We start from the raw sequence: 72,089 nt of genomic DNA, 5'->3' as shown, positions 1-72,089 counted from the left end.
ATTACCCCTTCCCCTCCTGAAAACTTTCCGTAAACAATTGGGCCTGAAAACATTTTTTATAGGCTATTTTCATTTGAGAACAATAATGTCTTGGTTTAATTACTGACCAATTACTAGGTTTAATTGTCTAGGTTTAATCATGCAGAATCTACCTCCGTAGAATATTTTATGGTAGCCTACTTACATGTTATCCTGACCACACTCCAGAAGTTGGATCTGTTTAAAACCGGTTTTCTTTGTATTTTCTGACAAAATTAGCCTGAATAGGATAAAATAATATGTTACATGATTTCGTTACTAAAGAATTATTTTTTTAATTATATTTTGATATATTTTATTACTATTAACCTAACTTCACTTCTTGAGTTTGGTTGGGAAAACACGCAAGTATTGATGTATTTGACTGAGGATTTCTTAAGGACAGGAGTAAAGTGGGGTATAAGGCAATAAGCCTACTTCTTCAAATCTCCTAGGTGAAGAAGTAACTCAAGCATAATGAATCTTCTCAATTCTGGTAATGATAAAACCCCAATTACTCGTCTAAGAGGGGAGTGTCAAATACCACCTAGTTGTGGAAATTATTACATTGGTCAAACCTACCAAATTTTAGGAACAAGATTACAGCAACAAAAAAGAAAGTATTGAAAAAGCATTAAATTTGAAGATAGCTCCAAATCTTTCGATTCAGCTTTAAACAATCTTATTTTTGGAAATCCAAGCCATTATGTTCTATTTGACGAGACGATTCTAATTAGCAATGACCTAGGAATCAAACCAACTGTCCACGAGGCAATCAAAACCAAGCAAAATTTAAATAATAATACATCCCTAAATAGAGACTTGGGTGAATGCACACTCAACCCTACGTACATAAAATTAATTATAAAAAATAATCTAATTCAAAATAAAGCAAAAATAGGAATAAATAAAAAAAAAGGCAATCCCAAAAGAACTACAAGATTAGCTGCAGAGAAGCCAAACATCGCAACTGAAAATTATTCGAATTTGTAATAAATTAAATAAAAAAGGTAGTTTTTTTAACTGAAAGTAAGGAGCGACATTAAAACTTAAAACGAACACAAATTACTACGTATATGAAATGGGTTGTCCCCTCCTCAACGCCTCGCTCTTTACGCTAAAGCTTTTAATTTTTTTAAACAATTAAAAAGAGTCAAATAGCAAAAGAGTCAAACTTTTGCGTAAAGAGCGACGGATTGCGGAGGGGACAACCCATTTCATATACGGAGTAATTTCTGTTCGTTTTAAGTTTTAATGTCGCTCCTTACTTTCAGGTAAAAAAAAACTAGTTATTTTATTTAATTTCTGAATGTTTTGAATTAATGCATGTTTGATTTTAGCTCTCCTCACATAAATTATTGAAATGAAATTTGAATATAATTTTTTTTTTTTTTGGCTAAATGGCTTTCTCTTAGTTTTGATCAGACGATTTTCAGAAATAAGGGGTGGGAAAGGAGGCCTAGCTGCCCTTCAATTTTTCGGTTACTTAAAAAGTCTCCTAGAACTTTTAATTTTCAACGAACGTTTTTATTAGTAAAAAATATGCGTAACTTAAGAATTAACTTACGTAACAAACTTTTATATTCTCGTATTTTTATTATGTGTACGAGGGGGTTTTTACACTCGTTAATACCACGGTCTTTACACTAAATCGTAAGTTTTGTCCCAATTCTTTAAGAATGACCCCTGAGTCAAAAAGGCCGTAGAATAAATAGTTGAAATTACTAAAAATACTTTAGTCTAAAGAGCGAGGTATTTATCTCCTCCTAAATACCTCGCTCTTGATACTAAAGTATTTTTAGAACCCCTCATATGCGTAATAATCTCTCTTCGTTTAAATTTCAACGCTATTCCTTACCTTCAATTAAAAAAACGTTTTCATGTTTCATTTTTTCATTGTTTTTTATAGTAATGCTAGAAAATCCTGCACCCTTTTCATTGAATTTTTCTACTCCCATGACATATTCTTCCAAGGAAAGATTCTCCCATATAGCCCGCTCCCAGAATGACCTCCCACATAACTCCACGAGGAGCCTGCACAGCTGCGTTGGCGTCAGGTGGCTTGGTGCTTAGGTGAGTTGCTCCTTTTTTTTGTAGCTCTATGAATCATTGAATTTTCTTGAATGTTGGCATCTCTTGTTAGCTTCGAGCGATTGCAGTATCAAATTCGCGATTAAAACTTAAAACGAACAAAAATTACTTCGTACATGAAAGGGGCTGCTTCCTCCTCAATGCCTCGCTCTTTATGCTAAAGTTTTTTAATGTTTTAAAAAGCAGAGTTAAGAGAAAGAGTCAAACATAATGAGTGATGCATTGAGGAGAAAACAGCCCCTTTCACATACGAAGTAATATCTGTTGGTTTTAAGTTTCAATGTTGCTCCTTACTTTCATTTTAAAAAAAATAGTTTTTTTGTTTAATTTCTGAACGTTTTTTAGATCGTGGCTCTCCGCACGTAAGTAATTAAAACGAAATTTGCATATTTTTATTCTTTTTGGGTAAATGGCTTTCTCATTGTTTTAATCAGAAGATTTTGAGAAAAAAGGAGAGAGGAAGGAAGCCTAGTCACCCTCCAATTTAATGATTACTTAAAAAGGCAACCAGAACTTTTAATTTTTGTTTGAACATTTTCATTAGTAAAAAAATATACGTAATTTACGAATTAACTTACGTAACGAACTTCGATATTCGTATGTTTTTATTGCGTATATGAGGGAGTTCACCCCTCGTCGATACCTTGCTCTTTACACTAAAGCTTAAATTCTGTCCCAATTCCTTAAAAATGACCCTTGAATCACAAAGGCCGTAGAATAAATAGTTGAAGTTACTTAAAAATACTTTAGCATAAAGAGCGAGGTATTACGAGGAGGTAGACCTCTCATATGCGCAATGATTTCTGTTCGTTTTGAGTTTTAATGCTGCTCCTCACTTTCAGTAGAAAAAAAATTTTCATATTTATTTTTTAATTGTTTTTTTAAATAATGCTAAAAAATCATGTGCCCCCGTCATTGAAAGTCTCTTCCTTCATGAGATGTTTTTCCATGGAAAGATCCTCTCACGTAACCCCCCCCCCCCCACCTCAAATCTCCCTCTCAAACCAAAAAAAAACTGAAAACGTCCGTACACTTTCCAGTAACCATTACTATATGTAAACACAGGTCAAAGTTTGTAACTTTTAGCCCCTCCCCCAGGGACTGTGGGGGGGGGGGGGGTTAAGTCATCCCCAAAGACATATTTGTTAAGGTTTTCGACTATGCGGAACAAAATGGCTATCTCAAAATTTTGATCCGGTGACTTTGGGAAAAAAAGCGTGGGAGGGGGCCTAGGTGCCCTCCAATTTTTTGGTCACTTAAAAAGGGAACTAGAACTTTTCATTTCCGTTATAATGAGCCAAATTACAATACTCTAGGACCACTTGAGCGATCCGATGACCCCTGGAAAAAAAAACAACAGACAAACAAACAAATAAACACGCACCCGTGATTTGTCTTCTGGCAAAAAATACGAAATCCCACATTTTTGTAGATTGGACCTTGAAATTATTTCTATTGGGTTTTCTGATGCGCTGAATACGATGGTTGGATTTTCGTTAAGATCCCATGACTTTTAGGGGGTGTTTCTCCCTATTTTCCAAAATAAGGCAAATTTTCTCAGGCTCATAACTTTTGATGACAACGACTAAATTTGATGAAACTTTTATATTTAAAGTCGGCATAAAAATACAATTCTTTTGATATATCTTCTAGTATCGAAATTCCGTTTTTTAAGTGTTTCGTTTACTATTGAGCCGGGTCGCTCCTTACTACAGTTCGTTACCACGAACTGTTTGATAAACCAAGTTCAGTACATGACTTAACTCAGCCAAGAAAGGAACCTTGTCTCAAAGAGGTGTAGGAAGCAACACAGTCCCAATTCCTTCAAATAAGGAGTGTTAAGTTGTGGGCATGGAACCCACACCCTGGATTCCACGGGCTCATCGTACGGGGAGCATTTAATGCAGCTGAAAAATTCAAATCAAGCCTCAGAACAAATCCCCAACAGTTGTTGATGGTGCGCCCAAGAATAGGATTTCTGAAAGTGAATGTATACATCAAGTGTGGCTTCTGGAGTGTTAGGACAATGTCTCAGTTGTCAAAAACTAAGCAAGATAAGAGGGAAATGCGTAACAAGTACTTCGACCTATTGGCATTGTCAGAGATGCAATAGCACGATTCTTGATACAAAAAGCTCGACAAAGACCACATAATTGCATATTAGTCAGGGCACTAGCATTGAAAAAGATGCTTAGTTTTCAGAACACCCGACCCAAAAGGTACAATAGGTCTAATTACACCATCTTGTAGATAATACAATGGCGATTAAGAAAATGCTTGGAACGCTGGTCTGCTCCTCGTCAGAGTTGGATTTTTAGTCAACAATTCCTCGCTAGGCTGTGCGCAACAGCAACAATCGTACTGAATCTTCCAGAGAAGAAATATGAGATACAATAAACAGAAGACATAGATAAATAGAAGACATAGGAGGAATAATAGCTTCTGCAAGTGATGGAAGACGTCTTCAAGTTGAGTTTTTTACCCATCAAAATTCACTGACTTCTCTCATTGCTGAGTTTGACAATTCAATCAAGACCTACCCGACTTCGAAGCTTTGGTTACAGTACATTCGAATAGTCTTGATTATGCTCCAATTTCTTTTGGCTGACCGCTGTGGGAACTTTGACTTGCATTTGAAAGCAACCAGTATGATGCTTCCCTTTATGGCATCTGCAGGCCACCATATGTACACAACTTATCTCACAATGTATTTGCAAGACATGAGCGTGTACCCGAACAACTTCGCAAGCAGTTTTTGAAAGGCCACTTTACTGTGAAAAGATCTGTTGGTTCATCTAATGCAGTTTCTCCAGACCATACCTTGGAGTCTGAACCTTGAGGCAAAACAAAAAGGCGGCATCAAAGGGCTAACTCTGAATACCAGTGCGGTCGCCAAGTCGATATCTACCTTGCCATTTTGTGCAAATGTATCAGCGTCACTGTGTAAACTAGCTGGAATAAACGGAAACAGCGAGTATGATGGATCTGAGAAGGCAGACTTTCAAAAAGAGAATTTTGTGTTGAAGACTATGTCAGTAGTTGAAAGTTATGTGAATCCCTTCGATTGTAAAGAAAAAGAACTTGTGAACATCATGACTAGCGAGGTTGCTGAAAATTCAATCCAAGATAGTCTTTCGGCTGCTGAAGAAGACGGCGCAAGAGCCGTAGAAGTATTTGTTGCTGGGCAATCCAACCCCTTTTCAAAAATTAAGGTGGTGATTATGGATAGTAGCTTGAAGAAGGGTAAAGAGCAGAACATGAAAGCATTCAGCTGCATCCAAGAAGAACTAGAAGTGACTAGGAAGATATTAATTGATTGTGGTAGTACTCCAACTACGTCTTTGTCAGTATTGCGTAGATTGATGCCCTATGAAGTCCTTCCGGTATCACCATCTCTGTTTGAAAGAACAGGGACTGGTGCTGGCATTTGGTTACGAACAGGTTCCAAAGCTGCACTTATATATTCAATACGAATGCTCAGTATAATTGATTCTTGGCATACGAACGTAACTCGAAGACCTGAGGCAAAGCAGGCAGTCTTGCTAGATTTTATGGCATTCATTAGAACCCAAATTCAGTCGAAAACCGAAACCTTGGAGAATTTTGCATGTAGAATGTTGCAAAACATAACGAAAGAACTGACAGATTTAACTGAACTGCATGTCATATCAGACAGATACGATAGCCTGCATTTGATAAATGACCTAGAGGGTTGTCCTATTCTTCTGAAGAAAAAAAACAGCAGCGGCTGTCATAGTAGAAGGAGTGATGGCACTATCAGCACATTCATAATCTCCCGATCTGTGACCTTGGAAAACTGGGAGCTTATGCTGACGCAGTCACCGACGAAGGCGAAAATTGCCGAGGTTATATTTGAAATTTCGAAAGATCAGATAGAAAACACGCCCTTTCCGCTGGTGGGTTTAGTGATAGACTTGAAGTCTAAGTAGAAGGTCTACCATTTAATGTTTGCTCCGAACTTACTGAGAACCTAGCGAGCACCCATGAGGAAGCTGATACGAGGCTGGTACTACATGTGGCTCATTGTTTTCGCAGGGGTTATCAGCAGGTGATAGTGAAAGCCAACGACACAGATATTTTAGCCATGCTTATTCAACATTTCAAGATTATGACTTCTAAATGTCTGCATCCGATCCTGAGCTGAACCTCAAATTTAGAGATAAAACATTCCCGATCCACCTAGCAGTGAAAAAGATTCCAAGCGCCGTCACAAACACTATAACCTTTCTTCACTGTTTTACCGGCTGTGATACTGTGAGCTTCTTCTATTACAAAGGTAAAAAGACATTCTTTACTGGGGCTCTAAAGCTGGTGTCTGGATGAGCTAAAAAAGTTAACAGCGAAGGTGATTAGTGTGCCCTAGTGTTTAACAGATTTTCTGGATGACCTAGAAAACATTATTCGAAAAATGGTCATTGTTGCCTACGGCAAGCGATATGAAAAGTTTTACAGTTTAAATGATCTGCGAGTTCACTTATTTCACAAGAAAAGCAGTCTGAAGTGCCTTCCACCAACAGAAAACACTTTCTAATACCATGTAAAAAGAGCTGGCTTTGAGTGGTCTTTGATGCTGCATGCCTCAGAAGAGCGGCCATATATTCACAACCCATTACATTTCGGGTGGGCATATAGCCATGCAGATGGGGTCGTTCCAATAACTACAACGCTTCTACAGTGGCCTCTGACAGTCAAAGGTGTGCCCAAATCATTCTCTTGCAAAAATGGATGAGCAAAACATTGCCCTTGTTCTTTTGATGGGAAGTGTGATATACTTTGCTCATGTGGCGGCAACTTTTCAATAGATTCGGATGAAGAATAAAGAAAGGAGAGTTTATCGTGCATGTCTTTCCTGCTTTACCTTTCCTATCTTTTTTTCTTATGTTTAAATAGAAATATTGACTTGTCTGAAATTTAATATCCATTATGTAACCTAGTTTAACCTAATCCAACTTAATCTAACCGATCTTTAACTTTTACCCTCAAAGCTTGCATTAGACTGAAAAAGATGATTTGCAAAGCTAATTGAATCCAAAAAGAGAAAAAAGAATTTTGGACATTGACATTCACCAGTGAGTGACGACATTACCCAGATTTTAGACATTCGTAGTAGACAAAATATATGGATATACTTGGTGTATCTGTAATGAAACAGTTCGTGGTAACGAACTCTATTAAGGAGCGACCCGGCTCAATAGTAACCAAAACTCTAAAAAAATGAATTTTGATATCAATAGCTACATCAAAAGAATTGCATTTTAATGCTGATTTTAAATATATAAGTTTCATCAAGTTTAGTCTTACCCATCAAAAGTTACGAGCCTGAGAAAATTTGCCTTATTTAGGAAAATAGGGAGAAACACCCCCTAAAACTCGCAGGATCTTAACGAAAATGACACCATCAGATTCAGCGTATCAGAGAACCCTACTGTACAAGTTTCAAGCTCCTATCTACAAAAATGTGGAATTTTGTATTATTTGCCAGAAGACAAATCACGGCTGCGTGTTTATTTGTTTGTTTTTTCTTTTTCCCAGGGGTCATCGTATCGACCAAGTGGTCCTAGAATGTCGCAAGAAGACTCATTCTAACGAAAATGAAAAGTTCTAGTGCCCTTTTTAAGTGACCAAAAAATTGGAGGGCATCTAGGCCCCCTCCCACGCTCATTTTTTTCCCAAAGTCAACAAATCAAAATTTTGAGATAGCCATTTTGTTTAGCATAGTCAAAAACCGTAATGACTATGTCTTTGGGGATGATTTACTCCCCCACAATCCCTGGAGGAGGGGCTTGCAAGTTACAAACTTTGACCAGTGTTTACATATAGTAATGGTTATTGGGAAGTGTACAGACGTTTTCAGGGCGATTTTATTTTGTTTGGGTTTGGGGCTGAGGGGAAGGGGCTACGTTGGAGGATCTTTATTTGGAGGAATCTGTCATGGGGGAAGAAAAATTCAATGAAAAGGGCACAGGATTTTCTAGCATAAATATAAGAAAACAATGAAAAATAAACATGAAAACGTTTTTCAAATGAAAGGAAGGAGTAGCATTGAAACTTAAAACGAACATAGATTATTACACATATGAGGGGTTCTAAAAATACTTTAGTATAAAGAGCGAGGTATTTAGGAGGAGATAAATATCTCACTCTTTATGCTAAAGTATTTTTAGTAATTTCAACTATGTATTCAACGGCCTTTCTGATTCAGGGGTCATTTTTAAATAATTGGGACAAAACTTACGATTTAGTGTAAAGAGCGAGGTATTAGCGAGGGTACAAACCCCCTCGTATACATAATAAAAATATAAGATTATGATAGTTTGTTACGTAAGTTACTTTTTAAGTTACGTAAATTTTTTACTAATAAAAACATTCGTTAAAAATTAAAAGCTCTAGTTTTATTTTTAAGTAACCGAAAAATTGGAGGGCAACTAGACTTCCTTCTCCACCCATTATTTCTCAAAATTGTCTGATCAAACATCGATTTTGGAGAGCCAAAATCAAACATGCATTAATTCAAAAACGTTCAGAAATTAAATAAAAAAAAAATAGTTTTTTTAACTGAAAGTAAGGAGCGACATTAAAATTTAAAACGAACAGAAATTGCTCCGTATATGAAATGGGTTGTCCCCGTCGCAGTCCCTCGCTCTTTACGCTAAAGTTTGACTCTTTGCCACAATTCTACTTATTAAAACAATTAAAAGCTTTAGCGTAAAGAGCGAGGGACTGCGGAGGGGACAACCCATTTTATATACGGAGTAATTTCTGTTCGTTTTAAGTTTTAATGTCGCTCCTTATTTTCAGTTACAAAAACTAGTTTTTTTATTTAATTTACTCAAGGGGATGAATAATGGTCATCAAATACGTTAATCCTTATCACCACTATTATCATTTTTTTTTTTTTTTAACGGTAACTAAAATATTTTGAAGTTTAAACTACTGGATGAATTACAATGCTCAGAATACAGCCTGAACTAGCTTTAGTAATGTAAATGAACTTAATTAGATAAGTTACCGAAACAGTGCCAAACTTAAAATTAGCTTTAGCAATGAAATGTCTTTTCAAAACTCTTTGACTTTTCAAAAGTCAATGTCTTTTCAAAAGAGACCATCAGTTCTGCCAAATTGTCTATATCTTTACATGATATGGCTTTATTTTTTGGGCCACAGCTAAAGGAGCCATGAATAATCAGTAAGATAAAGGATAGAACAATAAACCTTCTAAGATTCATAATTAAACTAAAACAAAATATGCACGTTTCTGAACAATAAAAAAGGTGTAACATAAGTAGGAGATGGTAACGTCGGCAATGAGGGGGGAATTAATTCCAGTTTTTTCTTCTCACTCAGTTGGACTATCTGTCTTGGCTTTTTCTACAATTAACCATGACTTGACGCCCAAAACTATTCCATTTTAATTCAAATGGCCTGACAAATACATAGGCAAAATCAGACTGTTATCAATGATTTTCGGGCCAATCAAATTTGCAAACCAGTCAAATAGCAACCACACTGAAAATCTTAGAAAAGTTGTGCCTACAAATAAAAATGTATATGGGACCTATAGACAATATAGTATCGAAAGAAATGTGTTATAAGAACTTTGTTCAGATTTTCAAAGGCAAGTTTTGTATGAAGAATATGATTTATAACTTGAAAGGACCCCTTATTTCTTCTTTTTTCGACGAAATTAGCTTGTTTTCAAAAGAAGGCTTCAAAACATTTCATCGACACTTCGCTCAAATTTTAATGAACATAAGGCTAAGAAAAGTAACTTTTTATCTCTTCCGCTTGGGCTCGATACTGTCCAGACTACGAGAGCTAAAAATCAGGTCGAGTACTGTTCCGATTTTGGAAGATGAGCGAGAATATTCCTCGATTATACTAAAACCACTGGCATGCACATACAGCTCAGATTATTTTAGAATACAGCAAGATCATCAAACCTTGAGGCTATCATTGAGAATCCAAAGGAGATTAGTGATTGTCTAAAAAGCGTTAGGGAGAAGATTGACAATTCTAGTGCTCTACATAGCATTAGCTTATTCAAAAACTTGGATATACTGATGCATACTGCTTATGACAAAAGAAAAAAAAACCTTTCTTAAACTCAAAACTGGAGTTTGTGAAGGTGGCATGGGTGACGAAAGACTTCACTCTGAAACTGAAAATGATCCTGCAGTTGTAACACAAACTCCACCAATATGTAATTCCTCAATAACTACAGTCATTTATGATCAACAGCTGCTTGGTCATTTGCTCCCATCAGTAATTGCGTTGGCGGAAACTGCTTCTCTCGCCACCTCACAACACAAGCACAAGACAGATATCCGTATCGGAAGAATCATATTCGAAAATATTATCGATAAGGTTTCAGGCAATGATAGCATCTGCAAAACAACGGAGCACTTGGATTTTTTTACTTTATTGGAATGTCCAGAATCATGTTGGTTTATACATGAGCCGAATCTTCCCAAATATTTGCAGAAGCCGGTAATAATAGTTAGGCCTGGATCAATGATATAAGTACCAAAATATTAATTGACAAAATGGTTCATGGAATATATTCAGTAATGTAGTTTCGTCAAATTTTGATTATATAATTATATGACTGAAAAAAAAAAGAATTTAGTACATACTTTCAAGCTTAGTTATTAGACAGGTTCTTTGCCTCAGATATCTGAAAAATAAAGAATATGAGATTAAGAGCAACATGGGCAAAAACTGAGACAAGGTAAGATATGGATTAATCTTCAGCTCTATTTTTTACTGACTGGACAATTAATTTTATCTTTTTGTCCAAACAACCAAAACAAAAGAATTTATCTCCTTTTTTTTTGAAAATTAAATATAAAAAAAAAGTTTTTATAACTTCAAGTTAAGAACGACATTAAAACTTGTAACGAACAGAAATTATTCCATATATGAAAAGGGTTGTCCCCTCCTCAACACCCCACTGTTTACGCTGAATTGTGAGTCTTTATCACAACTCTACTTTTTAAAACAATAAAAAAGACTTTAGCCTACAAAGCTAGGTGCTGAGGAGGAAACAATTCCTTTCTTATACAGAATAATTTCTGTTATTTTTAAATTGTAATGTCACTCCTTACTTGCAGTTAAAAAAAACTCGTTTTTTTATTTAATTTCTGAACGTTTTTGAATTAATACATGTTTTGATTTTGGCTCACCGCACATGAATAATTAAAGCAAAATTTGCGTATTAATCTTTTTTTGCTATATGGTTTTCTCATACTTTTGATTGGACGATATAAGAGAAAGGGTGGGGGGAGGACGCCTAGTGGCCCTTCGACTTCTGCTGACTTGAAAATACAACTATAACTTAATTTCGATTAGTAATAAATATACGTAACTTACAAATTAACGTACGTAACGAACTCTTATATTTGTATATTTTTATTACGTATATGAGGAGGTTCGCCCCCTCGTCAATACTTCGCTCTTTACACCAAAGCTGGAATTTTTTCCCGATTCTTTAAGAATTACCTCTGAATCACAAAGACTGTAGAATAAATAGTTGAAATTAATAAAAATACTTTAGCGTAAAGAGGGACGTATTGTGGAGGAGACGAACCCAGTTACTTGCGTAATTATTTCTATTTGTTTTAGGTTTTAATGCTGATCCCTACTTTCAGCTGAAAAAAACTTTTTTTAATTTAATTTCTCATTGTTTTTTGTTGAAAGTGTTTTAAAAATAATTTTTAATTATGTAACTTACCTACTTTTTATTTACAAAATACCTGCTTCTTATTTATTTCTTATCTAGAAAATCCTGCGTCCTCATCGTGGAAAATCTCTTCTCTCATTATGAAATCCTCCATGGAAAGAACCTCCCACGTATCCACCTCCACCCTCAACAAGAAAAAGTCCCCTCGAAAGCATCTGTAAACTTCTCAATAATCATTACTATATTTAAACAATGATCAATGTTTGTATCTTGCAGCCCCTTCCCCGGGAACTGTGGGGGATTCAGTCATCCCGAAAGAAAAAATATTAGGTTTTTCGTCTTTGGCTTAGTTGGGCTTTTATTTTCTTCGGGAAAGTTCCAAGGTGAAAAATGTTTCCGGAAATAACTAATTTTGTTCATTTTCAATTGAGACACTGGTTATTAAAAGGAATATTTGTAGTTTTACTACAGTTTTTCTCGTCAAGACATAAGAATTGGGCAGACTGTTTAAATTTTGGGGAAAAGTTGTAATAAATATAAATGATATTCTCGGCAGAAAGTTTTGCCTGGATGGGGAGGTGGGAGGATTATTCTAACAAATTAAAAATACGCCTATGCACAATCATTTGGCATATATTTGGCCGAAGCCATCCTGACACTAAACGTGTAACGACCTTAATATATAACTGGTTGCTGACCCATTAATTGAACTATAAGAATCTTGTTGTATAAATTGCTGCAACTGCTTGTCTGTTCAAATAAATACATTTTTGAAGTCCTTTATTAGAAAGTATTACGAATTTTTTTTTTTTAAACAAAGAAACTAAATCAAGAACCAATGCAGCTAGATCGGTTGCCTGATTGAAGCGTCCTTGAGTGCGAAATTTTAATGCAAGTGGTTACATGGCCTTAACAGTTAAAATAGATCAGTGTAAAGAAATAGATTCAAATTTTTCATTCTAAGAATCCATCTAACCAAAGCTGTATTTCTTAAAAGGCTCTCATCGGTCCCTCCAATTCATCTATACAACTCCCCTTCTCCAATACCACCTAAATATTTAAACTTGATCCTTTCATCCCTTGATTTCTGTTCCAGAGATATTTCACACGAATATAATGTATTTTGATTAAGCTCTACCTTTTCCCCCCAAGTCACAATTCAATGACCACTTGCTCCCTAAACATTCACTGAAAAGTTCAATTTAATGACATATGCCGTTCTTGGGAGACAACCTTTGACAACCCGTCAGCATAAAATGTCTTTTGATCAATTTTGCTGCTTATATTATATTCATTATATTCGTGTGAAATATCTCTGGAACAGAAATCAAGGGATGAAAGGATCAAGTTTAAATATTTAGGTGGTATTGGAGAAGGGGAGTTGTATAGATGAATTGGAGGGACCGATGAGAGCCTTTTAAGAAATACAGCTTTGGTTAGATGGATTCTTAGAATGAAAAATTTGAATCTATTTCTTTACACTGATCTATTTTAACTGTTAAGGCCATGTAACCACTTGCATTAAAATTTCGCACTCAAGGACGCTTCAATCAGGCAACCGATCTAGCTGCATTGGTTCTTGATTTAGTTTCTTTGTTTAAAAAAAAAAAATTCGTAATACTTTCTAATAAAGGACTTCAAAAATGTATTTATTTGAACAGACAAGCAGTTGCAGCAATTTATACAACAAGATTCTTATAGTTCAATTAATGGGTCAGCAACCAGTTATATATTAAGGTCGTTACACGTTTAGTGTCAGGATGGCTTCGGCCAAATATATGCCAAATGATTGTGCATAGGCGTATTTTTAATTTGTTAGAATAATCCTCCCACCTCCCCATCCAGGCAAAACTTTCTGCCGAGAATATCATTTATATTTATTACAACTTTTCTCCAAAATTTAAACAGTCTACCCAATTCTTTTGTCTTGACCAGAAAAACTGTAGTAAAACTACAAATATTCCTTTTAATAACCAGTGTCTCAATTGAAAATGAACAAAATTAGTTATTTCCGGAAACATTTTTCACCTTGGAACTTTCCCGAAGAAAATAAAAGCCCAACTAAGCCAAAGACGAAAAACCTAATATTTTTTCTTTCGGGATGACTGAATCCCCCACAGTTCCCGGGGAAGGGGCTGCAAGATACAAACATTGATCATTGTTTAAATATAGTAATGATTATTGAGAAGTTTACAGATGCTTTCGAGGGGACTTTTTCTTGTTGAGGGTGGAGGTGGATACGTGGGAGGTTCTTTCCATGGAGGATTTCATAATGAGAGAAGAGATTTTCCACGATGAGGACGCAGGATTTTCTAGATAAGAAATAAATAAGAAGCAGGTATTTTGTAAATAAAAAGTAGGTAAGTTACATAATTAAAAATTATTTTTAAAACACTTTCAACAAAAAACAATGAGAAATTAAATTAAAAAAAGTTTTTTTCAGCTGAAAGTAGGGATCAGCATTAAAACCTAAAACAAATAGAAATAATTACGCAAGTAACTGGGTTCGTCTCCTCCACAATACGTCCCTCTTTACGCTAAAGTATTTTTATTAATTTCAACTATTTATTCTACAGTCTTTGTGATTCAGAGGTAATTCTTAAAGAATCGGGAAAAAATTCCAGCTTTGGTGTAAAGAGCGAAGTATTGACGAGGGGGCGAACCTCCTCATATACGTAATAAAAATATACAAATATAAGAGTTCGTTACGTACGTTAATTTGTAAGTTACGTATATTTATTACTAATCGAAATTAAGTTATAGTTGTATTTTCAAGTCAGCAGAAGTCGAAGGGCCACTAGGCGTCCTCCCCCCACCCTTTCTCTTATATCGTCCAATCAAAAGTATGAGAAAACCATATAGCAAAAAAAGATTAATACGCAAATTTTGCTTTAATTATTCATGTGCGGTGAGCCAAAATCAAAACATGTATTAATTCAAAAACGTTCAGAAATTAAATAAAAAAACGAGTTTTTTTTAACTGCAAGTAAGGAGTGACATTACAATTTAAAAATAACAGAAATTATTCTGTATAAGAAAGGAATTGTTTCCTCCTCAGCACCTAGCTTTGTAGGCTAAAGTCTTTTTTATTGTTTTAAAAAGTAGAGTTGTGATAAAGACTCACAATTCAGCGTAAACAGTGGGGTGTTGAGGAGGGGACAACCCTTTTCATATATGGAATAATTTCTGTTCGTTACAAGTTTTAATGTCGTTCTTAACTTGAAGTTATAAAAACTTTTTTTTTATATTTAATTTTCAAAAAAAAAGGAGATAAATTCTTTTGTTTTGGTTGTTTGGACAAAAAGATAAAATTAATTGTCCAGTCAGTAAAAAATAGAGCTGAAGATTAATCCATATCTTACCTTGTCTCAGTTTTTGCCCATGTTGCTCTTAATCTCATATTCTTTATTTTTCAGATATCTGAGGCAAAGAACCTGTCTAATAACTAAGCTTGAAAGTATGTACTAAATTCTATTTTTTTTTTCAGTCATATAATTATATAATCAAAATTTGACGAAACTACATTACTGAATATATTCCATGAACCATTTTGTCAATTAATATTTTGGTACTTATATCATTGATCCAGGCCTAACTATTATTACCGGCTTCTGCAAATATTTGGGAAGATTCGGCTCATGTATAAACCAACATGATTCTGGACATTCCAATAAAGTAAAAAAATCCAAGTGCTCCGTTGTTTGTCAGATGCTATCATTGCCTGAAACCTTATCGATAATATTTTCGAATATGATTCTTCCGATACGGATATCTGTCTTGTGCTTGTGTTGTGAGGTGGCGAGAGAAGCAGTTTCCGCCAACGCAATTACTGATGGGAGCAAATGACCAAGCAGCTGTTGATCATAAATGACTGTAGTTATTGAGGAATTACATATTGGTGGAGTTTGTGTTACAACTGCAGGATCATTTTCAGTTTCAGAGTGAAGTCTTTCGTCACCCATGCCACCTTCACAAACTCCAGTTTTGAGTTTAAGAAAGGTTTTTTTTTCTTTTGTCATAAGCAGTATGCATCAGTATATCCAAGTTTTTGAATAAGCTAATGCTATGTAGAGCACTAGAATTGTCAATCTTCTCCCTAACGCTTTTTAGACAATCACTAATCTCCTTTGGATTCTCAATGATAGCCTCAAGGTTTGATGATCTTGCTGTATTCTAAAATAATCTGAGCTGTATGTGCATGCCAGTGGTTTTAGTATAATCGAGGAATATTCTCGCTCATCTTCCAAAATCGGAACAGTACTCGACCTGATTTTTAGCTCTCGTAGTCTGGACAGTATCGAGCCCAAGCGGAAGAGATAAAAAGTTACTTTTCTTAGCCTTATGTTCATTAAAATTTGAGCGAAGTGTCGATGAAATGTTTTGAAGCCTTCTTTTGAAAACAAGCTAATTTCGTCGAAAAAAGAAGAAATAAGGGGTCCTTTCAAGTTATAAATCATATTCTTCATACAAAACTTGCCTTTGAAAATCTGAACAAAGTTCTTATAACACATTTCTTTCGATACTATATTGTCTATAGGTCCCATATACATTTTTATTTGTAGGCACAACTTTTCTAAGATTTTCAGTGTGGTTGCTATTTGACTGGTTTGCAAATTACTATGTCGGCAGGACCCATCAGAATCTAGAAAAACGGTTACAACAGCATAAAAAAGACATAGACAAGGCATTAATTTCAATTAGTTCCAACAACTCTTTTGATTCTGCTATAGGTTGGAATATATTTAATAATCCGTCCCACACGATACTTTGTAAAACTCTTCATTCATCAGTAATGATTTGGGGATAAAACAGGTGGTTCGAGAATGTATCGAAATTAACCTCAAAATAAATAATAATATTTCTTTGAACAGAGACTTAGGGAAACACCCACTAAATTCTTTATACTCAAAATTAATTAAAAATGATCTAACAGAATATTTTACTAAACCGATTTATAATAGTGCCGAACCAGCTACGAAAAAGCCTTTGAGACAGGCTGCTAAAAATGCAAGGTTAGCTCTGAGAAATTGCATTTAATCACTTTGTTCTCTTTAGTTTGAATGAGTTTATATCCTCACTTCATTCTTTTTGTCAGTCCTGGTTGAACTTCGTTGAAGTAAGGATGCTAGGGCTGTTTTCAAAAAAGTTTTTTAAACAGTTTTTAAATAACATTAATTAGTTTTAATTCTTACAATTTAATGTAAGTTTATTTATATATATATATTTTTCCCCTCTTGTTCTCGTATTGTGCTGAAGACGGCCCTTGGACATAGGGCCGAAATATTCATAGAACTGATTTCCACTGTCTTAAAAAGATTTTCCCTATTGTTTCTACTTTGTATTTGTCTGTTATGGAAAGGCAGTGTGGTCTTCGTCACTATTTTCGTCAAAGACTGCTCAGGAAACAAGGCCGTTTAATTTGAATGAGATGTATTTTTAAACAATCAAGAGAGATAAAACTCTACAAAAAGAAAACTTCAAACGAGACGACGGCCAGTAGAATTAAAAGACTAAAACAACGCGGATATTTCGCCTGTATAAAACAAGGCGTCTTCAGCACAAGATAGAAAATTAAAAGAAAACTAATCTAAAAACAAATAAAAACCACCATCAAATATAATAAATACAATTGTCACTACTTATCCACGTAGGGAAAAGCAGCTATTCGATTTACTTCAATGAGAATCACAGAGCAACTGAGGAAAAATTTATGAAAATTGAAACTTAGTTAATTATTCTGTTGCGAAATAATCTTCTTGTAAGCTAACATTGAAGCAACTCTTTTTGGTCTAGTGGGTAATCTTGTTCCTTGGTGATTGTGTAAAATTTTAATTCCCCCATCGACTATTGGCTCATTTTTTAAAAGAATATCATAAATTGGGTCAATATTTAAATTCCCTGTGTCTCTATTTATTGAAATATTAGCAAACACAGGTTTTTTAATTTCTATAGCCTCCCTCGCCCACCGAGAAAAACCTCTATCATTAGAAATAGCTGTAGCCTCATCAAATTGTATGACATGTTCAGGATAAAAGAATGTGTGTTCAGCTAGAGCCGAAACAAAAGTTTCGGGAGGCTTTCTTAGTTGTAGGGTTTTTTCTATTGAGTTGCGATGCTCAATAAATCTTTCAGTAAATTGTTGGTGAGTTCTACCAATATAAAACTTTCCACAGGAACACGGAATTTTATATACCCCGCTAACTAAATCTTCCCGGGTTAAATCCTTCCCAGAATTAAGAAAACTACCTAATGGTCTCACTGATTGGAAACAAGTATCAATGTTATGTTTAACCAAAATTCTTTTAAGTATCTCCCCTAAAGTAGGTACATAAGGTAAAGAAATGAAACGTTTCGGTAAGTTTAATTCTGTGCACTGTGAAATCCCGATAACCCTATTGTTGTGTTTAATGCGTCTATTTTTTATTATTTTATCAATGAATTTAATCAGGTAGCTATTACAAAATAAAACATCCCTCAAATATAACAATTCAGAATCTAAAAACTCCCGGGGACAAGTTCTGAAAGCTCATTCCACCAGTGCAATCACAACCCCTCCTTTCACTGAGATAGGGTGGCAAGAGTGAAAGTTCAAATACCTATCACTGTGGGTAGGCTTTCTATAAACTGAAAAAAGTAAATGAAATTCACTTTTAATTAATATGATATCCAGAAAAGGTAGTTTTTCACTTTCTTCAAACTCCAGTGTAAATTTTACGTTTTTGTCAAAACTATTTAAATGTTTATGGAACAGGTCTAAAGACTCTAAACAGTGTTTCCAAATGTAGACCACATCATCCATGAATCTGCCCCAGAAACAAGGAAAGAGCCTAAAACTGTGTTTGGCGGAGGTTTCAATAGATTCCATGAATAGATTTGCCAACAAAGGGGAGAGAGATACCCCCATAGCCAAACCAAACACCTGTTTATAAAATTCACCTCTAAAACCAAAATAAAGAGAATGTTCATTTGCAAGAATAACCAATTTCATAACGACTTCAATCTCCAAACTCGCCATGGTCACATCTTGTATCAAATCAAAGTGCTTTAGTAATTTAATCCTTAATATATCCTCGCACTTTTTCACGTTACAATTTGAACACATGGACACTACATGAAAACTACAGAGAATTGAATTCTCCTCCAGTGTGAAATTTTTTAACTTATTAGTAAGATCAGTGGAATTTTGTATATATGATTTTTGTGTTCCTAAGTGTGGACGCAATGCCACCGACAACCACTTTCCTAATTTTGCCACTGGTGATGAAAAAGTTGATACGATTGGACGGAGGGGGCCTCCCATCTTATGAATTCTGGGTAGACAATAGATCTTTGGTGCGGAACAACGTCTTGGATAAAATTTATTATAAAATAATGGGGTAATGTGTAAAATATTTTTCAGGGACTCCAATTCCTTTCTAATCGATTTTACATATTTATCTGTAGGATCGAAATCCAATTTCTTGTAAAAAGTGGTATCCGAAATGATTGTATTCATTTTACGATCATAATCATCGGTGTCCATAATTACAATAGTATTGCCTTTATCTGCCCTAGTGATAGTAAGGGTCTTATCCTTTTTCAAATCAGAAAGTATTTTAATGTCATTTTTCGTTATATCATTATCAATTTTTTTCATGTTAAAAGTCTTAAGTTTCCTTACGATTTCAGCTCTAAGTTCTTGAGGAGCTTCGACTTTATCAATAGAAGCCATAATTCCTGACTCTACCTTAGAAATTATTTTTGAATAAGAAATTGGGGTTGGAAAACAGAATCTAAAGCCCTTCGACAAAACAGCCTCTTGTTGACTACTAAGATTTTTAGACGACACATTCTTAGTGGCAGGACCCAGACAAAAATGAGGATAAAAAGTATCCGAATTCTGGAACTTTTCAAACAAAAGGCTATTGAACTTGTCGACCAAACAAACCTTTGACAAATGGACATCATGGTGGAAAGATCTAACGGCCATTTCCTTAATTCTCAGAAAAATGTCAAATGGAAGGTTATTCCTCAAGAAATTTTCGACAAAATTTAAGTCTTTGGACAACTTAAAACGTCTTTGTTTTTGCTCGGAAGTCATGTGATTTAAAGCCATGAGGCTTAATTTTTTTTTTTAATTTTGATTCATTTTCAGCACCAAAATGGGTATTGATTCTAAAAGATTTAGGAATCACTGATTCCTTCTTGCAATTTTTTAAGAAAATTTGCTGATTTAACAAATTTGCATATTTTTTAACCAAAGAAAAATAATAATTGACAGAAGCGGCTAATTGCTGCCCGTAAGCTTGACAAATGAAAGTTCTTAAGCCGGACTGGCCAGACATGACAATAAACAATCAAGAGAGATCAAACTCTATAGGTCTCTCTTTCCCCATGGGTAACCCATTTTTTTTTTGCTGATAAAAAGAAATGCGAAATTGAAAATACATAGAAAACTTATTACAAACTTTAACCAGAGTCATTAAAACTTCACAATCAATTCGCGTCGCTGAAATCGCTGAGTTTCATAGTATTGCTCCTTACTTTCCGTTGAAAATTCTTGTTTGATTTAATGTTTGTTGAGAACAGGGAATCCCCTCCACTGTCATCACATGCTGCTAAGCAGTTACCCACACATGGAGTAGAGAGAAAACATTAATGGTTATTTTTTCAGTTATTTAGCTTTAAAAAGTGCTAGTTATAAACAATTATATGTACCATTCTCAAGGAAAGAGTGGTATTACTAATAAAGGAGAAAAAAAAATCTTGTGACCAGTTGCCTCAGGACCCCACTTCGACATGCAACAGAAGCTTATTAGGGGCATAAAAGCATAATAAAGGACCGTATTTGGGGAATTATATCTACCAATTTCAGTTAGAGTATGACTAAAAAATTAGTTATGTCACATATTCAATGCAGATTATTTCGTTACACTTCTTTTTTTTATATATATGAAATCAGCTTTTCCCATTATTTGTACCATCGTTAATAAACCAAACATGCACCTTGACAAATATATAAATAAAGATTTTAGGTAAAGAATTTTAGGTAAACTTTAAAAAGGTAAACTTTAGGTAAACTTTAAAAAAGTTTTGCTAAATTTTAGGTAAATTTTAGGAAAAGAATTTTAGGATACTTGTTTCCAATCAGTGAGACCATTAGGTAGTTTTCTTAATTTTGGGAAGGATTTAACCCGGGGAGATTTAGTTAGCGGGGTATATAAAATTCCGTGTTCCTGTGGAAAGTTTTATATTGGTAGAACTCACCAACAATTTACTGAAAGATTTATTGAGCATCGCAACTCAATAGAAAAAACCCTACAACAAAGAAAGCCTCCCAAAACTTTTGTTTCGGCTCTAGCTGAACATACATTCTTTTATCCTGAACATTTTATACAATTTGATGAGGCTACAGCTATTTCTAATGATAGAGGTTTTTCTCAGTGGGCGAGGGAGGCTATAGATAAAAAACCTGTGTTTGCTAATATTTCAATAAATAGAGACACAGGGAATTTAAATATTGACCCTTCACTCTAACACTTCCTTGGAAAAATAATCCGGATGCTACCATCTCCACCGAAAATTTTCCTCATGGAAAATCATCCATACCCGTAAAAAATCTCCCCCTTAAAATTATTTTGTATTTTTCCCAATAGCAGATATTATTTATGAACAACGCGGAAAATGCGTCGCCTATAGCCCTTTTCCAATGACTATGAGGGTTTGCGTCATCCCAAAGAGCATAGTTATCGACATTTAAACTATCGTCAATGAAATAGTTATATCAAAATTTTGATTAGATGTTTTTGGTGAAAAAGAGAGTGTGGGAGGGAGGCTAGTTACTCTCCAATCTTTTCAGCCACTTAAAACGGGCAGTAGATCTTTTAGTTTTCTTTTGAATGAGCCATATCCACATATTCATGCGCCATTGGTTCAATACGATCACGCTGGAGAAAAAAACAAAAAGGCAAACATCCGTGATGTTTCTTCTGACAAAAAAAAAAAATTGTATATACAAGCTTGAAAACTGTACAGCCTAGTTCTTTGAAATGCTGAATCTGATGATGGGATTTCCATTAAGATCACTTTTACTTTCTTCCCTTTTTCGAAAATCCGGCAAATTTTCCTAAGCTCGTAGCTTTTTCTGGGTAAAGTTAAACTTAATTGATTTCACATACTTGGAATCAACACAAAAAAGTGTATCTATTGTTATTAAAATTCTAGTTTATAGAGTTTCAGTGAATATTAGACCGTCACTCCTTACTTATAGTTCATTACCATTAACTGTTTGACTTAAAAATAGCAAAACTACTATTTCTTCACATTCATAGAATTTCTATTCATTTAATTTTTCTGAGATATCTACAGTTTAAATTCCTTTCTGCCTCCCCCTCCCCAATACCTTCGTGCATTTTTTGACACACCATTCAACAACGAATAGCTCGACGGAAAGGCTATTGAGGAGCATGCCCATTCAAGCTATGTACATAGTATACACAATTTTTTTTTAATCTTCGAAAAAAGTCTGCTTTTACTGACAAAAACAAATTCTGTTATTTTAGCTTCGACTGTCCCTCCCTTGAATAGATCATGTTTCATTGTTTATGTCTATTTTAGCAATTTCTGCTTTTGAAACAAAAAATTTAAACAAAACTTATGTACACTGGAGAAAAAAAATATGCTTAAGACCAAAGAATAATCGCCTAGGTATTTTTCTTTCTGGTTACCAAGTCAATATTTTTGTCTTAATTTATCAACATTATAGATTATGCATTAAAGCTTGACAATTTCAATATCACGTTTTCCTTCACATTACCGAATATGGGAAAACTCTACAGTCAATCAGTCAACGCATCAAAGTCAGGAATTTCTCATATTTCAAGTTTCTTAAAAAGTCAGAAGTGGAAAACATGTCTTCGAAGTGCTGCAAAAATGCAGCGAGGAAATATCTATGCTTGACTCTGAAGTGTCACACAATATTTCCATTGCTAAGAAAGTAAATCATTTGACAAAGACAAGAGCTCTAAAAAAGAAAAGAAAATGCCTTCACTTGTCTTCTAGAATTATTATTACATTCTTGCTAATTGTCCTGTAGGATCTTGTGGTGTTCAAGACTCCATATTGGGTTTGGGTGTGATAAAAAGCAACTCAAAAACTTGGCTTGACTCCAAGTTTAAACAGTCAGATGGAGTAGAATATTTAAAAATGTATCTGTCTATGATGGCTGAGAACAATGAAAAATTTGAATCATTATGGCTCATATGATATTCAGAATGTCATTTTTACCAAAATCAGTATGGCTAGTTGTATCATTTATTTTGACTTGCTTTTGTCACATTGAAATTTGCCTCTTTTCAAATTTCCTTGAGAGTATTTTTCCCAATAATCTTACTTGAATACCCCCCTCCCTTCTGAATATCAGTATTTTAAAATTTCTTCGAATAGCCTCATACATTTTCATGTTATTTGCCTCTTCTCAAGTTTTTAGTGAAGAGTAGAAAAGTTTCGTTTCTTCTACGGATTAAATAAAAAAAAAACAAGATTTTTTGAACTGAAAGTAAGAAGCGACATTAAAACTTAAAACGAACAGAAATTACCTCGTATATGAAAGGGGCTGCTTCCCCATCAACGTTCCGCTCTTTACGCTAAATTTTGACTCTTTCTCTCAACTCTACTTTTTAAAACAGTAAAAAACTTTAGCGTAAAGAGTGAGGCGTTGATGAGGAAGCAGCCCCTTTCATATACGAAGTAATTTCTGTTCGTTTTGTCGCTTCTTACTTTCAGTTAAAAAAATATATGAGGGGTTCACCCCCTCGTCAGTACCTTGCTCTTTACACTAAAGCTTAAATTTTGTCCCAATTCATTAAGAATGGCCACTGAATCACAAAAGCCGTAGAATAAATAGTTTAAATTACTAGAAATACTTTAGAGTAAAGAGCAAGGTATTTGGAGGAGGTGAGCCCATCATACGCGCAATATTTTCTGTTCGTTTTAAGTTTTAATGCTGCTCCGTACTTCCAGTTGAAAAAAAAACTTTTTCATATTTATTTTTTCATTTTTTTAAATAATGCGCTCCCTTCATGGAAATTTTCTTCCCCCATGACAGATTCCTCGATGGAAAGCTCGCCCAAAATATCCCTCTCTTCTCAAACCATCCCCCTAACCAAAATATCACCCTGAAAACGTCTGTACACTTCCCAATAACCATCAAACAGTTCATGGTTTGAACTGTAGTAAGGAGCGACCCGGCTCAATAGTAAACAAAACTCTAAAAAACGGGATTTTGATGCTAAAAGATGCATCAAAAGAATCGAATTTTTGTGCTGATTTTAAATATATAAGTTTCATCATATTTAATCATTGTCATCAAAAGTTGAGAGCCTGAGAAAATTTGTCTTATTTTGGAAAACAGGGGGAAAAAATTTGAGGGCACCTAGGCTCACTTAATTTTTTTTCCAAAGTCAACGGATCAAAATTTTGAGATAGCCATTTTTTTCCGCATAGTCGAAAAACATAATAACTATGTCTTTGGGGATGACTTACTCCCCCACAATCCCTGGAGGAGGGGCTGCAAGTTACAAACTTACAGCCAGTTACAACCAGTGTTTACATACCATAATGTTTATTGGGAAGGGTACAGACGTTTTCAGGGAGATTTTTTGGTTTGGGGGGTGGGGTTGAGAGGAGGGGCTATGTAGGATGATCTTTCCTTGGAGGAATATTTCATGGGGGAAGAGAAATTCAATGAAAAGGGCGCAGGATTTTCTAGCATTACTATAAAAAAACAATAAAAAACAAACACGAAAAAGTTTTTCAGTTGAAAGGAAGGAGTAGCATTAAAACTTAAACGAACAGAGATTATTGCACATATGAGGGATTCTAAAAATACTTTAGCATAAAGAGCGAGGTATTTAGGAGGAGATAAATACCTCGCTCCTTATGCTAAAGTATTTTTAGTAATTTCAACTATTTATTCTACGGCCTTTCTCATTCAGTCATTCTTAAGGAATTGGGAAAAAACTTAACATTTAGTGCAAAGAGCGAAGCATGAACAAGGGGACATAACCCCTCATATACATAACAAAAACATAGGAATATAAAAGTTTATTACGTAAGTTAATTCTTAAGTTACGTATATTTTTTACTAATAAAAATATTCGTTAAAAATTAAAAGTCTAGTTGCCTTTTTAAGTAACCAAAATTGGAGGGCAACTAGGCCTCCTTCCCCACCCCTTATTTCACAAAATCGTCTGATCAAAACTAAGAGAAAGCCATTTAGCCAAAAAAAAAAAAAGAATTAATATGCAAATTTCCTTTTAATAATTTATGTGAGGAGAGCCAAAATCAAACATACATTAATTCGAAAACGTTCAGAAATTAAATAAAAAAACTAGTTTTTTTTACCGGAAAGTAAAGAGCGACATTAAAACTTAAAACGAACAGAAATTCTACCGTGTATGAAACTGGCTGTTCCCTTCTCAACGCCCCGCTCTTTACGCTAATGTTTTTTAATGTTTAATAGAGTAGAATTGAGAGAAAGAGTCAAACTTTTGCGTAAATAGCAGGGCTTTGAGAAGGGATCAGCCCCTTTCATACACGGAGTAATTTCTATTCGTTTTAAGTTTTAATGACGTTCCTTGTTTTCAGTTAAAGAAAAACTAGTTTTGTTTATTTAAATACTATATGCAAGCACTGGTCAAAGTTTGTAACTTGTATCCCCTCCCACGGGGACTGTGGTGGAGTAATTCGTCCTCAAAGACATAGTTATAAGGTTTATTGACTACGCTGAATAAAGTGACTATCTCGGAATTTTGATCGGTTGACTTTGGGAAAATAATTAGCACGGGAGGGGGCCTAGTTACCCTCCAATTTTTTGTCACTTAAAAAGGGCAATAGAACTTTTCATTTTCGTTAGAATTAGCCCTCTTGCGACATCTAGGACCACTTGGTCTATACGATCACCCCAGGGAAAAAAAAAATACGCATCCGTGATCTGCCTTCTGGCAAAAAATAAAATTCTACATTTTTGCAGATAGGAGCTTCAAACTTCTACAATAGGTTTCTCTGATACACTGAATCTGATGGCGTGATTTTCGTTAAGATTCTATGACTTTTAGGGGTTGTTTCCACCTATTTTCTAAGACAAGGCAAATTTTCTCAGGCTCGTAACTTTTGAAGGGTAACACTAAACTTGATGAGATTTGCATATTTAAAATAATGATCTATTGGTATTAATTGGTAAAATAATGATCTTTTTATGTATCTATCGGTATCAAAATTCCATTTTTTAGAGTTTTGGTTACTATTGAGGCGGGTCGTTCCTTACTACAGTTCGTTACCACGAACTGTTTGATTAAAGAAATAAAAACAAGTTTCTTTTAACTGAAAGTACGGAGTGACAATAAAAAAAAAAAAAAGTTTTTTTTCTACTGAAAGTGAGGAGCAGCATTAAAACTTAAAACGAGCAGAAATTATTCTCTATATGAAAGGGGCCTTTCCACCTCAACGCCCCGCTCTTTACGCTAAAGTTTGACTCATTTTCTTAACTCTACTTTTTAAAACAGTAAAAAACTTTAGCGTAAAGAGCGGGGCGTTGAGGAAGAAAAACCTTTTTCATATACAAAGTAATTTCTTTTCGTTTTAAGTTTTAATGTCAAATTCCTATTCTCTAAAATGAGGCAAATTTTTCTCAGGCTCGTAACTTTTGATGGGTACGACTAATCTTGATGAAATTTGTATATTTAAAATCACAATAAAATCCAATTCTTTTGATGTATCATTTTGATGTATAGGTCACTCCTTATTACAGTTTGCTACTACGAACTGTTTTCAGAATATTCCCCATAAACTTCAACATGGTTCTATCATTATAAGTTATTTTTATATTTTTGACTAGAACAGAGGGATTTGTTTTTTGGGAGAAAAATTTGAGCGAAAGTCTTTCTTGTAATTGGCCTTCTCTTATGACGCTTGTATAACGGGCACTCTTGATTTTGCACTTGTAAGCGACAAAACAAATATGATGCGTAAAACTAAAACGGATTGGAAACGAACCCTACAAATGTTAACCAAAGCGGATCTGAGACAGCCGTATGGACTGTTGACCAAAAGGGGGGTGGAAACAGAACACAGATTTGCACATAGCTTACGTGACTTAGGAGGGGGGATAATCCCTAACATTTCAGATAATTTGTCTGTTTTTTAACCTTTAACATTGCTTAAGAAGTAGTTGCTATACGTTTTAACCTTAACATCAGTCTCTTCCTGTTTTTTTTTTGCTTGTAAGCTATTTTTATGTTCATGAGAGGGATTACCCTCCTCCAACCTATTGCCTTTTATATTCATACCCTAAAATTGTCTCGATGGATCCCTCACAAAAATTTGCATGCTCTAGACGAAAAAAAAAAACAGACTTCTTGAAGCATCCACTATACCCAAGACTAGCATCGTACCCAAGTATTGGGGAGGGGGAGGCAGAAAGGAATTTAAACTGTAGATATCTCAGAAAAATTAAATGAATAGAAATTCTATGAATGTGAAGAAATAGTAGTTTTGCTATTTTTAAGTCAAACAGTTAATGGTAATGAACTATAAGTAAGGAGTGACGGTCTAATATTCACTGAAACTCTATAAACTAGAATTTTAATAACAATAGATACACTTTTTTGTGTTGATTCCAAGTATGTGAAATCAATTAAGTTTAACTTTACCCAGAAAAAGCTACGAGCTTAGGAAAATTTGCCGGATTTTCGAAAAAGGGAAGAAAGTAAAAGTGATCTTAATGGAAATCCCATCATCAGATTCAGCATTTCAAAGAACTAGGCTGTACAGTTTTCAAGCTTGTATATACAATTTTTTTTTTTTGTCAGAAGAAACATCACGGATGTTTGCCTTTTTGTTTTTTTCTCCAGCGTGATCGTATTGAACCAATGGCGCATGAATATGTGGATATGGCTCATTCAAAAGAAAACTAAAAGATCTACTGCCCGTTTTAAGTGACTGAAAAGATTGGAGAGTAACTAGCCTCCCTCCCACACTCTCTTTTTCACCAAAAACATCTAATCAAAATTTTGATATAACTATTTCATTGACGATAGTTTAAATGTCGATAACTATGCTCTTTGGGATGACGTAAACCCTCATAGTCATTGGAAAAGGGCTATAGGCGACGCATTTTCCGCGTTGTTCATAAATAATATCTGCTATTGGGAAAAATACAAAATAATTTTAAGGGGGAGATTTTTTACGGGTATGGATGATTTTCCATGAGGAAAATTTTCGGTGGAGATGGTAGCATCCGGATTATTTTTCCAAGGAAGTGTTAGAGTGAAGGGTCAATATTTAAATTCCCTGTGTCTCTATTTATTGAAATATTAGCAAACACAGGTTTTTTATCTATAGCCTCCCTCGCCCACTGAGAAAAACCTCTATCATTAGAAATAGCTGTAGCCTCATCAAATTGTATAAAATGTTCAGGATAAAAGAATGTATGTTCAGCTAGAGCCGAAACAAAAGTTTTGGGAGGCTTTCTTTGTTGTAGGGTTTTTTCTATTGAGTTGCGATGCTCAATAAATCTTTCAGTAAATTGTTGGTGAGTTCTACCAATATAAAACTTTCCACAGGAACACGGAATTTTATATACCCCGCTAACTAAATCTCCCCGGGTTAAATCCTTCCCAAAATTAAGAAAACTACCTAATGGTCTCACTGATTGGAAACAAGTATCAATGTTATGTTTACCTAAAATTCTTTTCCTAAAATTTACCTAAAATTTAGCAAAACTTTTTTAAAGTTTACCTAAAGTTTACCTTTTTAAAGTTTACCTAAAATTCTTTACCTAAAATCTTTATTTATATATTTGTCAAGGTGCATGTTTGGTTTATTAACGATGGTACAAATAATGGGAAAAGCTGATTTCATATATATAAAAAAAAGAAGTGTAACGAAATAATCTGCATTGAATATGTGACATAACTAATTTTTTAGTCATACTCTAACTGAAATTGGTAGATATAATTCCCCAAATACGGTCCTTTATTATGCTTTTATGCCCCTAATAAGCTTCTGTTGCATGTCGAAGTGGGGTCCTGAGGCAACTGGTCACAAGATTTTTTTTTCTCCTTTATTAATAATACCACTCTTTCCTTGAGGATGGTACATATAATTGTTTATAATTAGCACTTTTTAAAGCTAAATAACTGAAAAAATAACCATTAATGTTTTCTCTCTACTCCATGTGTGGGTAACTGCTTAGCAGCATGTGATGACAGTGGAGGGGATTCCCTGTTCTCAACAAACATTAAATCAAACAAGAATTTTCAACGGAAAGTAAGGAGCAATACTATGAAACTCAGCGATTTCAGCGACGCGAATTGATTTTGAAGTTTTAATGACTCTGGTTAAAGTTTGTAATAAGTTTTCTATGTATTTTCAATTTCGCATTTCTTTTTATCAGCAAAAAAAAAAATGGGTTACCCATGGGGAAAGAGAGACCTATAGAGTTTGATCTCTCTTGATTGTTTATTGTCATGTCTGGCCAGTCCGGCTTAAGAACTTTCATTTGTCAAGCTTACGGGCAGCAATTAGCCGCTTCTGTCAATTATTATTTTTCTTTGGTTAAAAAATATGCAAATTTGTTAAATCAGCAAATTGTCTTAAAAAATTGCAAGAAGGAATCAGTGATTCCTAAATCTTTTAGAATCAATACCCATTTTGGTGCTGAAAATGAATCAAAATTAAAAAAAAAAAATTAAGCCTCATGGCTTTAAATCACATGACTTCCGAGCAAAAACAAAGACGTTTTAAGTTGTCCAAAGACTTAAATTTTGTCGGAAATTTCTTGAGGAATAACCTTCCATTTGACATTTTTCTGAGAATTAAGGAAATGGCCGTTAGATCTTTCCACCATGATGTCCATTTGTCAAAGGTTTGTTTGGTCGACAAGTTCAATAGCCTTTTGTTTGAAAAGTTCCAGAATTCGGATACTTTTTATCCTCATTTTTGTCTGGGTCCTGCCACTAAGAATGTGTCGTCTAAAAATCTTAGTAGTCAACAAGAGGCTGTTTTGTCGAAGGGCTTTAGATTCTGTTTTCCAACCCCAATTTCTTATTCAAAAATAATTTCTAAGGTAGAGTCAGGAATTATGGCTTCTATTGATAAAGTCGAAGCTCCTCAAGAACTTAGAGCTGAAATCGTAAGGAAACTTAAGACTTTTAACATGAAAAAAATTGATAATGATATAACGAAAAATGACATTAAAATACTTTCTGATTTGAAAAAGGATAAGACCATTACTATCACTAGGGCAGATAAAGGCAATACTATTGTAATTATGGACACCGATGATTATGATCGTAAAATGAATACAATCATTTCGGATACCACTTTTTACAAGAAATTGGATTTCGATCCTACAGATAAATATGTAAAATCGATTAGAAAGGAATTGGAGTCCCTGAAAAATATTTTACACATTACCCCATTATTTTATAATAAATTTTATCCAAGACGTTGTTCCGCACCAAAGATCTATTGTCTACCCAGAATTCATAAGATGGGAGGCCCCCTCCGTCCCATCGTATCAACTTTTTCATCACCAGTGGCAAAATTAGGAAAGTGGTTGTCGGTGGCATTGCGTCCACACTTAGGAACACAAAAATCATATATACAAAATTCCACTGATCTTACTAATAAGTTAAAAAATTTCACACTGGAGGAGAATTCAATTCTCTGTAGTTTTCATGTAGTGTCCATGTGTTCAAATTGTAACGTGAAAAAGTGCGAGGATATATTAAGGATTAAATTACTAAAGCACTTTGATTTGATACAAGATGTGACCATGGCGAGTTTGGAGATTGAAGTCGTTATGAAATTGGTTATTCTTGCAAATGAACATTCTCTTTATTTTGGTTTTAGAGGTGAATTTTATAAACAGGTGTTTGGTTTGGCTATGGGGGTATCTCTCTCCCCTTTGTTGGCAAATCTATTCATGGAATCTATTGAAACCTCCGCCAAACACAGTTTTAGGCTCTTTCCTTGTTTCTGGGGCAGATTCATGGATGATGTGGTCTACATTTGGAAACACTGTTTAGAGTCTTTAGACCTGTTCCATAAACATTTAAATAGTTTTGACAAAAACGTAAAATTTACACTGGAGTTTGAAGAAAGTGAAAAACTACCTTTTCTGGATATCATATTAATTAAAAGTGAATTTCATTTACTTTTTTCAGTTTATAGAAAGCCTACCCACAGTGATAGGTATTTGAACTTTCACTCTTGCCACCCTATCTCAGTGAAAGGAGGGGTTGTGATTGCACTGGTGGAATGAGCTTTCAGAACTTGTCCCCGGGAGTTTTTAGATTCTGAATTGTTATATTTGAGGGATGTTTTATTTTGTAATAGCTACCTGATTAAATTCATTGATAAAATAATAAAAAATAGACGCATTAAACACAACAATAGGGTTATCGGGATTTCACAGTGCACAGAATTAAACTTACCGAAACGTTTCATTTCTTTACCTTATGTACCTACTTTGGGGGAGATACTTAAAAGAATTTTGGTTAAACATAACATTGATACTTGTTTCCAATCAGTGAGACCATTAGGTAGTTTTCTTAATTCTGGGAAGGATTTAACCCGGGAAGATTTAGTTAGCGGGGTATATAAAATTCCGTGTTCCTGTGGAAAGTTTTATATTGGTAGAACTCACCAACAATTTACTGAAAGATTTATTGAGCATCGCAACTCAATAGAAAAAACCCTACAACTAAGAAAGCCTCCCGAAACTTTTGTTTCGGCTCTAGCTGAACACACATTCTTTTATCCTGAACATGTCATACAATTTGATGAGGCTACAGCTATTTCTAATGATAGAGGTTTTTCTCGGTGGGCGAGGGAGGCTATAGAAATTAAAAAACCTGTGTTTGCTAATATTTCAATAAATAGAGACACAGGGAATTTAAATATTGACCCAATTTATGATATTCTTTTAAAAAATGAGCCAATAGTCGATGGGGGAATTAAAATTTTATACAATCACCAAGGAACAAGATTACCCACTAGACCAAAAAGAGTTGCTTCAATGTTAGCTTACAAGAAGATTATTTCGCAACAGAATAATTAACTAAGTTTCAATTTTCATAAATTTTTCCTCAGTTGCTCTGTGATTCTCATTGAAATAAATCGAATAGCTGCTTTTCCCTACGTGGATAAGTAGTGACAATTGTATTTATTATATTTGATGGTGGTTTTTATTTGTTTTTAGATTAGTTTTCTTTTAATTTTCTATCTTGTGCTGAAGACGCCTTGTTTTATACAGGCGAAATATCCGCGTTGTTTTAGTCTTTTAATTCTACTGGCCGTCGTCTCGTTTGAAGTTTTCTTTTTGTAGAGTTTTATCTCTCTTGATTGTTTAAAAATACATCTCATTCAAATTAAACGGCCTTGTTTCCTGAGCAGTCTTTGACGAAAATAGTGACGAAGACCACACTGCCTTTCCATAACAGACAAATACAAAGTAGAAACAATAGGGAAAATCTTTTTAAGACAGTGGAAATCAGTTCTATGAATATTTCGGCCCTATGTCCAAGGGCCGTCTTCAGCACAATACGAGAACAAGAGGGGAAAAATATATATATATAAATAAACTTACATTAAATTGTAAGAATTAAAACTAATTAATGTTATTTAAAAACTGTTTAAAAAACTTTTTTGAAAACAGCCCTAGCATCCTTACTTCAACGAAGTTCAACCAGGACTGACAAAAAGAATGAAGTGAGGATATAAACTCATTCAAACTAAAGAGAACAAAGTGATTAAATGCAATTTCTCAGAGCTAACCTTGCATTTTTAGCAGCCTGTCTCAAAGGCTTTTTCGTAGCTGGTTCGGCACTATTATAAATCGGTTTAGTAAAATATTCTGTTAGATCATTTTTAATTAATTTTGAGTATAAAGAATTTAGTGGGTGTTTCCCTAAGTCTCTGTTCAAAGAAATATTATTATTTATTTTGAGGTTAATTTCGATACATTCTCGAACCACCTGTTTTATCCCCAAATCATTACTGATGAATGAAGAGTTTTACAAAGTATCGTGTGGGACGGATTATTAAATATATTCCAACCTATAGCAGAATCAAAAGAGTTGTTGGAACTAATTGAAATTAATGCCTTGTCTATGTCTTTTTTATGCTGTTGTAACCGTTTTTCTAGATTCTGATGGGTCCTGCCGACATAGTAATTTCCACAATCACAGGGTATTTGATAGACCCCTCTTTGGTGAGTAACTGGGGTCTTATCTTTACCGGAATTTAAGAAATTAATGATTTTAAAATTATTAGTAAAAACTACGTACAGATTATTTTTTGTGCAAGTATTTTTTAATTTTGGTGTGATATTTGGGATATACGGAAGATAGACAATATTTGAGGGCTTATCTGTAGCCTCACATCTTGAAATATCTTCTTCGACTAATTATGGTTAATTATTTTATTGACAAAAGGAATGGGGTATCCATTACCAAAAAGAATATCTCTGATAAAGTTTATTTCTGCATTTATATACGAATCAGAGGAAATATTCAGGGCACGATCAATGAAGGAAGTTACAACTGCTCTTGGAAGTTACAACTGCTCTTTCAACTTGTGGGGGGTGATTTGAATTAAAGTGAAAATATTTATTCTTTTGTGTCGGCTTTCGATACTTAGTAAAATCCAGTTTATCAGCATTATGAATAATTAACACATCTAAAAAACGGTAGTTTATTTTTAATTTCAACTTCCAGGGTAACTGCAAATTTCGGTCATAAGTGTTAAGATGATCGAAGAAGCCCCGAAGTTCAGCTTCCCCATAATTCCAAAGTGAAATTACATCATCCCATATAACGACCCAAGTAGACGTGTTTTCAAAATAAGAATTTAATGCCCAATTTTCAAGGTTCTAGACATAAATATTTGCCAGTAGCCCGGATAAAGGTGCCCCCATGGGTAACCCATTTTTTTGCTGATAAAAAAGAATAGCGAAATTGAAAATACATAGAAAACTTATTACAAACTTTAACCAGAGTCATTAAAACTTCACAATCAATTCCCGTCGCTGAAATCGCTGAGTTTTCATAATATTGCTCCTTACTTTCCGTTGAAAATTCTTGTTTTATTTAATATTTGTTGAGAACAGGGCATCCCCTCCTCTGTCATCACATGCTGCTAAGCAGTTACCCACACATGGAGTAGAGAGAAACCATTAATGGTTATTTTTTCAATTATTTAGCTTTAAAAAGTGCTAATTATAAACAATTATATGTACCATTCTCAAGGAAATAGTGGTATTATTAATAAAGGAGAAAAAAAAAAATCTTGTGACCAGTTGCCTCAGGACCCCACTTCGACATGCAACAGAAGCTTATTAGGGACATAAAAGCATAATAAAGGACTCTATTTGGGGAATTATATCTACCAACTTCAGTTAGAGTATGACTAAAAAATTAGTTATGTCACATATTCAATGCAGATTATTTCGTTACATTTCTTTTTTTTATATATATATGAAATCAGCTTTTCCCATTATTTGTACCATCGTTAATAAACCAAACATGCACCTTGGCAAATATATAAATAAAGACAATGAAAGACTGCGGCAAATGATTATAGTTATTTTTCGATAATATAGTATCAGACCACACGTAATGTACTGCCGAAGGGAATTAACCAATTTCAAAAATTTTAAAGTTTTCTCTCACCAACATAACTCGTATAGTCTGACGCAATTTTGGTGTTAGATGTGCGGATATACTTATAAATGTTTACGCCTGTCTCTAAACTTACGCCTTATGAGATAGGAATGATATCAAAGACCAGTCATAAGGTGACTGATCTTTTCTGTATTAAATAAAAAAAACAAGTTTTTTTAACTGAAAGTAAGCAGCGACATTAAAACTTAAAACGCACAGAAATTACTTCGTATATGAAAGAGGCTGCTTCCTCATCAACGCCCCGCTCTTTACGCTAAAGCTTGACTCTTTCTCTCAATTCTTCTTTTTAAAACAGTAAAAAACTTTAACGTAAAGAGCGGGGCGTTGATGAGGAAGCAGCCTCTTTCATATACGAAGTAATGTCTGTGCGTTTTAAGTTTTAATGTCGCTCCTTACTTTCAGTTAAAAAAACTTGTTTTTTTTATTTAATTTCTGAACGTTTTTGAATCAATGCATGTTTTGATTTTGGCTCTCCGCAGAGGAATAATCAAAACGAAATTTGCATATTTTTTTTTTTTTGGCTCAATGGCTTTCTCATAATTTTGATCGAATGATTTTGAGAAAAAAAGAGCGGGGGACGAAGCCTAGTTACCCCCCGATTTTTTGGTTAATTAAAAAGGCAACTAGAACTTTTAATTTTTTACGAATCTTTTTATTGGTAAAAGATTTACGTAACTTATAAATTAGCTTACGTAAAGAACTTTTGTATTCTCATGTTTTTATTACATATATGAGGGGATTCGCATCATTGTCAGTACCTCACACTAAAGCTTAAATTTTATCCCAATTCATTAAGAATGACCCCCTGAATCACAAAAGCCGTAGAATAAGTAGTTGAAATTACTGAAAATACTTTAGCGTAAAGAGCGAGGTACTAGAAGGAGGTGAGCCCCTCATGTGGGTAATAATTTCTGTTTGTTATAAGTTTTATTGCTGTTCCTTACTTCCAGCTGAAAAAGCTTTTTCACTTTTATTTTTTAATTGTTTTTTTATATAATGCTAGTAAATCCTGCTCTCCCTTCATGGAAATTTTCTTCTCCCATTATAAATTCTCGAAGGAAAGTTCCCCCAACATATCCCCCTCTTCTCAACCCCTCCCCCAAACCAAAAAAAAATCCTCCTGAAAACGCCTGTATACTTCCCAATAGCCATTACTATATGTAAGCACAGGTCAAAGTTTGTAACTTGTTGCCCCTCCCACGGGGACTGTGGGGGAGTAAGTCGTCCCCAAAGACATAGTTATAAGGTTTTTCGACTACGTTGAATAAAATGGCTATCTCAGAATTTTGATCCGTTGACTTTGGGAAAATAATTAGCGTGGGAGGGGGCCTAGGTGCCCTCCAATTTTTTTGATCACTTAAAAAAGGCACTAGAACTGTTCATTTCCGTTAGAATGAGCTCTCTTGCAACATTCTAGGACAACTGGGTCGATACGATCACCCCTGGGAAAAAAAACAACAAATAAACACGCATCCGTGATCTGCCTTCTGGCAAAAAATGCAAAATTCCACATTTTTGTAGATAGGAGCTCGAAACTTCTACAGTACGGTTCTCTAATACGCTGAATCTGATGGTGTGATTTTCGTTAAGATTCTATGACTTTTAGGGGGCGTTTCCCCCTATTTTCTAAATTAACGCAAATTTTCTCAGGCTCGTAACTTTTGATGGGTAAGACTAAACTTGATGAAACTTATATATTTAAAACTAGCATTAAAATACGATTCTTTTGATGTAGCTATTGGTATCAAAATTCCATTTTTTAGAGTTTTGGTTACTATTGAGCCGGGTCGCTCCTTACTACAGTTCGTTACCACGAACTGTTTGATTACCCGGAAGTTGATGTAAAACTACGAATTATATTTGTCAGGTAAATCACTTATGCACAATCTCATCACTGACGTTCTCTGTGGTCTTACCTTAAAAATATGAGATTAATACGCAAGAGAGGGGTAAAAGTATATGGAGCAATCAATGGGGAGGGGGAGTAATAATAAAAAACGAGATACTTATTAAATTATCCGACCACACTCGTGAATTTTGATCTGTATGACCCGAAAAAAGTCGGTTTGTCTGTCCAGTAGTTTGTAATTAGCGTAGTCTCATTTAGAAGAATTAAACAAAAAAAAACAAGTTTTTTTAAATGAAAGTAAGGAGCGACATTAAAATTTAAAACGAATAGAAATTACTCTGTATATGAAAGGGGCTTTTCGTCCTAAATGCCTCGCTCTTTACGCTAAATTTGACTCTTTCTCTTAACTCGACTTCTTAAAAATTAAAAAAAAACTTTAGCGTAAAGAGCGAGGCGTTGAGGACAAAAAGCCCCTTTCATATACGGAGTAATTTCTGTTCGTTTTAAGTTTTAATGTCACTCCTTACTTTCATTTTAAGAAACTTGTTTTTTTGTTTAATTTCTGGACATTTTTAAATTAATACATTTTTTGATCTTGGCTCTCCGCGCATAAATAATTAAAACGAAATTTGCATATTATTTTTTTGGGGCTAAATGGGTTTTTCATAGTTATAATTGGAAGATTTCGAGAAAAAAGGAGCGAGAGAGGAGGCCTAGTTGCCCTCCAATTTTTTGATTACATAAAAAGGCAACTATAACTTTTAATTTTTTACTAACGTTTTCATAAGTAAAAAATATACGTAACTTACAAATTAACTTACGTAGCGAACTTCTATATTCGTATCTTTTATTGCGTATATGAGGGGGCTCACCCCTCATGCATACCTCGCTCTTTACACTAAAGCTTAAATTTTGTCCCAATTCCTTAACAATGACCCCTGAATCACAAAGGCCGTAGAATAAATAGTTGAAATTACTAAAAATAATTTAGCGTAAAGAGCGAGGTATTACGAGGAGGTAAACCCCTCATATGCGTAATAATTTTGTTCGTTTTAAGTATTAATGCTGCTCCTCACTTTCAGTAAAAACAACTTTTCATATTTATTTTTTCCTTGTTTTTTTAAATAATGCTAGAAAATCCTGCGCCCCCTCCATTGAAAGTTTCTTCCCCGATGAAAAGTTCCTCCATGGAAAGATCCTCCCACGTAACCCCACCCCTCTCAACTCTCTCCCCAAACCAAAAAAATCCCCCTGAAAACGTCAGTACACTTACCAGTAACCATTACTATATGTAAACACAGGTCAAAGTTTCTAACTTGCAGCCCCTCCCACGGGGACGGCAGGAGAGTAAGTCGTCCCCAAAGACATAGTTATTAGGTTTTTCGACTATGGTAAATAAAATGAGTATCTCAGAATTTTGATTCGGTGACTTTGGGGAAAAATGAGCGTGGGAGGGGGCTTATGTGCCCTTCAATTTTTTCGGTCGCTTAAAAAGGGCACTAGAACTTTAAATTTCCGTTAGAATGAGCTCTTTCACGACATTCTAGGACCAATGAGTCGATAAAATCACCCCTTGGGAAAAAAACAAAACAAAAACAAAAAACAAATAAACACGCATCCGTGATTTGTCTTCTGACAAAAAAAATGCGAAATTCAACATTTTTGACGATAAGGGCTTGAAACTTCTACAATTAGGTTCTCTGATACTCTGAATCTGATGGTGTGATTTTCGTTAATATCATATGACTTTTAGGGGGTATTTCCCCCTAGTTTGTAAAATGAGGCAAATTTTCTCAGGCTCGTAATATTTGACAGGTAAGACTAATCTTGATGAAATTTCTATATTTAGAATCAGCATTAAAATGCGATTGTTTTGATGTAACTATTGGCATCATTTTAGAGTTTTGGTTACTATTTAGCCGGGTCGCTCCTTACTACAGTTCGTTACCACGAACTGTTTGACTACGATGTAGGTATATTTTTGTTAAATATTTAATATATAGAGGTGATTAGGTTAGGTATTTAACGTAATACGTTCTGCGCGGCTTTCCATAATCCTTTGTTGTAGTTTCCATAATTTTCTTTCTGAAGTTTTATATTTTCTTCATGTTTTTTTATATTTCAATATGATTAACGTAACTTCACCTCTTGAGTATGGTCGGGATGTTGCAATAAAACAAGTGCAATAAAACAAAGAATTTGAAGAAGAAATGCCCAGAATTACAAAAAAAAATTCAGGATTAAATAGGGGTTCTGAGGCCCACCCTGGGTACTTCCTTGGCAATTAAGACTTTTCATCCATGTGGTTGCACAGTAGATTGATATTTGCCTGGCAATAGAGAGCCTGGGGGGTTTGATTCCAGGTGCTGAGAGACTGGGTGGCATGTTTGCTACCAGTTCGTATAAAAAACACCAGTAACTGTAATGCTGACAATTGCCACCGCCGATCTGGGCTGTACAGCCTGTATCTTGTTTTGTTACAGCCTGTTATTCTTGACAACCTGTTAGTGATGTTGTATTTCGTTTGACAAACAAGTAAGTATAGTTATCTGTTTTCAGCCGTTTTAACGCAAATTACTAACTAACAATTTTATTTAGAATTGTGTTTCCACGAGGTTATTCTTAGTACATCTCTTTAACAAATTGATTCGTTGTTAAAGAAAGTCGTTGGAGAATTTATAGCGCAATGTTCCAAAGTGATAATGCAGTGAAAGAACACGACTGGTTTCAGAGTCATTCCTAGGAGGGGCGGGTCAGCTGTCCCTGGTGCAGTAGCTGGAGGGCGTTGCGGCTAAGGGACTGCCCACTTTGATCAAATTTTCCCCTTTGATTTGACTTATTTTTACTTATAATTTAGTCAGAAGGGGGCACTGTAAATAATTATTCGGGGCACCGCCAACTCTAAGAACAGCTCTGTAGTTCCTATGATTAAGTAACAATAATAATCAAACAGTTCGTGGTAACGAACTGTGGTAAGGAGCGACCCGGCTCAATACTAACCGAAACTTCAAAAACATAATTTTGATACCAATAGTTACATCAAAAGGATTGAATTTTAATGCTGATTTTAAATATATAAGTTTCATCAAGTTTAATCGTACCTATCAAAAGTTACGTGCCTCAGAAAATTTGCACAATTTTAGAAAATAGGGAGAAGCACCCCTTAAAGGTCACAGAATTTTAACGAAAATCACATCATCAGATTCAGCGTATCAGAGAACCCTATAACAGAAGTTTGTTGAAGTTTAATGTGCGGAGAGCCAAAATCAAAACATGCATTAATTCAAAAACGTTCAGAAATTAAATAAAAACAAACTAGTTTTTTTTAACTGAAAGTAAGGACCGACATTAAAGCTTAAGACGAACAGAAATTACTCCGTATATGGAAAGGGCTGTTCCCTCCTCAACGCCCCGCTGTTTTCGCTAAAATGTTTTACTGTTTTAAAAAGTAGATATGAGAGAAAGAGTCAAACTTTAGTGTAAAGAGCGGGGCGTTGAGGAGGGAACAGCCCCTTTCATATACGGAGTAATTTCTGTTCGTTTTAAGTTTTAATGTCACTCCTTACTTTCAGTTAAAAAGACTAATTTTATTTTTATTTAGTATTATTACATGCCAAGAAAGGCCATGGAACAAGAATATTTGCAAGTATGCATCAAAAGGTAAATAACATAAATATGAATCCTTTTTCCCATCCCAATTTAAAACTTGAACTCTAATTTTTGTCAAATGTAATTACCCCAAAAATTTTAGTTGGTTAGTCTAGATTTAAAACCAAAAATCTCTAATTAGACATAAGACTTTAACGTTTCTTATAGTCTGTCTGTAAACAAATCTGAGCTTCCTGGTGTATACAGATATAGGCAAGTAAAAGCAGGTCGTCGCCAAATGGGGTGGAAGGATTTGGTAAGAAAAAATTTAGTGGTCGTGGGAATTTCATGGAGGGTGGAAAGAGGGAGATTTTGAAAAATTTGGGACGGAGGAGGAGCGTGCGTAGTTGTATTGACTTCAATTGGCTTAGTGCTGCAGAGAGCTTTTAGTAGTAGTAGTAGTAATATAGATCAGGGCTTCTTAAAATGTGGGTCGTGACCCCCAGGGGGGTCGTGAGACTACTGAAAGGGGGTTGCAAAGATCTTGTACTTTTCAATCATTATAAATAAATTTTTAAATTAGTATACACACTACGTAGAAATATAAATACAACTAAAAATCATACAAAATACTATTGTAGTTTTATTATAACTTTTTTTTGAAAAAAGTGGCAATGCAAATCTGTTATGTAGGGCCTATAAATGAAAATATGGAAGCAGCATTTAAAACAATAAATACAACGCGCTCCTCGATTTTCAGCTGAACCTTCGACATTGATGTCTGGCCACCGGTGTCAGTGTTTGCAAGATAACTTAGTCATTATAAGTACCCAGACGCCGCGTCACCTTACAGCTTACACATACTGTTTGTACGCAGGGCTGCCAAATTTTTTTAAAGGAGTGTGTCATATTTTTTCCGAAAATGTGCTTTTTGTGTCATCTCAGATTCCATAATGTGTCATATTTTTTTGCTACAAGTGGTATCATATTTAATTGTCAAATCTTTATTTAGAGTTTTGAATATGTAATCTTTACCAAATCAGTTCAGAAAGGAGTAAACTTAACCTTGTCCTATTATCTTGGGATCGTGACATTTTGTGAAATCATGAAAGAAATAGAAACATTCTATTAAATTAATGTTACACACTATGAATTTGTGTCTGGGCGGCCAACGAGGCAAGTTTACATTTGTAAAAGTTTTAGGGACAATCAATTCCGACAGCAAATTGAAAATAGACTTTTCGTATGACGTCGTAATCGTAATCGGCTCCATACATAATCAGCTTTATTGGCAAAGCTTTTTATTAACTCAATATGTTAGCCATTCAACCAGCTTCAATCTAGTATTTTTTTCATATTTTTTTGTGCCTTTTTAGGCCAGATGGATTATTCTGAAGGAAAGACATCTTTGGAAATTTGTAATCTTATCCGAGGTTGGATACCCCTCCTGTACTCCTCAAAATGGGAGTTGCTGCTTATGCACACAGCTCTGGTAAACTGCATGCTGTTTAATTTTTACTATTAAGTACGTACCAGTTGGCTACATCAAATACTCAATCAAGAATTTTGATTTGAAATTTCCGCCTATGGCTGTTTTTTTCGCGTGGTTTAAATTTTAAATACGGTGATGGCATCTGTCCTGTATTCTGTATTGTTTGTGTACTACAGCCACCGTTAGGCAGCGCTATTCCCTTCCATTAATTTGTAGCTTTTCTGGAGGTAGAAAATTAAAATTTTACTTTTCTTTTATTATCATTTAAAAATCCAGACTAGGATGACAAAAATATGTCATTTTTTTGATAAATGTGTAATTTTTTTGAAAAATGTGTCATATTTTTGAAAAATGTGTCATTTTTGTCGATTGTGTCATTTTTTATTGAAAAATGTGTCTCTTTCGTCGATTGTGTCATCATTTCATCTGAGTGTGTCATTGTGTCACGCAACATCGAATTGTGTCATTTTGACACAAAATGCGTCAATTTGGCAGCCATGTTTGTACTTCAGTTTGGACTCAGCTTTGTCTTCGTAGTGACATGTGTGTATTTACTGTGTAATTTTCAGTTGGTGTTTTTAATTATTACGTTAAAGTTCAACTACATTTTGTTTAATTATTTATTATTATTTAACCATCATAGATAAATGGCTAATTAAAATTCCAAGTAATAAGTCTTGGAAGTTTTTCCAAGTCGGGAAGTCCAGAAGTTTTGACTCTTTCTCTCATATCTACTTTTTATAACAGTAAACACTTTAGCGAAAACAGCGTTCAACTACATTTTGTTTAATTATTTATTATTATTTAACCATCATGGATAAATGGCTAATTAAAATTCCATTTTACTTACATTTTTAGAGTTCTACTACATTTTGTTTAATTATTTATTATTATTTAACCATCATGGATAAATGGCTAATTAAAATTCCATTTTACTTACATTTTTAGAGTTCTACTACATTTTGTTTAATTATTTATTATTATTTAACCATCATGGATAAATGGCTAATTAAAATTCCAAGTAATAGGTCTGCCACGCCGTCACGAAGGGATTTTTCAAGGTGAAAGTTTCCAGGGGGAATTTTTAGAAGCGCAATCAGTTGGATATTGTACTAGTAGCGTCATTTTTATTTGTATTTATACCTTACCTTAAAAAGAGGTGAAATGGCTTATAATAGAATATCCCTTTTTGCAGTGGTTTAATGTTTTCAGTAAACTTGACTTACTTCGGCTTAACACTATTGCTCATTAGTGCCGTCAGCGTAGAGGGAACTGGTTGACAACGCCGGCTAGTAAAGGACTAGTTTTTTTTTCCACAATATCTCCAACTACAGGGACACATCATGAACCAGTTTATTTGAGGACGTTCAGAGGCAAATCCAGAAGAGGGGGACCCCCAAGATTTTTTATGGTTTTCTCATTCCTTGTTTTTGTCCTGTTTTTAAATCATTTATAAAATAAATTACCAACTTGGTCAATTATCGGCATCCATGTCAAATTTGCCTCCCTCCCATATTTTTCTTATCGGCACCCTTGTCACATCTCCCTCCCCCCAATATCTTGCTCTATATCCACCCCTGAGGGGGCTTGTAACATGTTTGCTGCATAAACTGCAATGTAATGATTTTTCATCATTTTAAGTTTTAACTTCGCACTTTTATTTCTAGTTAAGGTATACAATATACGTAATGCACTTTGTCTGAACTGGAACCAGGCAAGCATTTCCATACGGTGATATTGGAGACATAAAGTAGTAAGAATCCATAAGGCCAGCAAAGAAAAATAAGAAAAAGTTATCTGCATCTTTGCTAAAAAAAAAAAAAAGTTTTCATCGAGCCTAGTTGATTATGGTTTATAAGTTATGGCAACATTAAGGATTTTAGGGTCTTACCTAGGACTGTTTCAAGAGAGGAAGATGAAATTATAGTAAAACTTCTTTTTAGTTAATCTAACCAGAGCACAACCAATAATTGTGTATTTTTCAGTACTTCTATACAGCTCAAGAAAAAGGAATTTCAACCCGGAACACCCCATGGCACGGTCTTGAGTATTCATAATCTTTGATGCAAATTAAGAAACATATTGTATGTAGCAAATCAAAAGAGATAGGCAAAATGACAGGCTTAAGCTTGACAAATTAAGAGGCAACATTTATGGGTGGTAAAGTTCTAGTCATGATGTTAATCTGCTACTGTTAATTTGTAAGTAATTTTAGTGCATTTAAAAATGTATAAAAACGTCAAAATTGACATGTTTATTTAGATGAAAATTAGAAGCGCTATAGATTAAATTAACTGCGAAGTTTTAATCGTAAACTGAGTGCTATAAATAATCATTTAGAAGATTCATCATAGGTCCAGTGACAGTACTCGTACAGTGGCCAGTAGAGTACAGTGACAGTGACATAGGTCCAGTGACAGTGACAGTACAGTACATCATAGGTCCAGTGTTCGATGTATCTGATGCAGCACCTTATGGTCAAAGAACAGGTAACTATTGAACATAAATAGTGACGAAGACGACACTGCCTTTCCGTCAAAAACACCAAAAACAAGAAGAACAATAGGGAATTTGTCAAGACAGTGGAAAATAAATTAGAATGAATATTTTGGCCCTAGGTCCAAGGACTGTCCTCAGTAATACAAAAATATATAAGAAGGAACAACTTACAACAGGATAAAATCAATAAAATTAAAATGGAAAAAAATATCAAAATAGTCCCAGCATCCTTACCTCAGCGAAGTTAAACCTGGACTGATAAATAAATGTTGATGAAACGAGGCAATTCATTGAAATGAAAGAGAATGATTTAAAACACATTTTTAATGTCAGCCTCGCTTTTTTGGCGGCTGATCTCATAGCTCTATTTGTGACAGACTATGTGTTAATTTCTATTGGTTTTTAAAATATTTCACAAGGTCATTTTAATAAAATTCTTATAATATTTTTATAATTTTTTTTAATTTTTTATAAATTTTTATAAAGTTTAATAAAATTTTATAAATTTTAATAAAATTTTAATAACCTTATGATCAAAGAACAGGTAACTATTGAACATAAATAGCGACGAAGACTACACTGCCTTTCCGTCACAACAACACCAAAAACAAGAAGAACAATAGGGAATTCATCAAGACAGTGGAAAATAAATTAGAATGAATATTTCGGCCATAGGTCCGAGGACCGTCCTCAGAAATGCAAAAATATAACGAAGGAACAACTTACAACAGGATAAAATCAATAAAACTAAAATGAAAAAAAATTTCAAAACAGTCCCAGCATCCTTACCTCAGCGAAGTTCAACTTGGACTGATAAATAAATGTTGATGAAAGGAGGCAATTCATTGAAATGAAAGAGAATGATTTAAGAACATATTTTTAATGCCAGCCTCGCTTTTTTGGCTGCTAATCTCATATGTCTATTTGTGACAGATTATGTCTGAATATCTATTGGTTTTTATAATATTTCGCAAGGTCATTTTAATAAAAGTTGTGTATAGAGCAGTTTGGTAACTATTGAATATTTAAATACGGCAGCTACTCTACCATTGAAAATGCTGTCCCTGATATTTTTGCTTAAATTATTCCGTGTCAAGAGTGCCGCATTTAGCTTTTAAGACCAAATACTTCGAAATACGGATTAGAAAAATTATTTTGCCCTCCAACAGTTAACTTTTACAAAAGGAATCTGCTAGATCGAGTAAAGAAAAGTGTCGATTTCCAAAATGGTTGGCTAACAATAATCAGGAACTTATTAAAAGAGCAAAAACTTCAAAACACACAAACTTGGGAAATAATGTTTGCATATCTCACTCTCCATGAAGATATTTGTTAGAAAACAAAAAATATGTAAGCTGACAAATATTAGCAGTCATAAAATATATATCTATATCAGGGCTTCTTAAACTTTTTTATATAGCGACCCCCTTCAAGCTTAGTAAATTTTAAACGACCCTCTCCTCCATATAATGAAATATATATTAACCGTAGATGTAGATGTAATATCGCACTATTTTACAATGTAAATAAAATAAGGATTAAAGAATACATACCTATTCATTTCACACACAAACATATATATATATATATATATATATATATATATATATATATATATATATATATATATATATATATATATATAATTGGAAACGTTGACGGGATATCGGTCGTAATAAAACACAATAAATAGAATGACATAAAACTATATATATATTTATTCAATAGAAAAAATAAACTTTTGTAACAATTTTTTTAATAAAAACATATTATTAACATCAAACAATATTAATGTGACGGATGTGATTGTTTATTTTTACAAAAATAATTAAATCTAGACTCAATTTGAGCTAGTGCATACCGTGATAAATTTTCAACGTTTATTAAAGTTGAACGGTATTTTGATTTCATGTAAGTTAATGTGGAAAAGGCTGATTCACATAAATATGTTGTACAAAATGGCAGTAATTTGTTCATTGCCATTTCCGATAGTAGGGGATATTCTGATTTGATTTCTATCCAAAATTCACGCACAGGCACTTGAGAAAATCTGAGTCGCAAAGTAGTATCGCTTGTTAATTCGGCAAATTCTTCTTGTGTTTTTAAGTTTAAAAAATTTATTTCTTCCATTTCAATTGGAAATGGATTGCAAATCGATTGTTGCGTATCGATATCAGTGGGGAAATACCTATGCATGTAAACTTCCATATCCTTCAAATGATTAACTATAATTTTTGTTATAGGAGTATCTTTTTTTTTAAATATTGTTACTAATTATATACTCGTCAGTAAATGGAAACATTTCGAGCGATCCACTTTCCACTCTGTTCTTCCATATAAGAATTTTTTTAACAAAGGTCTCAAGTTTATTTTTTAACATAAACATATTAACGCAGACTCCCTGCATTGATAAATTCATATCATTGATTGTATCAAAAATATCTGCCAAATAGCATAGCTTGAGAAGCCATAAATTATCGTGAAAATAATCGGCCCAATTAGAATTTTGCTCTGTTAAAAATATAAGAACTTCATCTTTTAAAGTTAATAATCGTTTCAAACTTTGACCTCTTGATAGCCGCCTAACTTCAGCATGTAGCAATAAACTTGTATAATTCTAATCCATATCAATGCATATATTTTTAAACAATCGACTATTAAGTGCTCGACTTTTAATAAAGTTCATGATTTTGACTGCATCAAAAAACACAGTGTTTAATTCTGGTGCAATTTTCTTAACAACAAGTGCCTCTCGGTGAATCATACAATGTGTAAATGTAACATGATCATTTACAGCTTTAATAAATGCTGTTGAGATCCTACACTTGTGACAAACTCCACCAATAAGTAATGCATCGATGACTACAGTTACTTATGATCAACAGCTGCTTGGTCATCTGCTCCCATCAGTAATTGCATTGGCGGAGAATGCTTCTCTCATCACCTCAACGCAAGACAGATATCGGTTCGGAAGAATCATATTCGAAAATGTTTCTGATAAGGTTTCAGACAATGATAACATCTGTAAAACAACGGAGCACTTGGATTTTTTTTACTTTATTGGACAGTCCAGAATCAGGTTGATTTATGAATGAGCAGAATCTTCCCAAATGTTTGCAAAAGCCGGTATTGATAGTTAGGCCTGGATGAATGATCCGAGTACCAAAATAATCGTTGACCAAATGTTTCATGGAATATATTAAACAAAAAAAAGTTTTTTTTTAAATGAAAGTAAGGAGCGACATTAAAACCTAAAAAGAACAGAAATTACTCCGTATATGAAAGGGGCTTTTCCTCCTCAACGCCCCACTCTTTACGCTAAAGTCTGATTCTTTCTCTTAACTCTTCTCTTAATTTTAAAACAGTAAAAAACTTTAGCGTAAAGAGCGGGGCGTCGAGGAGAAAAAGCCCTTAGAGTCATATATATATATATATATATGTATATATATATATATATATATATATATATATATATATATATATATATATATATATATATTCCTTGGAAGGATTGTCAATTCGTCATTTCATTTTAAATATTGTCATTTTTATCAGTTTGACAATTCAAGAAGCTCTACAGGGAGGGAGGAGGGGGGGATTTGACATTTTTCAATTTTCTCAATGAAAAAAAACGTACTTTTCAAAAAACACCCCCAAAAGGGTATTTTGCAAAATTTTGGGGCGAGGAGAAATCCCAAGGGACAAAGATCGTTTTTTGTCCAAAAGGGCACCGTTTACACATTTTCCTATTCTTAGATACTCTAAGGGAACCCATCGGCATTTTGTCCCTAAACATACAAGTAGTCTATACAAATTAAACGTTTATAGTAGACACTTATTTTTAAACTTTATGGGCCTCAGTTGATTCATTCTAGACTCCCTTAAGCTTTAATGTTCCATGTGCAAGCTTATCTGTTAATTTTATATCTTGATGTGGGTAGATGGCGGGGGGGGGGGGTACAATAAATCTCGAAATTATATTTTTGTTTAGACACTAACATAATGCCTCCACGTGTTTTTTTTTCAGTATCACAATGTTGAAAGAGTGACTCTAGATTCTTAGGGGAGGGTTCAATAGACAATTAAAAGTTCGTGTAATACTTTTAATGAGAATAGATTATGAAACAATATATCATGCTATTACATATATATATATATATATATATATATATATATATATATATATATATATATATATATATATATATATATATATATATATATATATATATATATATATATATATATATATATATATATATATATATATATATAATCAAATCTAATATAAATATATTATGCTGCCACATAATTCAACACTCACTGTATCTTCAGGTGCTCTGGTTGGCATCTGATTGAAATTAATTAAAAAAAACTAGTTTTTTTAACTGAAAGTAAGGAGCGACATTAAAACTTAAAACGAACAGAAATTACTCCGTATATGAAATGGGTTGTCCCCTCCGCAGTCCCTCGCTCTTTACGCTAAAGTTTGACTCTTTGCCACAATTCTACTTTTTAAAACAATTAATATTTTAGCGTAAAGAGCGTGGGACTGCGGAGGGGACAACCCATTTTCCTAAATAAGGCAAATTTTCTCAGGCTCGTTACTTTTGATGAAACTTATATATTTAAAATCAGCATTAAAATGCGATTCTTTTGATGTAGCTATTGATATCAAAATTCAATTTTTTAGAGTTTTGGTTACTATTGAGCCCGATCGCTCCTTACTACAGTTCGTTACCACGAACTGTTTGATTCCTAGATAGATGAAATTCCATAGTTGCTTTTATCCAATAGGTAAAAAAGTTCTGAGTATGTACCCTCGGGGTATCACAGTCAATGAAGTTCCAGTGGTAAGGAAAAAAATTATACAAATAGAGGTTTAAAACCAAAAATGAGTAGATACATTTCCAACAATTCGTCAGAGTGATGCGTAACCAACGAAATTTCAATTACAATTTCTCCAATAGTATGACAACCAAATTTGCGTCACAAAAACCGAGAATAACAACACAATACGAACCCTTTTCATCAAAATCTACTGTTTCTCACCATAATTTTCCTGATTTGAATTCCTTTACGTAGGAACACAAGGTTAAAAGTCTAATTTTAAACAATATTAAAAGTCTATATTTTTTATTTTCAACTAAGAAGGAAAACACAAACTCTGCTACAAAGGAGGAACATACACAAAAGACAAACATCTCAGGAAAAAATAAAAAAAATAGGGTTCACATAAATAAATTGCAAGGTATAGTCACAATAAAAAAAAAACAGAAAATTTACAAAGATCCTTTGAAGAGATTTTGAAAAGGAAAATTTGTTCAATATGTTCTAAAGTTTGAACAAATTTTAGTGGAAGAAAAATCTTTTTTATTTTACAGAACAAGTTAAATTAGATTTGATCACGAAAATTTTATTTTAGAGAAACACTCTAAATGGCGTTTTTTTTCTTGTTTTATTTTTTTTTTTTTTTGATCGTCTGAAAAAAAAATGAGCGGCGTTTATATTTTGATCGTCCTTATTTAAATCAATAGTTCTATCCTTCCAAAGAATATAAGTCAAAATGATTAGCTATGATAATACTCATAAAATACAGTAAAGGAATAGCTCAATTCAGGCAGCCACAAATAATATACAGGGAGCGAATAGCTAAAACCAAATTGTATTTTATAATTTGAATAATGCACGGGAACTTGGGATTACGAGTGATACCCCTCCCCCTATATTTAGATGTTCTCCTTCCTTCTGCTTTTACTTTATTTGTGTCATAAGGGGTTTCCCTTGGTTTATTGCTTTCTTGAATCCAGCTTTTATTAATATTTTTACCCTTTTTTCTCTTGCATGGGGGCAAAGTCCTATTCTAGCGCTATTCTTTTTTTTTCCAAGGGTCAATTATCATATATAAGTTACTGCACATTAATCAAAATTGAGAAAATGCACTCAATCTTTTGTGAATTTGGACATCGCGTTACATAACATTTAGCTCGATTTGCAGAAATCGTATCACTGAAGTTATCCAACTCAATTGACTGAACTTCAAATTGAAATACAATATTTGTAAAGAGACGCAAATCAGCGACAGCTGTCAAGTTTTTGCTAGTAAACCTGTCTTCTAGTATTACTACTACTTCTACTACTACTTTCTTATGTTGAACTTTTTGTCGATTTTCAACAAATTTGTTAATTAGTTAAAGGCGTGTCAATTGTTTAATACAGTTTTTTTTTGTAAAATCAAACTGACCCTGAAAATGACAAAAATGCTACTTAGTTGATGTGACTTAGGCTCCTAGATCCTAATACTTTTCTTCTTAACAGACCATAAGCCACATATACTCAAAGTTTTGACGTAGACAAGCTAAGCAACAAGAGAGTTTGGTCTTCGTTTGGTATAAAACTGTCCGATAAATTCAAAGCCCTCAATGAACTCCCAAAAGACGTCAAGGAAGCCTGGGAGACGCTTCGCAAAAACTACACAAATACGACTGAAAAAACCCTCACGTTTAGAAAACCTACTGAGCCACATTGGATATTCACAAAGACCCGGGATCTCAGAGCAAAGGGGGGGGGGGGGGGAAGGCTACCATCCTCAAGTTCAAGTTCATTTATTTATTAATCGCACATACATGTATATATAAATGACATAGGCCCATGGGGAGACAAGCTCGAAAAACTAGGCCTAGAAAAAGATAAAATAATAACACACTACAATACAAAGATAAACATGACGGCAAAGATACAATAACACAACAATAATATGAAAGTAGCAGCTAGCCCAGGATCAGTCAATACTATTGAAGAAATTAAAAATGTCCATATTATTAAATATAAATTAATACTGGAAGATAGCTGAGAGGCCCATAATCACTAAGAGAAACGAACCATACAAAAACTTTGCCTTACTAAAAAGATACTTAATTAAAAATAATCCTGAACTAAATGAAATTTAAGTTTCCTTTTTATTAAATGGATCGAGAAAAATTATCAATAAGAGTCTTGTGAGCATCCCAGCACCGAGCTATTGACACAAACGGAGCGAATTTAGATCTCTCAGTATTATACTTGTCAATGTAGATATCCTTTTTTTGTCGAGTGTTATAATTATGTAAATCTTGTGATTGGGAGAACAAACTTTGATGGAGGTAATATGGCAGTAATTTCTTAATGTCATAATTGATTTTGAAAAGAATTGCTCCAAAAGCAAATTGTTGAGAGACTGGAAGTATATCTAGATAAGTATATAAAGATGCAGTAGAAGACTTATTTGGAAGTTCAATAGGTGATGGAATAAAAAGTTAAAGGATTCTTAGGGCTTTATTCTGTAAAACCTGTATTGGTTTAATATTGCTTTTAAATGTAGATAAATATACTAGAGAACAATAATTAATATTAGTCTGAATCAGAGCAAAATAAATACTTCGTAAAGCAGAGTAGGGCAAACAAAGCTTCAACCTTCGCATTAAACCAACATACCTTGAAATCTTTAATCGTAGATTTTGAATGTGTGTTTTAAAAGATAAGCTTTCGTCAATCACAAGTCCAAGGTACTTTATCATTTTCACATGAGACATTGATAATAGATACTTTGAAGAAGTAACTCGGGTAATACGAGGGCCGATATTTGACTTTCTGCCGTAAATTATGAAATTAGTTTTTGATACATTCAAAGCAATAAAATTTGAAGAACACCAATCAAGAACATTAGAACATGCAGTATTCAGTTTTGCCTCCAGCTCCTCGTCATTCTTTAAGACCTTAAATTCCTTATTCTTTAAGACCGATTAAAACCTTATGTCTCATAGACATAATTTCTGGACCTTAAATTACATTGAACAAAATAGCTATCTCAAAATTTTTATTGGATATGTCTGAGGAAATGGTGGACATGGGACATGTGTTAATTGCCCTCCTATCACCTTCGACTATAGGGCACCAACCCTGTCAAATTCCAATTGAATGACCTATTCTCAAAGTTTCTACGGCAACAAGTGACCATTTCAAAATCAAAATTAGATGCATTTCGGGAAAATACGAGGTGTGGGGGGTGGCATCCATCCCAAGTCCACTATGAATCTTAAGGAGAGCCCTATAACTTCCATGTGAGAAATTCCATGAAGGGGCGCAGGATTTTCTAGAACTACTAAAAAAAATAAAAAAAATATTAAAAAGTTTTTTCCACTGAAAGTAAGTACCAGCATTAAAACTTAAAACGAACAGAGATAATTATGCATATGGTTATGCATTCCTAAATACCTCACTTTGACGGTTAAGTATTTTTAGTAATTTCAACCTTTTATTCTACAGGCTTTGTGTTTCAGGGATCAATCTTAAGGAATTGGGACAAAATTAAAGCTTTAGTGTACAGAGTGAGGTATTAACGAGGGAGCGAACCCCCTCATATACATAATAAAAATATAGGAATATAGAAGTTCGTTACGTAAGTTAATTTGTAAGTTACATATAGTTTTTACAAATAAAAACGTTACAAAGGAAATATACAAAGGAACACTAATTGTCAATGTAATCTTCTTCCGAAAGATTCTATAAGAAACCAATGAATTGCTCTTTCAATCAGAGAGTGATTTTATTAATATTTCCGTTTCACGAAACCTGGTAGCACATTTTCACGGAACACGCACAACATGATTTGAAACCTTTCTATTCTTTGCCGCTAAAGGGGCCATTTTTAAAGATTTCCTACAACTCACTGAATAATTGGGTAGGCTAGGTATAGGGGGAATATAACTCAGATTCTCAACCTTACCCTTAAATCAAACCGTAGCCTAGTTTAGCAAGCCTTCGATGGAATTATTCTTTTAAAGCAGCCTGTAAAAATATATTTATGCATGCTCTAAAAAAAAGAAAAAAAGAAAACAGAAGAAAACCATGTCAAAACATGAAATGTGTCACCCAAATTAATACAGTGAAACTTTTTGGTTTCTTACACTCGACAAAACTTTCCATCTTCTGCTAGATCTTATCTAAAAATACTTTAATTAGTAAATGAAATATAGACTTCGAAGATCAATAAGGAACTTTGGGATTCAAACGAAGCAGTTTGAATAGGCTGGTAGTTTGTTTCAATGACGTAGCCCAGTTTTTTCAAAGCTTCAAAATAAATTAGTTCAATTACTTCAAAGTCCTCTTTATCTTTATTATTCTCTGTGTTCATTCCAACACAAAATGAAGAGGTCAACCTTGTTTTCTTCTTCTAGTTTTCAAAACAAGGTTTGAAATGTTCTCTCGTTAATGGATGATGAATACTAGGATTGAGCGTTACAAGCTCCATTTCTTTTTCCAGAGGATTTTGATCTATCCTTTCGTCATTTTCTTCGAAAAAATAATCCTTTCTCTTTGTTCTCAATGCCAAAGCATATTCCAGCTCAGGCAGCGATAGTGAAGTTCTTGTCTCGGGCAGAGCAGTTGATGCATTTAAAATGTAAAAGTTGCCTAGGCGAGTCGTAATGGTAAGGGAGTCAACTAGCCTACGATTGGATGCAGAAAATGGGGCCAGTTGACATAGTAGGTGAGAAATGAAGTTTTCTAAGGCTACTTGCTTCCAATCAGCTAAGAACGTATCACAAGTAAGTTTAAGTGTAGATCTGGCATTAAGAGAATGAGTTAGCTCAAACAGACCATTAGTATTTACAAACTTTATTTGCAAGCTTGAAGGGTCAGCATTACGAACGATGAATATATCCGAGTTTTTCATATGGTACTTGTTCCGTTTCACTCGATAAAAATGACAGTTATTCCTCATGGTATGATTTAGATATTGTATTTCTTCATATACCCTAAATATTTCTGAACGCGTTCCGAGGGCACTATAAGCTGAACTTGGTTATCAGTCTTATGTAGAATCACTTTGGCACCTGTTTGGTCTTTAAGCCATTGGGAATGAAATGATAAAGAATCATGCAAAACCCTGCTTAGACTGAACAGCAGTTTGATGCAGGATGGGATCATAATACAGCAGCTTCTTGAAGAAATTAGTCTGTAGTATGTTTGAAGACTTTTCCAGGCAATTTGTTTCATTATATATGCATTAATTGTATTACTTGGAATCTCTTGGTCCTTCCAAATAATTGTGAAAGATTCGTTGATCTTCGAAAGTTTCTTGAAGAAACCTACAACATACTGTCCAATGATTCCATAATCCGTGGTAGTCATGTGGCTGATGGAATCCACAAGATCACTGTACAACTCTATTAAAGGTATTTCCGTTTGTTTCTTTGAAAAACCGATTTGAAGCAAAGAGATAACTAGCCCATAAAAATTTTCTGTAGCCATTAGAGCCAAATTCGCTTGAATTCGATTGTCTTTCAAGATACCAGTGATTTTTGCCCACTTAGCGAGGAACCAAAATACTGGCAGTATGTTCGGTTGCTCAATAAATATAGATTAAATTAAAGAAGTTTTCAGCAAGCCAACTGAGTTAACTGATAAGTCCACGTTCACACTTCCTTCATTGTCTAATACTGAACATTTGATGTGTGGTACCTGAGAATTCGTAAGGTCTACGACTGATTCAGCTTTATTACTTAAGGATGGCATAACACTTGTACGAAGATAGTGCGATGGCAAGAATTGCTTATCATTTGAATCATTCACAATTAATGACAAATCTAAATCAGAGTAAAAATCACATGTAAATATAGTCACTGACCCAAATGGTCTAATTTCAATTTGCTCTTTATAAGCTTTTGTGGCGTAATCACGAATCACAGCTTTGATTCGGTTTCCAATAAGGATTCTTCGCGCAATAGTAGCACTTAAAATGTCTGCAGTTTCCGAGAAATAGTTTGTTACTTCCTCACCAATTTCCAAGAAAACCACATTTTCACGAACACGCTGAACATCAGAAGCCTTTGACAGTTTAATTTCACACAAAATGTCTGAGACAATCCAGGCAAAACTACGAAAAGTTACAGAATCAGGCACAGATTGATTGTACGCTACGTAGTACCAAGCGGACGCTTTTTCTTTTTGGTCACTTTTATCCGAATCTTGGAAAAACATGGAAGTCATAAGCTTTTTGAGCTTAAAGAACGAATCCTTAGTTAAATTAGATGAGTTCTGTGGGTGTGAAATCGTAAATTTCGAACATGACGAACGTCCAAGAATAATTTCGCATTCGTCTTGAAGTCCATATTGTTACATTATCCGTTTCATATACATGGATTAAATTAGATAATCTCTTTTAGCTGCTGGAATAAAGATTTATTTAGTCTAGACTTAGCGTTTTTTTGCTCTGCAGATACTCCCACATTTAATGTACTTCCTGAAAAAGGGGCTTTTGTTGAAGATGTATATGCAGAAAACGGTGATTGTCTTACAGAGGGTTCTGGATTGATAAGATTTTCTCTCGCGTGCCGAATCGCTGATCTACTTCAATGTAGTGACATTTCCCCTGCATATCAGATTCAACTTAGTGGTGTGAAAGGTGTTCTTTTTGCTGTGTGTGATGCGATTTTTAGCAAAGTGGCAGGATTCAATAAGGATATTTTGGTGAGAAAATTTTTGAAAAGATTTGAAAGTGATGATTATAACTTAGGTTTCGTTTTTTATTCCAGATTCCTTCCAGCTACACTCAATCTTGAAATTATAACTCTTCTGGAATCGATTCATTCTGATGTTGTTGAGGAATTGCATGTTTTGCATGAGAGAGTACTTTCTAGAAATATTGAAATGCTAATAGATCCAAGATTAGCTGCTAGAAAACTAGAAACGCTACAAATTTCCTGGAAGGTCAAACAAGTTCAGCAATATTTTGATCTGCTCAATTAACCATTTTGGCATCGGGTTTTGAAAAAGCTTTTTGAAATTGATAAAACTGACATTGCCAAAAAGACCAAGATACCCTTAAAGGATGCAGCTCTGGTCCTTGGCGTTTCTGTTCCATTTCACATCCTTGGCCAAGAAGAAGTTTTTCTTCAAATTCAAAGAGATGAGGATGAAAATTCAAGTGTTGTAGATGGATTGGTAGGTCTTGTTGTTATTCTAACTCTTTGTATAGCTGATGTCCAATTTTGTTTATGTATATTGCATCATCAAAACGTCACACAACCTAATATGACCTTCTAATAACGTCCCAATTTTTAAGAGGACTGGATTCTGCGATCCTGATTCATAGCCTCTAATGCGATAATAAAATTAACAGTGCGATCAGAAGCTCATTTTTACCCTTGTAAAGCCTTTGTGTGGTATCATGATCTTGTCACCAAATTTGTTGCCTCTTTTTAAGGCCCTTTGTATTTACCGAGTGACAAATAGCGATTGTAAATTCTGTCGGTCCTTGTTTTGCTAGTTTATGCACTTCCAGATAAGCTAGGACGATGAAATTTGGCAGGGGTATCAGGGACCAGACCATATTAAATTATAAATAGTTGTTTCCCCGATCGGACCTTCTGGGAGGGAGTAGAGGGACGGTTAATTCGGAAAAATTAGAAAAATGAGGTATTTTTGTGGGTGATCAGATCTTATTCAAATTTGATATTTTGAAGGATATTGTGTCTCAGAGTTCGTATTCTAAATCCCGGCAAGATTCAATGACATTAGGGTGAAACCTAAAATCTTAGAAAACGCTTAGAGTGGAGGGATCGGGATGAAACTTGGTGGGAAAAATAAGCACAAGTCCTAGATACGTGATTGACATAACTGGAACAGATCCGTCCTCTTTGGGGGATCAGGGGGGGGGTTAATTCTAAAAAATTGGAAATGTGTGTCTGGGCCGACTGAAGTAAAAAAATTACCCAGGGTTTTTTAGTCTATTTGTTTCCTTTATGAGTTCCCCGTAGCCTACAGTTTTCAGAGTCTAGCTAATTTGCAAAATCTTTCAACATGTGTCATATTCAGTTAGCCTAGAGAAAAATAATATCAGGATAAAAGATATTTAATACTAGGTAGAACTGATGTTGACGTATCAAAATTAAGAAAGAAAGAAAGTAAGTTTACAAAAAGGGCATTTATCTGATCTTTATGGTCAGGGGCCGTAACACACAGAAATGTATTTGTTAAGAATAGTTAGTACTTTTCATTGCAATGTTTACAATCTAGTAATCCACTAACTTTAGTAATTTGCTGTACTCTATCTATCTCTGATTATGTATTGCTCATTGCTGTGGTGGATATGTAGCGTGAATATAATTTTTTTTCGCTTATCTAGATCTCTTATCGTGTTTGAACTTTTGGGGGGGGGGGGGTTGATAACGCATTTCTATGGCTTTGCAAGTAGGGAAAATAATGTTTTCGAATTGTTTGAAGTTTTAGAATTGGTTAAGAAAGACATCGGTTCTCTTTTATGTTTAAGAAAATGATTTTTTTTTTTTTTTTACTTTTTCATCGTTATTTTATTTTTAGACATACATTCCTAGTGCATTTGCTTTTTCTTTTAGGTGATAATATATTGCAACCCATGTCTTCATCCTGGTGATGTGCTTAGTGTTTTAGGGCCGTTAACAAGCCCGAGTTTAGAAACTACAAAAATGTGCCAATATTTCCTGCTAGTTCTACTTGCCAGTACTCTCTTTCGGCTGCTTGCAATGGCGGAGATCTTGGACTGAGACCTTTTTTCGGTGGTGTGGAATCCCAAATTGGTTCCACCTCAATTATCTCTTTTCCCTCCTCTTAATTATTCAGGACTGAACCATGGTATGCCAAAAAACCCTAACCCTTGCAGACATGAAGCTCTTTCTAACTTTATGAAGAATCTCTAAGCAGTGATGTACTTGGACAAATGGCTCATCTACATGTTGCATTATGTGACCATATGGAAAAAGGAGCTTGTGCTCCAGTTGCAATAAAACTTGCTGAATCACAAGCTGTTGCTGTTGATTTTCCAGAAACAGGCATACCCCCAAATGTACCAAAAGATACTTTTGCTTTAGTGGCAGCTTCTGGTTATCCTGACTTTATGGAAAAAAACGAAAGACTATCATATGCTTCAAAGAAAGTTCTTGGAAAGCTGTATCGTAATGCATCTTTAGTCTTGCTTTCAAACCGAATTTTGCTGACCCAGAGCTGATGATTAGTGGCTATGAGAAGTTTATTCCAGCAGCTAAAAGAGATTATCTAATTTATTCCATGTATATGAAACGGATAATGTATCAATATAGACTTCAAGACGAATGCGAAATTATTCTTGGACGTTGTCATGTTCGAAATTTACGATTTCACACCCACAGAACTCATCTAATTTAACTAAGGATTCGTTCTTTAAGCTCAAAAAGCTTATGACTTCCATGTTTTTCCAAGATTTGGATAAAAGTGACCAAAAAGAAAAAGCGTCCGCTTGGTACTACGTAGCGTGCAATCAATCTGTGCCTGATTCTGTAACTTTTCGTAGTTTTGCCTGGATTGTCTCAGACATTTTGTGTGAAATTAAACTGTCAAAGGCTTCTGATGTTCAGTGTGTTCGTGAAAATGTGGTTTTCTTGGAAATTGGTGAGGAAGTAACAAACTATTTCTCGGAAACTGCAGACATTTTAAGTGCTACTATTGCGCGAAGAATCCTTATCGGAAACCGAATCAAAGCTGTGATTCGTGATTACGCCACAAAAGCTTATAAAGAGCAAATTGAAATTATACCATTTGGGTCAGTGACTATATTTACATGTGATTTTTACTCTGATTTAGATTTGTCATTAATTGTGAATGATTCAAATGATAAGCAATTCTTGCCATCGCACTATCTTCGTACAATTGTTATGCCATCCTTAAGTAATAAAGCTGAATGAGTCGCAGACCTTACGAATTCTCAGGTACCACACATCAAATGTTGAGTATTAGACAATGAAGGAAGTGTGAACGTGGACTTATCAGTTAACTCAGTTGGCTTGCTGAAAACTTCCTTAATTCAATCTATATTTATTGAGCAACCGAACATACTGCCAGTATTTTGGTTCCTCACTAAGTTGGCAAAAATCACTGGTATCTTGAAAGACAATCGAATTCAAGCGAATTTGGCTCTAATGGCTACAGGAAATTTTTATGGGCTAGTTATCTCTTTGCTTCAAATTGGTTTTTCAAAGAAACAAACGGAAATACCTTTAATAGAGTTGTACAGTGATCTTGTGGACTCCATCAGCCACATGACTTCCACGGATTATGGAATTATTGGACAATATGTTGTAGGTTTCTTCAAGAAACTTTCGAAGATCAACGGATCTTTCACAATTATTTGGAAGGACCAAGAGATTCCAAGTAATACAATTAATGCATATATAATGAAACAAGTAGCCTGGATAAGTCTTCAAGCATACTACAGACTAATTTCTTCAAGAAGCTGCTCCTTTCTTATTAAAACCCTCGAGGGTCAATCAAGTATTATGATCCCATCCTGCATCAAACTGCTGTTCAGTCTAAGCAGGGTTTTGCATGATTCTTTATCATTTCATTCCCAATGGCTTAAAGACCAAACAGGTGCCAAAGTGATTCTACATAAGACTGATAACCAAGTTCAGCTTACAGTGAATGCCCTCGGAACGCGTTCAGAAATATTTAGGGTATATGAAGAAATACAATATCTAAATCATACCATGAGGAATAACTGTCATTTTTATCGAGTGAAACGGAACAAGTACCATATGAAAAACTCGGATATATTCATCGTTCGTAATGCTGACCCTTCAAGCTTGCAAATAAAGTTTGTAAATACTAATGGTCTGTTTGAGCTAACTCATTCTCTTAATGCCAGATCTACACTTAAACTTACTTGTGATACGTTCTTAGCTGATTGGAAGCAAGTAGCCTTAGAAAACTTCATTTCTCACCTACTATGTCAACTGGCCCCGTTTTCTGCCTCCAATCGTAGGCTAGATGACCCCCTTACCATTACGACTCGCCTAGGCAACTTTTACATTTTAAATGCATCAACTGCTCTGCCCGAGACAAGAACTTCACTATCGCTGCCTGAGCTGGAATATGCTTTGGCATTGAGAACAAAGAGAAAGGATTATTATTTCGAAGAAAATGACGAAAGGATAGATCAAAATCCTCTGGAAAAAGAAATGGAGCTTGTAACGCTCAATCCTAGTATTCATCATCCATTAACGAGAGAACATTTCAAACCTTGTTTTGAAAACAAGAAGAAGAAAACAAGGTTGACCTCTTCATTTTGTGTTGGAATGAACACAGAGAATAATAAAGATAAAGAGGCCTTAGAAGTAATTGAACTAATTTATTTCGAAGCTTTGAAAAAACTGGGCTACGTCATTGAACCAAACTACCAGCCTACATATGCATACCTGATATCGGCGATTATGTCAAAAAGTATTGAAGGTTCAGTTTCATTTGATAGAGACATGAATGTTATTGGAGACAGCGAAAGAGACTTAAGATGGGCTAACTGTTACATTTTGCACGGACGTGGGCCGTCAACTAAATTAAAATAATGGAAAATGTTGATGGTTGTATTTCATGTGTCACAAACGATCCCCTTAGTGACTCATATATAAAACAGTTGGTTTTTGACGGCCGTTGTCCTCTTGAATTCAAGGAGTTAGAGTTAAACGCTAAGAGGCTTATGATAAGTGATCGTTTGGAAGACCATGTTAAGAATAAAACTCGTTTTATTATTCAAAAGGGGTCAAGTGTATCTTTTGTAAAGGAAAATTGCTGGGTGACTGTATCTTGAGGAATTACATACGAGGGAAGAAACACATTACTGTCAAATCCATTGTGCAGGTTAACTTTGCATTTTAATGATAAAAAACTTAAAGAAGCTGTTATTGCAAAAAATAGTTCTGGCCTTCGGAAGATTGCCTGCCATGTTTTTTTTCTCTTCCTTAGAATTATGTGAAGCTATTTTTGATGCCGTGCCACGCTTTGTAAAATAAAAACGGCCATGTGAATTTCGTAATTAAAAAAAAATTGAAACTTCTTCATGTTCGGGAATGAAACTTATGCTCGACACATGTCAACTGCTTGCCCTTCTTACCATTTATGTCCTCTGCCATCTTTATTTTTCTCTTATACACCCGTATATTTTTGTTCAAGTATTTGGCTCTCCACTGTTCCATTTATCCTTAAGCCAATAAGAGTTCTACAAAACCACGCCGTTGGGCTTTTAGCAGGGATTCCTCCTCGTCAATCTGTTCGGGAATTTTATCCAACCTTTGAAATTTTGCCAGCTGCGAACCTCCGTGAATTTTATGTATTGTGGCTTATTTTTGGATTACCACACGATATTCAACCAAGCTGTTTTAGTAATTTATTATGCGTTAGGTCTCCTGTTCATTCGCACGATACAAGGGGTAATGTTGACCTAGTGTACCTAGTAAGTGTAAAGTGTAAGGTAAAGTGTACCTAGAGACAATTTCTTCCCGTTCGTGCTTTTCTGTTTAATATGGAGGTAGACGGAAATGGAATGGTTTGACGAGTTATATAAGGAGTATTGGAGAACCTGTTATATTCCAAAAGGCCATTAAGGGACTGCTTTTTTAGATAATGAGTTTTGATTCATTCTTTTATTTTATTTATTGTGGGGGTTATGATGATATGTGGTTTCCAGAGGAAAAGTAAAGTAATGATGTTTTTTCATATTTATAGTTGAATGTGGCGGTATTAGTGGTGTCGGTGGCCTAGTGTTCTTTTATATTATGTATTTTGTTTTCTCTATCTCCCCCTCGGACAAGCTTTGCTTTTTAGGGGAGGTAGTAACCATTTTTTATTTATTACCTGTTTAATGAATAAATCCTTCCATCTCTCTCTCATAGTTTTAATTGGACGATTTTGATAAAAAGCATAGGGGGAGGAGACCTAGATGTACTCCATTTTGTAGTTACTTAAAAAGGTAACTAGTTTTTTATTTTTTTAAATGAACGTTCTTATTAGTAATAAATATACATAACTGACAAATTAACTTCAGTAACGAAATTCTATATTTGTATATTTTTAATACGTATATAAGAGGGTTCTCCCCCTCGTAAATACCTCGCTCTTTACATTAAAGCTTCAATTTTGTCTAAATTCTGTAAGAATGATCCCTGAGCCACAAAGGCCGTAGAAACAATAGTTAAAATGACTGAAAATACTTTGGCGTAAATAGTGAGGTATTGTGGAGGAGATGAACCCATTATATGCGTAATAGTTTCTGTTCGTCTTAGGTTCTAATGCTGCTCCTTACTTCTACCGGAATTTTTTTTTCCGGTAGAATTTTTTTCCGGAAATTTTCTTCCCTCATGATAAATTACTCCATGGAAAGATACTCCCACGTACCCTTTCCCCGACCCCCTATGAAGTGAAAAAGTCCCCCTGAAAACGTCTTTACACATTCCAATAACCATTGCTGTATGTAATAAATGATCAAAATTTTCAAACTGCAGCCCCTCACCCGGGACTGTGGGGAATCAAGTTGTTCCGAAAGACATAATTATTAGGTTTTTCAACTATGGTGAACAAAATGGTTATCTCAAAATTTTGATCCAGTGACTTTGGGAAAAATGAGCACGGGAGGGGGCCCAAGTGCCTTCCGATTTTTTGGTCACTTAAAAGGGCACTAGAAATTTTAATTTCAGTTACAATGAGGCCTCTCACGACATTCTAGGACGATTGGGTTAATACCATCGTCACTAAAAAGTAAAGAAGAAAAAAAATTTCCTAAGCAGTCTATTCATCTTAACAGGCATCACTGGATAATATACACCTCTTGTTGGGGTTACAGCAACACTGCCAACAAGAAAATTATTGGCGTTCAGAATGTCTCTTGCGTTACTATCTAAAACAATATCACCGCTTGTTTTTTGTATGGAATCGTAGTCAAACCAATAACATAAATGCATTTTAGTGAACAGATGAAAATTCAATGCCATTTGAGTTTTTTCTGAATAGTTTTTACTAGCCAAACTTACCAATATTTTTCTCAGAGCTGTTTTAGAAAGAGCAACAGTTTTTTGACTTATGATGACAGAAAATTCCAAGCAAGCGAAAAAACATCTTTGGTCTTTACAGAGGCTGTCAAAAATGAATCCCATGGATAATCTTGATCTTCCAGATTATTGTCATAGTCGTACGCATCATCGTGGTCACAAGACACTACTCTAACACAAGAGTCGTACAATTTAAATGGAAAGTTGTTAGGATTATTCAAAATAGCTCTTAGTGAGCAACTCCTATCTTTTTTAGAATTGTTCTCTTCTAACGACAGGGCTAAAACTGCAGTATCCACAAAAGCATGGAGAGTCTTTTCATCACGTGGTTCCAATCTGGATCTGAAATCTAAATTTAAATACTCAATTTTTTCACCATTCGACATCAAAGCTGGTACTTGTGTATATGGTAGATACAGCTTACTAATGCCTTTTTTAGTCGAATCTAGCAACGCAAAGTCAAGAATATCTGATAAGCTGATTATGATTTTTCGGTTATATCCGCTTCCATCGATCTTGATTTCTAAGGTTCGATTATTATCTATGCACAACATCATTTCAAGCTCAGGATACTGAAGAACAACAGCTTCTTCAAAAGTCTGCTCATTCACAAAACTACCATACGACAAACCAACAAGTTTCCAACTTGATCTTCCAGTCTTTCTAGGTAGTTGAAGACACGACCAAATCCTGAGGTTTGGGCCATTTTCGACAGTAATATCCCATAATTCAACAAGTTCCGCATATGCATCAGCGACTGATTTACCACTTGTACAAAAACTTGTGCGAAATGCAATCGGGATGGTTTTCAAAAACATAGAACAGTTTTCTTCACCACTCGATACTTCATCGACTACCAGTAGCTTTGAGACTCTAGAGTGTTTATAACTCTCTCCTAAAAAAAGAGTGTTAGGTTAAAAAGAGTTTAGGACCTTCACAATTCATGTTAACGGTGCACATATTCGCTACTTTAGCGAATGAACATGTTTTTAAGCCAGCAAATACCGTCTTATGGCACTTTAGTCGAGGGTTGGGTTTAACCAAGGATATGCAACTTTAGTTGAATATTCAGTGAGGGGCTCAAATAGACCTCAAATTTTGAATTCGGGAGGGGTAGAGGTACTTTACTACTCCCCAAAATCCAGGCAGGAAAACCAGCCTCAAGACTGTCACGGAAGGGGTGTTTATAAAGTATTTGCCTTGAAGAAGAATGTCGAAAATTTCATTGTCTTTTAAAAACACAACTGTTGTTACCTTAAAGTTTGTAAATTTATATTAGCCTTAACGTCTCATTACAAATGATGAAAATTTTAAAAACTGTGTGCAGGACAAATAAGAGCAATACAGACACTACCATGCTACTTCCCCGTTAAACTTGAATCACAAAGGCTGTTTAATTAGAATAAATTTGAAAATACCAAAACAAAAATTTTAGCGAAATCACCGAGGTATGAAACCCCTCAGAAACGTAATAATTTATGTTTGTTTTAACTTTTAATGATTCTCCTTTCTTTCAGTTGAAAAAAATTGTTTTTCATTGAATCAAACAGTTCATGGTAACGAACTGTTGTAAGGAGCGACCGGCTTAATAGTAAACGAAACTCTAAAAAACCAAATTTTGATGCTAAGAGATACATCAAAAGAATCAGATTTTTATGCTGATTTTAAGTATATAAGTTTCATCAAATTTAGTCCTTATCATCAAAAGTTACAAGCCTGAGAAAATTTGCCTTATTTTGGAGAATAGGGGGAAACACCCCCTAAAAGTCATAGAATCTTAGCGAAAATCACACCATCACATTTGGCGTATCAGAAAACCCTGTAGCAATAATTTTAAGCTCCTATCTACAAAAATTTAGAATTTCGTCTTTTTTGCCAAATCACGGGAGCGTGTTTATTTGTTGTTTTTTTTTTTTTTTTTTTTTTTTTTCCCAGGGGTCATCGTATCGACCAAGTGATCCTAGAATATCGCAAGAGGGCTCATTCTAACGGAAATGAAAAGTTCTAGTGGCCTTTTTAAGTACAATCCCTGGGGGAGGGGCTGCAAGTTACAAACTTTGACCAGTGTTTACATACAGTAATGGTTATTGGGAAGTGTACAGACGTTTTCAGAGGGATTTATTTGGTTTGGGGAGTGGGGTTGAGGGGAGAGGGCTATGTGGGAGGATCTTTCCTTGGAGGAATATGTTATGGGGAAAGAAAAATTCGATGAAAAGGGCGTAGGATTTTCTAGCATTACTATAAAAAACCAATGAAAAAAAAAACATGAAAATGTTTTTTTTCTATTGAAAGTAAGGAGTAGCATTGAAACTTAAAGCGGACAGAGATTATTAAGCATATGAGGGGTTCTAAAAATACTTTAGGATAAAGAGTGAGGTATTTAGGAGGAGATAAATACCTCGCTCTTTATGCTAAAGTATTTTTAGTAATTTCAACTATTTATTCTACGGCCTTTCTGATTCAGGGGTAATTCTTAAACAATTGGGACAAAACTTACGATTTAGTGTAAACAGCGAGTTATTAACGAGGGTACAAACCCCCTCATATACATAATAAAAATATAAGAATATAAAAGTTTATTACGTAAGTTAATTCTTAAGTTACGTATATTTTTTTACTAATAAAAACGTTCGTTAAAAATTAAAAGTTCTAGTTGCCTTTTTAAGTAACTGAAAAATTGGAGGGCAGCTAGGCCTCCTTCTCCACCCCTTATTTCTTAAGATTGTTTGATCAAAACTAAGAGAAAGCCCTTTAGCCAAAAAAGAATTAATATGCAAATTTCATTTTAATAATTTATGTGCGGAGAGCCAAAATCAAACATACATTAATTCAAAAACGTTCAGAAATTAAATAAAAAAATAGTTTTTTTTAACTGAAAGTAAGCAGCGACATTAAAACTTAAAACAAACAGAAATTACTCCGTATATGAAATGCGTTGTCCCCTCCGCAATCCCTCGCTCTTTACGCTAAAGGTTAATTCTTTGCCACAATTCTACGTTTTAAACACAATTAAAAACTTTAGCTTAAAGAGCGAGGGATTGCGGAGGGGACAACCCATTTCATATACGGAGTAATTTCTGTTCGTTTTAAGTTTTAATATTGCTGCTTACTTTCAGTTAAGAAAAGTTAGTTTGTTTTATTTATTTTCTTAAAGACTTGAATGGATTGTTTTGAAAACGTCTGTCAAATATTTGTTCTTGGTTCTTCCCTGTTTAAAGTGTCTTTTCTTTTAAAGCTGTTGATGAATAAATAAACTCTTAGTTTTGAATCTTTCATTTTCAATTTCTGAGGACTTGAATTCAATTATTTGTTTTGCCTCATCTAAAGAGCATACTTTAAACATTCACCTGATTTAATTATCCTAAAGCTATGAGAATGAATGGGATCATTTAGTTACATTTGTGTTAAATTGAATAAAATAAATACAATAATATAATTTAAAGAATCAGTACAATTAAATAAAACACTAAAATTAAATAAAAAATAAAATTTTCAGTGTAAAAATTATGATAATTCGTAAATAAAGTACTTCCGATTTTAAACTATTATATTTGTTGCAATCTAAAACTCGATTAGAAAATTCCTTGTCAAATGTTTGACGTCAAAACTTTAACGTTGCTCTTTCCTATCGTTTGAATAAACATGCTTTCTATGCAATGAATGTAATGCTTTGCTATTAAGTACAGGAATTCAAAAAAAAAATAATAATTTTTACAATAGGTCCTTAAGAAAGTAAAATTCCAAATTCAAATTTTCGGGACGCTGGGGAAAAAAAGGTATTAATTGTAATAAACAAGAATAGAACAAACTCCAGCTTTCGCTTTCAAGCTAGTACAGTTTGATGATTCTAGGGTGTGCTTTTAATACTTTAATATTAACGAGAATCATAAAAAAAATGTCTAAGTTCAAGCATTAGGAATTCCAAAAATAGCAAAAGCAAAAACGGCAATAAACGAACAACGCCAAAAATCAAAATATGAAAAAAAAAACAACTCCATGTTTATTAACACGCTGAAAGGACTCTGAAATATCAGAATTAGTTTTAAAATTTACGATATTAAGGAGAATTACAAAAATGGAAATGTAAAATTTGAGATTTGGGAAGCCGATTTTAACATAAATAACTTTAGCCTAGAAAAAAGGCTCTAGATTTGACTTACAAGCTCGAGGACTTGAAGAATTCCAGAAATTGTTTTAAAATATCCAATAATACGGACAGCGGCTGATGTCGATTGATTGCTGGTTATGGTTCTTTCGACAGTCACCTGATCTGCTGACATCCTCAAAAATCTATTGATTCTTTTCCTATAACAGTAAAATAATAGAGTGGCAGTTATATTTCTAGTACATTTTTGTCTTTATAGTATTCTTTATATATATATATTATATATATATATATATATATATATATATATATATATATATATATATATATATATATATATATATATATATATATATATATATATATATATATATATATATATATATATATATATATATATATATATACTTCAAGCTGGTGTGATTTCGCTATAGACATTTATTAAATAAAAAAAACTAATTTTTTTAGCTGAAAGTAAGGAGCGACATTAAAACTTAAAACGAACAGAAAATACTCCGTATATGAAATGGGTTGTCCCCTCCGCAATCCCTCGCTCTTTACGCTAAAGCTTTTAATTGTTTTAAAAAGTAGAATTGTGGCAAAGAGTCAAACTTCAGCGTAAAGAGCGAGGGATTGCGGAGGGGACAACCCATTTCATATACGGAGTAATTTCTGTTCGTTTTAAGTTTTAATGTCGCTCCTTACTTTCAGCTAAAAAAATTAGTTTTTTTTATTTAATTTCTGAACGTTTTTGAATTAATGCATGTTTGGTTTTGGCTCTCCGCACATAAATTATTAAAATGAAACTTGTATATTAATTCTTTTTTTGGCTAAATGGCTTTCTCTTAGTTTTGATCAGACGATTTTGAGAAACAAGGGGTGGAGAAGGAGGCCTAGTTGCCCTCCAATTTTTCGGTCACTTAAAATGGCAACTAGAACTTTTAATTTTTAATGAACGTTTTTATTAGTAAGAAATACACGTAGCTTAAGAATTAACTTACATAACAAACTTTCATAACCTTATATTTTTATTATGTATACGAGGGGGTTTTTACCCTCGTTAATACCTCGCTCTTTACACTAAATCGTAAGTTTTGTCCCAATTCTTTAAGAATGACCCCTGAATCAGAAAGGCCGTAGAATAAATAGTTGAAATTACTAAAAATACTTTAGCATAAAGAGCAAGGTATTTATCTCCTCCTAAATACCTCGCTCTTTATACTAAAGTATTTTTAGAACCCCTCATATGCGTAATTATCTCTGTTCGTTTTAGGTTTCAATGCTGCTTCTTCCTTTCATTTGGAAAAACGTTTTCATGTTTATTTTTCATTGTTTTCTTATAGTAGTGCTAGAGAACCCTGCGCCCTTTTCATTGAATTTTTCTTCCCTCATGACAGATTCCTCCAAGGAAAGATCCTCCAACATAGCCCCCTCTCCTCAGCCCCACCCCCAAACAAAATAAAATCCCCCTGAAAACGTCTGTACACTTCCCAATAACCATTACTATATGTAAACACTGGTCAAAGTTTGTAACTTGCAGCCCCTCCCCCAGGGATTGTGGGGGAGTAAGTCATCCCCAAAGACATAGTTATTATGGTTTTCGACTATGCTGAACAAAATGGCTATCTCAAAATTTTGATCCGTTGACTTTGGGAAAAAAATGAGCGTGGGAGGGGGCCTAGATGCCCTCAAATTTTTTTGGTCACTTAAAAAGGGCACTAGAACTTTTCATTTCCGTTAGAATGAGCCCTCTTGCGACATTCTAGGACCACTTGGTCGATACGATGACCCCTGGGGAAAAGAAAAAAAAAAAAACAAGAGCTAAGAGCTCATATGGCACTTGTGACGAGGTCGGAAGAGCCGAGAGCTCATATGGTACGAGGTCGGAAGAGCCAAGAGCTCATTTGGACGAGGTCGGAAGAGCCAAGAGCCAAGAGCTCATTTGGCACTTGTGAGAAGGTCAGAACCTAAAGTTAAACTTTATAGCACAAGATCCTTCTAAATATCAAATTTCATTAAGATCTGGTCACCCTTTCGTAAGTTACAAATACCTCAATTTTCAAAATTACCTCCCCCCTCCCAATTCCACCAAAGAGAGCAGATCCGGTCCAGTTATGTCAGTCATGTATCTTAGACAGGTTTCTATTCTTCCCATCCAGTTTCATCCTGATCTCACCGCTTTAAGTATTTTCTAAGATTCCGGTCCCCCCAACTGCCCCCCCCCCCAATTACGTTTTATCCGGTTGAGATTTAAAATAAGATATCAGAGTTACGAGGTCCTTCTAAATATGAAGTTTCATGAAGATCCGATCACTCCTTCGTAAGTTAAAAATACGTTATTTTTCTTATTTTTCAGAATTACCCCCCCCCCCCCCGCAATTGAGCGGATCCGTTCCAATTATGTAAATTACGTATGCAAGACTTTTGCTTATTTTTCCAACCAAGTTTCATCCCAATCCTTCCAATCTAAGGGTTTCCCATCATTTTAGGTCTCCCCACCCCAAACTTCCCCCAATGTCACCAGATCCGGTCAGGATTTAAAATAAGAGCTTTGAGCCACGATATCCTTCTAAAAATCAAATTTCATGGAGATCCAATCACCCATTCGTAAGTTAAAAATACCTCATTTTTTCTAATTTTTCAGAATTACCCCCCCCCCCCCCAACTACCCAAAAGAGAGCGGATCCGTTCCGTTTATGTCAATCATCTATCTAGGACTTGTGTTTATTTTTCCCACCATGTTTCATCCCGATCCCTCCACTCTAAGTGTTTTCCAAGTTTTAGGTTTCCCCCTCCCAACTCCCCGCCCCCATCACCAGATCCGGTCGGGATTTAAAATAAGAGCTCTAAGACACGATATCCTTCTAAACATCAAATTTCATTGAGATCCGATCACCCGTTCGTAAGTTGAAAATACCTCATTTTTCTAATGTTTAAGACTTACTCCCCCCTCCCAACTACCCCAAAGAGAGCAAATAAGTTCCGATTATGTCAATCATATATCTGGGACTTGCGCTTATTTTTCCCATCAAGTTTCATCCCGATCCCTCTACTCTAAGTGTTTTCCAAGATTTTAGGTTTCCCCCCTCCAACTCCCCCCAATGTCATCAGACCCAGTCGGGATTTAAAATAAGAGCTCTGAGACACAATATCATTCCAAACATCAAATTTCATTAAGATCCAATCACCCGCTCATAAGTTAAAAATACTTCATTTTTTCTATTTTTCCGAATTAACCGGCCCCTTCTCCCCCCCCCCAGATGGTCAAATCGGGAAAACGACTATTTCTAATTTAATCTGGTCCGGTCCCTGATACGCTTGCCAAATTTCATCGTCCTAGCTTACCTGGAAGTGCCTAAAGTAGCAAAACCGGGACTTTAGGTTTTCCCCCTCCAACTCCCCCCAATGTCATCAGATCCGGTCGGGATTAAAAATAAGAGCTCTAAGACACAATATCATTCCAAACATCAAATTTCATTAAGATCCAAATACCCGCTGATAAGTTAAAAATACTTCATTTTTTCTATTTTTTGCGAATTAACCGGGCCCCCACTCCCCCCCAGATGGTCAAATCGGGAAAACGACTATTTCTAATTTAATCTGGTCCAGTCCCTGATACGCTTGCCAAATTTCATCGTCCTAGCTTACCTGGAAGTGCCTAAAGTAGCAAAACCGGGACCGACAGACAGACCGACAGACCGACAGACAGACCGACAGAATTGGCGACTGCTATATGTCACTTGGTTAATACCAAGTGCCATAAAAACAAAAAAAAAAAAACAAACAAATAAACACGCACCCGTGATTTGTCTTCTGGCAAAAAATACAAAATTCCACATTTTTGTAGATAGGAGCGTGAAACTTCTATAGTAGGGTTCTCGGATACGCTGAATCTGATGGTGTCATTTTCGTTAAGATCCTACGACTTTTAGGGGGTGTTTCTCCCTATTTTCTTAAATAAGGCAAATTTTCTCAGGCTCGTAACTTTTGATGGGTAAGATTAAACTTGATTAAACATATATTTAAAATCAGCATTAAAATGCGATTCTTTTGATGTAGCTATTGATATCAAAATTCAATTTTTTAGAGTTTTGGTTACTATTGAGCCGGGTCGCTCCTTACTACAGTTCGTTACCACGAACTGTTTGATTGAAATGTCATTCATAATCTGAGTATTTTCATTTGTTGGCTAATCGAAAGTTTTGATATTCGAGTGCAAATTCCCTTGGGACTTGGTGATTTATTAAATAAAGAGATAAAGACTTAAGAAATTGAATATATTTCAATTTTATTAATAGCCAAGCAGAGGAGGGGAGGTTTTTTTGCCGAACTAGTGCCCGAGCTCTTTCGTGATAGTGACTATTTCATTGTGGTTAAAATCCAAAATCTTGTGATTTCTTCACTGTACTTACCTACTGATTACCGTAATACTGGCTGCGAAGTGCTCTTTTTCATTGTACTCATTTTTATCTGACAAGCCAGTTAAGCTCATTGCTGTGAACTAGGTTTATATATTGTACTTTAGTTTTTTCAAACAGTTCGTGGTAACGAACTGTAGTAAGGAGCGACCCGGCTCAATAGTAACCAAAACTCTAAAAAATGGAATTTTGATACCAATACTTACATCAAAAGAATTGCATTTTAATAATGATTTTAAATATATAAGTTTCATGAAGTTTAGTATTACCCATCAAAAGTTACGAGCCTGAGAAAATTTGCGTAGTTTTAGAAAATAGGGGGAAACGCCCCCTAGAAGTCATAGAATGAAAAGTTCTAGTGCCCTTTTTAAGTGACCAAAAAATGGAGGGCACCTAGGCCCCCTCCCACGCTAATTATTTTACCAAAGTCAACGGATCAAAATTCTGAGATAGCTATTTTATTCAACGTAGTCGAAAAACCTTATAACTATGTCTTTGGGGACGACGTACTCCCCCACAGTCCCCGTGGGAGGGGCAACAAGTTACAAACTTTGACCAGTGCTTACATATAGTAATGGTTACTGGGAAGTGTACAGGCGTTTTCAGGAGGATTTTTGGTTGGGGGAGGGGTTTAGAAGAGGAGGATATGCTGGGGGAACTTTCCATCTATAATTTGTCATGGGGGAAGAAAATCTCCATGAAGGGAGCGCAGGATTTACTAGCATTATTTAAAAAA

Source organism: Artemia franciscana, chromosome 13 (genome assembly GCF_032884065.1).
Source record: "Artemia franciscana chromosome 13, ASM3288406v1, whole genome shotgun sequence".
Taxonomy (NCBI): Eukaryota; Metazoa; Arthropoda; class Branchiopoda; order Anostraca; family Artemiidae; genus Artemia; species Artemia franciscana.
This window is presented reverse-complemented; position numbering follows the sequence as displayed.